Source organism: Ostrea edulis, chromosome 3 (assembly GCF_947568905.1).
Source record: "Ostrea edulis chromosome 3, xbOstEdul1.1, whole genome shotgun sequence".
Taxonomy (NCBI): domain Eukaryota; kingdom Metazoa; phylum Mollusca; class Bivalvia; order Ostreida; family Ostreidae; genus Ostrea; species Ostrea edulis.
In genome coordinates this window covers 47,437,821-47,509,909 of record NC_079166.1, presented here as the reverse complement: position 1 = coordinate 47,509,909, position 72,089 = coordinate 47,437,821, and the positions used below count along the sequence as shown (strand labels likewise).

The window sequence follows — 72,089 nt, the reverse complement described above, 5'->3', positions numbered from 1 at the left end:
CTAACTGACCTTCACCTTGTAACAACATATAGGCAGAACTTGTGATCGCAGTTTCTACCAACTGGTAGTTTTAAAAAAGAAATTTAAAGATAAAAGATAATTGAACTTTCAATTATAAATAATAAAATATAATATTTCCCAACTTTGAATGGAATTATGCTTTCATTTTTTTAAAGGAATGCGTACGTAACAACAACAGCAGCCGCGCTCCCACTTCCCAAGTAACAACGTTTAGATTTAAAAAATGATTAATAAAATTGCTTGAATAGAATAATTTAAAAGTATTGTGATTTTCACTATAAATTTGATAATGTTTATTTATTTTTCCCCCTGAAATACACCCGTGACAGTAGGCCTAGTTGTCAATCTGATAATTATAATTTAGGCCTATCTAACTTATCCCAACATAAATTTAATAATAATTGCACTGTTTATTTTAGAAAAGCAACAACGCTAATTACAGTTGTTTAAAGAAATGGCATTATCAAATAGTGTTTAGACAGCGATCCCATGTAAACATTATTTACTCGCAAATGCAGATTTCATACTCGCTTCCTTGCTACATTTGGGTCGCTATTTGTATGCACTGGTGGCTAAAAGATATACGACTCGGGAAATTTGTCAACATCGAAATAAATGTTATTCATGGTAGAGAAATTAGGCCCCTAAAACCCGAGTTTTTAAAAATATATAACACTACTTTTACAACAAGTTGATAGACGAAGGTCGCATATGACGTCACTGTACCACGTGACTACCTATCTAATTAACTAGTCTTTTTGAAATCGGGACCGTATTGTGTCTAATTATCGCGATACTTCAGCGAACGAACTATTACAATTTCTATGAACATAAGGAAGACAAAATGCAAACAATTCTGTATACTTCGAAAACACGAGATGTGTCCTTTAAGTGTTGTCAATAATTGGTCAAATTGTGTCTACAGAACGACCGTTCTCGAGTCTGTAACACTTTAAAGATAACTTCTATCACCATTTTCTGCTCTGTTATAGCGATTCTCTTGTACTGGGTCATCAGGTTTGTTGATTTCTGTGAATTTTATGACGTTACGTTCTGTCAGGCTTGTAGTTCAAGTCTGATTATGAATATCTGACGTTTTTTGTTTAAACCAAACTTTCTTGAGTTTATCACAATTTTCAGATCTATTTTAATATTCGGCCTTGCTACAGCGACTTTTTAGGGGTACTCTGATGCTGTTTTGTAACAATTGTCACAAATGAGAAATTAATTTTTGGCTTGCTTAGAGCAAATGAACCTTTTGTGTGTACTTTGATCATATTTCTGAAAATAAACAGTTTAAGTGAGAAGTGACGTCGTCCACAGGTGGAACAACCATTTGTAGTTTACGAATGGGGTATGTGGGTACCGTAACAGAAATCACTGCTGTAGGCGTGGGGAATGCGATAGAAAACATCTGTAAAGTGTGATAGACTCAAAATAGATCAGTCTAAACAGAAACTGTCACAGTTGATGATCACACTTAAACTGCGAGCCCCACAAAACGAAAAGTCAGAGCTGTGGGTATTTTTTTAGGTATAAAGAAGTTCTTTGGGGGTAAAATCAAGAACGCCAAATGATTTAATTTATGGCGAAACTGATAGGTTCCCACTGTACGTTAATTCTGCACTAAAGTGTTTTCCTTATTGGTTGAAGTTACCGAAAATGGAAAATTTTAGAAGAAGAAAAAATATATATGTTGTTAGAATTGGACATGAGAGGAAAATCTAATTGGGTATTAAATATTCCACAATGTTTAAATGAATTGGGTATGGGTTTTGTATTGGTACAACAGGGGATAGGGACAGAAAAGTTTTATATGCGAGGTTCGACAAAGGTTGATAAATTGCAGGTGGCCGAGGATGGGATAGTCATATTCAGTTATTGTACCACATATTTAACAAAGAAATATTTATTAAACAACTTAGATAGACATCTAAAGTTTGTTTTAATCCAATTTAGATTTGGTATATTTGGCATTAAAATACACGTCTTGGTATAAAAAAAAAATCACTTCAAGAATGTGCATGTCTTTTTTGTTTTGTGCTGAGGGCGAGGTTCATTTTGTATTGATTTGTCCTGCTTACAATGAATTTTAAGGATATGCGGGACGATGATCACGTGATGGTTGCGAATTTATTATAAATTTAGAACCGGACGCAGCGTAGTTAAGCTTCCCGAGAAAAATCACAATACTGTACACACTATACGACGTCATAATAAAAAAAAGTACGTCACGACGTTGTATCGCGGGGAAAATGTCATCATGTTTTGTTGTAATTTGCTACCGCTGTCAAGTGTTTTGTGTAAATCTGTTGATTGAATTCTTGTCAAATGATAATTTTCATTTTATTTCATAGTGATTACAAGTCTCTTTTTCATATATATACATTGCATATATTATATATATGTATAGTATGCGCCACAATAATTTTGATAGTATAGCCTACAAGTCACCGAAATCGCTCCTACATGCACATGCAATTTGCATCTCTAGGCATTTACAAAAAGAAAGTCAACCGTCTGTAAACAATTACTCGTTGCAAGTGTAAGATGATGATCGTTTGTTGATATTTACTATAGTAGTGTGAAACCAGAACTGGACTCACATTTCTCCGAATCTTGCTTGGGAAACGTACAAACCTTTCAGGTGCTTTTATAATCGATCCTTGTTTGCGAAAAATACCCCCCCCCCCTTATGACGACAATCGTTACTTTTGGTCAAATATTAACGTCCATACTAGGAATGTTTAATTTTTGCAAGCATTTTCATGTAAATATAAGTACGCTTTATCTCTGAAACTATTTCATATTCCAAATTATTTTTACTAACTTTACGAAACACTGCTGCGGAAATGGTAACTAACTTAAAACATATGACACACGTCGGAATGTATGCGAGAAGCAGACGTGTGAAAAAGAAAAAGGTGCACAGTCACAACATGTGCGATACATAAATACCTTGAAAAATAGCATGGAGACGATCGAGTCAAGCGACACTAGCTACCATGGCTGCGGATATGCTGTTGATCTGGTAAAGGAAGTAGTAGCTCATATTGACGTTAACTAGACCTAACCCGTGGTTTGAAAGAAGACGTACTGTTTAGAGCTAGACTAGACGTTTTGTTCGAAGCCATGTTTAATATATACATGTATATTTAAAAATAAATAAATTTTAATTTGTTTCCATGAACTCAATTTTTGTTCCATAATTATGAAAATTCTAAATATTTCAATAGGTTCAAAACAAATATAATTTCTAACAATGTATTCCAAAACAGGCACGAATAATTAGGCTGCCTCCCCCCCCCCCCCCCCCCCCCCTGTCTTTGACAATGAGCTTTATTTTTTAGATTTTGTAGTGCAAATAAATTGAGACTGTCCCATCCCCCATTACTTTTAACAGTAGTTGTACATGAAAAGAATATAATCTTGAAAGTTATTAATAACAAATATTTCGCCAAGCCTAACCCCAAGTGAACATATCAATGTATAACTTCAAGGACGCCTACCTCAAAATCAAGATTAGCTTCACCCCTTCATATTTCTACAGGAAGTTGGGTATATGAATAGTTTTTAATCGCAGTGTTTGCAAAAAAATTCATTGACAAGTTTTTGAGCAGTGCTTCATTTAGTATCTGGACTACCCTGTTTTTGAGTACCAATTTCCACCCCAAATCCTTAAATTTTCCCAATTTCTTATTATATGGTTATGTTTAAGCATTTTATTATTATATATTTTATATTTTACATATATTCTAAAAATTATTGTGAAAGATATAGATAAAAATTTCATCAAATTATTTTTTTGAATTCAAAATCGGAATAATCTTGTAAAATTCACAATTTTCGAAAAGGGGGGTAATTCAAAGCTTATTATCTCCCTTGTATACCTAGAAAGTGGCCATGAAATTCATACACATTGTACAGGAGATCCTGATGGTGTTTCATGAAAAAAAGAAAAAATATTCATTGACAAGTTATTTTTGGCCACATCGTCCCGCATGTCCTTAAGTTTATCCCTAAGAAATTCTATGTTGACTCATGTTTATCTCTGTTGTTAGCTTAAAATAATGAAAGTGTAGTAAGAAATTTGACATTGTTCTTGTATAAAGCCTTAAAATTTATGGATGCACTTTCGTCATGATTTAAATTAGATTAGATTGACTCAAAGTTCATATACTTTTTAAGATTTTAACTATGTTACATTATTCTAACTATGTTACATGATTTAAACTATGTTACTAAGCTAAGTGTGCAAAGCTGTGGTAAATATGTATGTATAAAATAATCCCTTTAAAAAGGTTTGAAATGAACCTTTGTTGTATATTTATTCAAATGAAACAATGACCGACCTCTCTCTCTCTCTCTCTCTCTCTCTCTCTCTCTCTCTCACGCATCTTATTCATTCCTTACATTTTCCGATTGCAATAGACAATACTAAGTATGAAAGGCGAAGATAACGAACAGTGATCAATCTCATAACTCCTATAAACAATACAAAATAGATAGTTGGGCAAACACGGACCCCTGGACACACCAGAGGTGGGATCAGGTGCCTAGGAGGAGTAAGCATCCCCTATAAATCTTATTAATGTTTATCACATTCTGCCTTATATTGATGTTATAGATAGTATGATGGATCAGGCAAATCAAGGTACCAAAGAAAATCGTGGTATCGTGGTATCAGATACCTGAGGACTGTATCCAAGGTGAGGTATGTAACTCTTCGACTGCTGTTGCAAGGTAGATTCAAAGTCCCTAGGCGCATTAGAGATAGGGAACAACGAAACACTGTAAGACTATTCCAGAGACGCCGAAAAGACTTTTCACTCGTTGGAAAAGAAGTACTATTTCAAGGTAAAACGATCCTGATTGAAAGCGAAATGAAGCAGAAAGTCAAGGGCCAGTTTCAAGAAAATTTAGGGTCGGGTGCAAGGCCTGTATGGTTCCAAGTCAAACGCAGCTTTGCTGGGATTTCCCACAGAAAGGTGAAAAACATTCTTGACTCTTCAAAGACCTACCAAGAACAGAATGCACGATTTACAAATGCTGTTCCACCAAAGCCTGTCAAGGCCACAGCTGTGAATGAACGTTGGCAGCTTGATTTAATTGAGATGAAGCATGAAGAGGTCATGCACAATGGCCAACCACAAAAGTACATCCTCTCTGTCCTCGACGTGTTCTCCCGTTTCAACATATTGCGCCCTTTAGAAAATAAGAAAAGTGCGACTGTCGCAAGAAAGCTCAAATGGATTTTTGCGGAACTTGGGAAACCGAAGATCGTTCAAACCGATCAGGGTTCCGAGTTTAAGGGGAAGACGGAAGAACTGTTGCGTTATAAGAACGTAATAATAAACAGAAGCAGGTCCTACCACCCTTGTGTGCAAGGGAAATGTGAGCGTTCCCATAGGGAGGATAGAAAGAAAATGTCTTTTATGACTGGGCGAAAGAGGGGATTCAACTGGGCCAAAAACATGTACTAGATTCAGCAATCGATCAATGACACCCCCAAAGAGGTTCTTGGTCATTACTCCCCATCTGAAGTATATTTCAGTAGAACAGGGTCACTCGTGCAAAAAACAGCTACTTCCCGGCATCACTGTCCATCAATGTACAGTGTCGGTGACGAAGTTCTAGTGAGACATCCCTCAAGTCCTCCTCCGGGAATCGTATCCCCTGTAGAAGAACGGTGTGCAAAGTCACTGAACGATCTTTGGCCACAAGTAGGTACAGGGTTCAGTACCGCAAACCGTGCGGGAGTATGGAAGACAAGTGGATTTCGGTGATGGACGTCACAAGCACAACAGCGCTGAAAGAAGAAGAAATGCCCGGAAAAACATGCAGCGGGCTATGCAGAAAGAGGAACACAAAAAGAAATATGCAATTCCTTTGAGTCACAGTGAAAGAATTCTCAATTTACAGGAAAGAAATGTCAGAGTGGTTCTAGACCCTACCGACAGTCCAGGTAACTGCCAGTTTGAATCTGTTGATCATCAATTGGCTCAATATGGCATCCACAGATCGACGAAAACCCTCCGCGTGGAAGTCGTAGACTACATTCAGCACAATATGCACGAATACATACCATTCATCCAAGGAAATGTAGACGAGTATATGTGTCCGAAAGGAAAAAGGACGGCACATACGGGGACCAGATGACATTATCTGTCATGTCCGATGTGTACTACGTGCAGATTCTGGTCATTTCAGCGCAGGGACCTGAATACTCGACACTCATTACACCCAATAAGATTACTTACAGCTCTCGAGTATTCACAATCACACTTGGGTATTACCCAGAGCACTATACCAGCATCTCGGTGCCCAAAGAAACCTTCCGTCGTATGATTTCGAGAATCGCCCCAGATTACGTTAACGCCTCTGCCGAATCCGTCGATGACAATTCTCAGCCGGGGGACAGTGGTGGCGAGACCAGTGACCTACCTGGGCGTGACAGGGACCTACCTGAGGGTGACAGTGACCTACCTCGGGGTAACACTGACCTACCTGAGAGTGCCAATGGTGGCAAGGCCAGTGGCCAATCTGGAGGTAACAGTGGCAATCATTTTAAGGCCGAAGACTCTTCCAGTCTAAATGGGCATGAGTTTTTGCCGCGGGAAATACAACAAATCATCATTCATCACGCCATCCAAAGTGACCTCAGTAGTCGTTATACATCACAAAATGTGAACAGTTTTTTCCGACAAGTTCTTTCAAACATACCATTGCCAAGAATTTACATAAACTTTGGTGTACTTCCCGATGTGCGGTGTACTTCCCGATGTGCAAAATCCTGTGAGTGTCAGAAGACTGATCAGAGCCGCAGGTAGAGCTAGTGGTCTGGCCCTGGAACTAAGACACTTGCTAAACTATCCTCAATGGATAAACACTTGGCTGTGGCACAGGCAAGACGAATTCCGAAATTTTTTCATTGTTGCCATTTGGAGAAACCGTAGGAATTGAATCAGATCCAATCTCTGATTACCCAGAAGTTGACACCCACAGGATTTGGAATTTGGGGAGCAACAATACCATGCCTGTAAATTAACTAAATTCATAGGGTCCTTGTTTTATTTTTGAGCCCTAACTCCTTTGACCAGAATTGTAGGGGGTCCGTTGGAAAGACACTGTGATTCCTTTGGCTTCCTGGGTCATATCCTGGCGACTGGGAATGGAATTACATCACCGAGTCAACGAGTAATCTCAGATAAAGATTCATAACTGCAACAGATATTTGGAATTAAGTGTTCAGACATATGTGGTCATACAAAGAAAAAATTTGTTTGTGCATTTTGAGGTTTTGGTGAACATTTTGATTTGATTTCGTACATTTTACTTTCATGCTTACCGCCAATACAGTAATTGGCCTAAATTTTTAAAAATCTTTTTATCAATTTTGTTCGTCATAGTTCTGATGTTTTTGTTGTCGTGGTTTTTTTTTTAGTTTTTTTTTTTTGGTTTACATTTTATTGACATGTTGAGTGGTAAATTGCTGTTCATAAATATCGTGTTCATTATAATTAAAATTGTGCACGGAGTGTTGTTTATGCCGAATTTCAAGATTTTCTTTCCTGATCAAGCCATGACAAATGGTAGTACTTGCTTTGAATTTCACTCTGTGTGCTCATGTGTATTTGTATGACACGCCATATTTATATGCAATCCTCTATAAAGGTTTCTTATATAATTTATGAGATATCTTTTATTTTTAATAAAATATTTAATAAATGTTATAAAATGTCTCATATAATTTACCTCATAGAATATATACGATATCTTTTGAACTATATAATATATCTCAAACTTTATAAGATATGTTGTATATTATACAAGATATCTTATAAAGTTATAAAACATATAAGATATATATTTATAAAATATCATATAAGTGTTTATGAGGTCTTAAATCAAAAACGTTAATAGGACATCTTATAAAGTTGATGAGATATATTATATACTATATAAGATATTTCATACATCAAATGAAATATCTTATAAAAAACATTTTTCATATCTTTTATAAGATATCTGATAAAATTTATGAGAAATCTTTGATGAGGAATAAATGTAAAAACAGAATGCCATAAGGATGGTATGTAAGATTATTGTGTTGCTAAAATGTGCGACTCGTGTCTTTGCAAAATAAATTCACATTCCATCCAGAAATGCCCAGGTTTCTTGTTTATTAGCTAAGTATCGCACTTGATTTGTGTCAAAAATGTCTGCATGTATGTGCGTGTGTAATGCAAAAAAAACTTTATTACACATGAATGCACACACATACATCCACACGCACGCACACATACTCACACCGTCACTCAAATACAAACACACGCACGAACGAACACACACTCACAAGAACACACACCTTTTCTGCAAAACAAAAGCAAAGTTTGGGGTTTGGGACAGGGGGCTTGGGTGGCGACCATTCGTGCTCGGGTATGGCCTAAAATTGCGACCATTCGTGTCCACCCTCACGGCACATTCGGTCGCCGGGCGACGATACGTAAGGCATGTTTTGTCGCTGGCGACGAAACGTGCGGCACGAATGGTCGTCGGCGACAAACGTGCCGCACGTATCGTCGCCGGGCGACCAAACGTGCCAAGGCGACCAAACGTGCCGTAACAGTGGATTTGTCACAATTGGGCATTGACGTGCTTTCAAACAATTTGTAGGGTGTGCTGACCTAGTTAGCACATGCAATTAAACTTGACAAGAGGTCTACATGAATGCAAGAATTATATGTATTTGACTCCCAGTGACCAGTCATTTGAATTAGCTATTTGTCCCCATCTTCGCTTACTTTAATCTTCCCCTTGGCAGATTTATTCGAGTTTCTAAGCCTTCAAAATATCGCGCTTTGACTTTCCAGGGCATTAAATTGAATCGTGACATACATACACGTTCCGTTTGAGTAATGGCGACCTCCATGTCTATCCCATGTTGTCGCCTTTGCCGTGGCAATTTGCCCAATAAACAATGAGGATCCATCTTTGGAGAAAGTTTAGGGTGTATGATAAACTGCTAGAAATAATAGATCATGTTCCTCACCCAAATGACGAAAACGGGAATTACATCTGTGGTATGTGTTGGAATAAACTATTCAGACTGGGTAAAATCGAATACGACATCAAAACAAAATCAGACCGAATCGTAAGCTTTAGGATATTGCAGCTTATTACATGTTATCACCATGATGATAGGAAGATGCTCATTGTTTGTCAAGGTCGCAGTATCACTTAGAAGGAAAATATTGTAGGCAGGATACAAACCGAACCGTAAGCTTCAGGATATTGCAACTTTGTACATTTGATCATCATGATGAAAGGAAGATGTCCATTGTTTTTCAAAGTTAAAGGTCAAGGTCGCAGTATCACTAATAGGAAAACATTGTAGGCAGGATACAGGTCGAACCGTAAGCTTCAGGATATTGCAACTTGGTACATTTGATCATCATGATGAGAGGAAGATGACCGTTGTTTTTTCAAGGTTAGATGTTAAAGATCAAGGTCGCAGTATCACTAAGTAAGAAAACCTTGTAGGCAGTATACAGACCACACTGTTGGGCTAGACCCGTCAAACTTGGTATACATACACTTTATGCCAAGTGGAGGATGCCTATTGTTTCTCAAGGTCAAATATCAAGGTTGTAGAAGCAGGATACAGACCGAACCGTTGGGACCAAGACCATCAAACTTTGTACACAAATCTTATGCCAAGTAAAATTATTACAAACAGAGTACATTATTTGCCTGTTTTTAAAATGAAAAGAAAGTATATCACACTCTGATGATTGCTGATACTATTTGAAGCCAAGTTCTACAAATCATGGTGTAAGAAAAACACCCTATATTAGCTTTTCACGGGCGTATTATGTACCGTTGGCGGTACTCTTGTTAAAGAGACACTACAGCTCATTTTGCGCAAAAATCATGAAATGACAATTTTCTCAGGGCTTTTTCAATTTTTGTTGCATTGTTGAATGTATGTACTTTGAGAAAATAACACTTGATATCTAAAGTTAAAAATTCTCGTTTTAACGTAAAAATTAATACTTTTTGATGGCCTATACAAAAAATATCGAGTCTCCTCCTTCGGTCTTCAGACGCATGCGCATAGACAGTAAACAGTGCAGCATGTCGTCAAGTGAGAGAAAGTGTAGTGGATAGATCCAGAATTTTGAAAGATTCTGTGAGAAATGAGATAAAAATAAAATGAGATAAAACTCATACGTGAAATAAAATTGACCTGGGGATCAGTATGACCGTTGGAAAACAAAGAGCTAGGAGAAACGATTGTAACTCACTGGCGGATCTAGGATTTACGAAGGGGGATGTGAAACTCCAATATTAGCCAAAGAAATCGGTCATTCTGGGTGCAACATTTGGAGTTTCACTCACAATTTGTGGCGAAAAAGGGAGGGGGATCCTGTCCCCCCTAAATCTGCCATTCGGGCTAGCCGCGAAGACACTGCTTTAAAGGTAAGTGTTATTTTTATCTGAACACGACACGTGTTAACTAGTTGTAAAAACATCGGTCAATAGGAACATGGGTGGGTTTCTGTTGAAATAATGATATATATAATTACTTATTATAATGAGCAGGAAATAATCTTTTACTTGAAAGGTGAGTGTGGACCCCCTTGAAGGGGAATTGAAATAATTTCCTACACAACACCTTTGCGGTCATTCAAAACCACGTGGTGTAAATAAGCATTCAAAAGTCCGAGTCAGCATGAAGACGTTTGAATTCCGGATGATCTTTAAAGCGCAGTTGAGAGTAAATTGATGCACCCAATTGTTCAAAATTGTTAGTATCGATATGATTTTTATCAATACGTGTTTTTAAAAACACTTTATTAAAATGTGGAAAATGAGCTGTAGTGTCTCTTTAAATGTCTGATGCATAGGCCTAATGCAATTTTCTAACTAGTCAAGGACATATCTCCAATTTGTAGTATCCTAATATCCGTTGTATTGCCTTTCGACAGAGAGAGTTCATCAAATCTAATCAAAGCATGAAATGCAAGTGTATACACTGTAAATTGCCTGAAAGAGAACAGCTTCGTATATATTGTTGCAAACTGTTTGTAGCTTTGGTAAAGTGGTGTGCAGGTTTTCGTAGGGTTCGAATCGTTAATTGCAGAAATGTACATGTAATATTGGACCAGTAGAGTGTTTGAAACACTTTACTGACAGGTGAGCAAGAAACATATAAGTGGGCATCTATCGGCGACCATGATAAGATACCCAATATGTATTTTGTGTGTTGACTAACAAATGCCATAAGAAGTCGATCTACCTCGTTTGCGATTGCAATGTCTGGAGTGGACCTGGGATAGGGTGAGACGTTGGGTGCTAGTCTCCTGAAAAATATGTTGCGATATATTGCATCAGCAATTGCAAACGACATCAGTGGTCTAAGAAGTGACATTACCCTATCGGACCCTTACGATTGTTTGTTCAAAATGTCAACTAATGCAATGTTATCTACAATAATTTTTTTTATTATTATGGAATATTTACCCCATGTGCAAAGCCAAATACAATTGGTACTCTCTCGTAAAATATAAGCCCGTCCGTTGTAAATAAACCCATTGACCATGATAAATAGTATTGTGGTAGTATCAGTGTATGTTACATCTATTTCATTATTTTCTGCTTGTCTACGTAAATTTTTATCTTTGTATTCGAGTTGTTTATTTCATGAAACAGGAAGAGAGTTATCTTTTATTTTCAAACGTATTTTATTACAAAACTTCTCATTGGTTACTTCTAGATTCATTATCAAATCATAATACAGTTAACTTTTACTTTCATTCTTTTGAATTCTTTTGAACGGTATTTAAACTCAAGCACAACGGAAAACATCAAATCAAATCATTTTGGAGGTCAAAGGTCAAGGTCACAGTGACCGAAAATAGAATGAACATTTCAGAAATATTTGGTTTCCGGATAACTCAGACAGTTTAAATCCGAATCAAATGATATTTAAAGATATTGTTATGTACCAGGTCAGGAAGATCCCTATTGATTTTGAAGAAAATAGGTCAAAGGTCAAGGTCACAGTGACCGAAAATAGATTTAAAATTCCCCCAAAATTTGGTTTCCGGATTATAACTTGAAAAATGTTATTTTGAATCAAATGAAACTTGGATATATTATTGGATACCAGCAAAGCAAGGCGCCTATTGATTTTGGAGGAAAAAAGGTCAAGGTCACAGTGACCGAAAATAGATTGAAAACTTCAGAGAAATATGGTTTCTGAACAGTAACTCGAAAAGTTTAAAACTGAAATTAGTTCTTCACAATTATAAATATGCCACATCATTCCTGACTTTACAATGTATCCCATGCAACTCGGCTCATGCACCCCTGGGTGCATATATCGGTTGTTTATTATTTCTTTATTTTTCCTATTTAGTTATATTTTTCTCTCAAGCCACATTCATTCCCTGGGATTATTATTTTGATATTTATCATACAATTGTTGAACTTTATTAAAGGTTTAAAGTTTTAATATGTATTTATTATTCAATTACTAGCCTTACTCTAGGCGGACTCAAACTTACCTGGAAATACCTAAAGGGTTGAATACTTTACATAAAACCTATTATCATTAAAAAAAACCCGCACAACGCGAAGTAAAGAAACATATCAATAGTAGTGGCAGAATGTCCAACTAATACATTATCAACAACCTGAATCTGCTGATCCCGCGCTGTCTGTAATCAGTCGTAGTACACAGTCTATCAGGGAAGTAAACGACCCTATTGAAATTGTCTTAGAAGCGCAGCCGGGTAACCATGTCTTCCCTCATGGCGTGATTTATTCTGATTAAGCGGTAGGGGATTTAAAGAAGAAACATTAAAACATATATAAAACGAAACCAATATGGTTATGAACAGGTTATGAATATATGGAGTGATCAGATTTTCGTCTAAAAGTAAGTGATAGTAATAAATAATGATAATACGATTGACCTTGTGATACGGCCGCGTGTATGCTACGAATGTGTTTAATCATTGATTCAGTGATACACATTCACATGGTCTATGATATGCAAAATATGAACCTTGATAGTGCATTGAAAATTGCATATACATGTAACATTCGCCTCTGTTCAGATGAATGCCTGTGATAGAATTTCTCAAACACAGCACCAGTTTTTGAAACTAAAGAAGATGGGTGAACTTGGCGAACAATACAGTGTATTCATGATTGGCACCGGTCGCGAATCGGGAGTTTAAAATCCGCATTGATGGTACCCGTAGTTAAAATAGATACAGTACCGTACTAAAACGCTGTCCAAAATATTTAGAATTAAAAACAAATATATGTAAAATTTATACGGTACCAATTTTGATGCACCAGATGCGTATTTCGACAAATAATGTCTCTTCAGTGATGTTCAACCGAAATGTTTGAAAACCGAAATAACGATAAACTTGCTAGAGCTATATATATCATACTTCAAAGAAGAATATTTAATCAAAATCATCATCAGAATTTGTTTCACAGGCAGCATCATACAGTAAGCGGTTTTTACATGTAGCACACACAAAATTACACTGATGCCTGGAGTACCTAAGGAACCAAATGACACTGCATATATGCTCGCGACATCCAACAGTACGTGCTCTGCATTTCCATTGACGTATTAACTGGTGGGAATAAAAACTCTCGCGTGTTTTGTGGTGTAAATCAAATATGGAATAGCGTTTTCTGTATGGTGCAGTATTAATGCTTTGATTTGAATTCAGTTTTTCCCCAACAAATGTTTTGAACAGCAATTACAATCTACTGGTACTAATACAGATACAGATAGTTTATTGCCAAATAATGGGCCCCTAAGGGCATATACATTTTAAACATTGCAATTGATCATGAGTACAATAATGTTTGAACGACAACTAAAGGTACCAAGGGACGATGCATAGGGAACATACTGTTATATAGATAAAAATATAGTTATTGTATCTATATCCATTCGCATACACCTTTCAATCATAAAAATATAAATCATACAAAAGGTATACAGATTTCTTCCACCTCGTACCAAATGTTTAGGTTCAAGAATATTCATACACTTGTAAAACCCCAATGTACGTGTAATACATATACCTGTACATAATATGTAGACTCTCATACATGAACTAGTCACAATACAATTTTATGAATTTGGAAACAGACACAAGTATTCTTGGATTTTCATTATTCATTAACCATATAAATTTGTCCAAGTCTTGTAGACAACTGAAATTAGAACATTATTCATTTTTGTCTTTAATACTTCAAGTCTTACCAAATTAAATTTATCACAACGCAATAGAAAATGCATTTCGTCACCCACAGCACCAGAATTTCAAAGTGAGCATATTCTAAGATGTGCAGGTATATTTCTGTGTCTACCAGTTTCAATGATTAATTTATGACATGATTATAATATACATTGTACCAAATATAATAAAGTCATCAGTCCCCCCCCCCTTTTTTTTGGTACAACTCTGAGGCCGGTTTTACAGTAATTACAGAACGCACATTTGCTGTTAGATTTTCCAGCAAATACAAATGGGACAGAAACATACACTTGCTTCGTGTTTGTTTTTGTACTGCACTGTAGTTCACTGTGCCTTTTAGACAGCCTGCACTGTCTGCATAATTGGATTTTGTCATGGTCTCTCCAAGTAACTTGTTAAGCATTATTGAAATTATTCTCTTTAATTTTCCTTTAAGTTGTTGTTTACATAAACAACATTCATGCTTCACAGGAGGCCCCATACTTGTTTACATTTATTCACTAGCTGCATGTTGGAATCAATTACTTGTGATCGTCATTAAGACTGCATGCTATGAGTAAAACTTAGCATCAAATGCCAGAGACGAATAATTATGGTAAGTCTAATAATTCATAGGAAAAAAAATAGGTAGGAAAAATTGGTATTCGAACCACATACAGGTAAACTTCGGTATCTCGAACACCGATATGTCGAATACCACGGATGTCTCAAAGTGAGTCAACGACCCCGGTCAGTTTTACTAAAGTCATGATTTTAAGAAAAAAAAGGTATCCCGAACACGGAAATCTCGAATACCTGGCTTATCTCGAAGTAGATTTACTGTCCTAAAAACACATGTGTTATGTAAGGGTTAATGTACGAGTATCGCTCCATTCCTTAAAAGTAATGGACCGAGGACCCGAAGGGGCCGAGGTCCATTGCTTTTAAGGAATGGAGTGATACGAGTACATTGACCCACTTAAAATCCACCTTAATAAAAACTAAACTTTGTGCATTTTAATCATGTCTTACGTTTTTCATTCTTTTGTTACATGCATTTATATCTACTTGTATAAAGGTTGACCTACTTTCCGAATACTCCATTTCTGAAAAATAATGGAATGTTCGAACAAAAGAATGACGTCATAGGTGGATTTTAACTCGAAGTCCAAGAAGTTTCTCGCTCCATTGACTTTACACCTGAAGTACACAATCATCCCGTTATGCTAAATTTACGGTCTGTTGGACGTTTCTTTGAGTTCTAGCACAGGCTTCATGGAACCATTGCCGATAATCACGCCTTATTATCCCCAAGTGGTTTGGAAGCTTTATCTAATTATGCAGATTAGAGTTGAGAATGAAATGCACACTTATACGTAAAATGACACGATATTGAAACAAGCAGCTTGGGGACGAGTATTGAAATAGGAATTTAATTGTGTCTTATATACATGTATGTATATGCAATATGTCCCGATCTAAAACTTCAATGAGACTGTCGCCACACCACCTCGGCTGAAGAATGAAGAATTGCAAGCTATCTAAAGTCACTCGACGTGAACTTAGAAATTTACTTGATAATACGACAAGTTATACACAAGAAGTAAGTTTTTTTCATAGAGTGGGTCAAGTCTCCATACTTCTATTTGCCAAACATGTTACACCTGAACATGTACTAACATATTTTACTCATTTATTTACAATGGAGACCTGACCCATTTCATATGAAAATTTGCTTGGAAAAGTCAAATTTACTGTTACATGTATTTTGTGCGTTTTTTCCCGAATACGTGATTTTAAATAAGATTTGTTTTTAATGTTCCATTGAAATGGGCACATCGAAAAAGCATTTTTAGAAACTATGGAATAATTGTTTTTAACTAAAATGCATTTTTTTCTTTTTCTGGAGAGTTTCAATTTTAACTTTGATATTTTGTCCTTCTGTGGGTTCTTTGCTCGATAAAGGCACTCATCTTCTTTAGCGACATGTCTGCATATAGGCATACTTAATGTATTTTTTAAAGGCAAGTCCAAGTAATTCCTACAATTTTGTTTTAACATAACATTGCAGCACTGTTAAGTTGTGAGGTCTTCTATGAAATTGAAAATCAACGGAATTAAACGTACATAATGAAATATATGTTGCTAGCCTAGACATGATTTCAAACAAAACGTATGTTTTCTTACAAGACAATAACGATAAACATTCAATACAAACTCTGATTCAACGATATCATATGTGAAATAATGGTATGTTAAGTATTTTCAAATTAAAGTGCGGGAATTCATATCGAGGAAATATTTTTTTAATGCGTGTTTGAATTGTTGTACACATGAATTGAATGAACAATATCTTTAATTCAGATGAATTTAAGAACATTTTTTGAATAATTGCGTTCATCACTTATGTTAGATTTAGTGATATCATATACTGTCAATAAAACACGATTATCAGGAAGTCTCTTGAGGCTCCAAATTAAATGTCCCTTATGTAATATGAATGATCTCTCTCCGTGTTGAAAATTAGATAATGATTTTATGAATGCAATTGTAATCCGTCATGCGGTTAGTTGACCAAAGACAAAATGAACGGTCGTTCAAAATTTAAAACTCAGTACTGCGAATGTGTTCATAACAGCAGTTTCTGTCCAGTGCGACAATTTAAAACCAACATGATTAACACAAGTCGTGTCTTGTCAAACGACAATCAAAAACATAATGCACTATTTTAATGCAGGGGCGGATGCAGGAATTTTTGAAAGGGAAGGGGGTTACCATTAATTTTGGTTTTCAAAGGGGGATCCACCCTCAAAATTTTCTTATGAAGGGAGGGGGGTCCGACTCTTGGAATCCCCTCTGGATCCACCACTGGAATGACAAACAGAAAAACTGCTATATTGTAAACAGTGGCCTGATTTCTTGGACGTCTTCGGGTAGTGTACAACCTAATTTTGGTAAAATGTTTTAAGTTATAAGGCACAAGCCTCCCAGAACAGCCCCGGACCATTCGATATCTGACATATTGGGAAGTGTTCTACTTATTACTGACTTTCAAGGTTTGTGTCATCACAAAACATGTCCAACCAAAATAAAAACTTTTTAATGTTCATCCATGTGTTTGTACATATCAGCAACTGTTAATAAACTCTTACAAAAAGCTAGTCGTGACATCGACCTCTATAATCACGGAAAAAATTAAGACCATAGAAAATATCAGATGAATATCGTATTTAAAAATGTATTGATGGTCTCGGGAGGGGAGGGGAGGGAGTGTACTTCGTTGAATCCCAGTGAATGGGTGAATTCTTAACCTTACAAAGATACATTGCAGGATCCAATAAGTGTCCTACCAAACCCCAATCTTTGCTCCTCACGAAAATATAACAGATTGAAAGAAAAACTTAAAACGTACTGTGCGCGACTATATATGCGGAATATAAATGTGGAATCTAAAAAATTCTAAAGAAAGTTCTTTACTAAACTTGAAATCGCAAAACTTTTCTCAAATCCACAACATCAAAACGTATTACTTTTCAACACTACACATTTATTCCTTATAATAAATTAAAGACTAGACCTTTTGACATCACAGACAGTTGCTTCTTCAACAAAAATAGAAAACGCAAATATTCATATCTAGTGATCAATCATCCAAAAATCACTTTGTTAAATACCACTCTGAAGTTGAAATATAAGATATGCTAGAGTTCCTCATTGACAATATATTCGTGGGCTTTGGTGATCAGGTCTACCAACAGTCTGTTGGAATTCTCATGGGTACGAATTGTACTCCTTTGTGAGCTGACCTGTTGTTTTATTCCTATGAAGCAAAATTTATTCACAAACTTCTACGTGAGAAGAAAACATATCTGGCCGTGGCCTTCAATTCGACATTTACATGCAGATACATCGAGGACGTTTTATCTATTAACAATAATAATTTTCATTCATATGTCGATTCGATATATCCCAATGAACTCGAAATAAAACACACCAGAGAATCGTCCACTTCTGCTTCATACTTAGATATTTTATTGAAAGTAGATGTTAACGGCAAACTAACAACTCAACTGTATGACAAACGGGATGATTTCAGCTTTTCCATCGTCAACTTCCCATATTTGTGTAGCAATATTCCTCCATTATCACCTACATACGGTGTTTATATTTCTCAACTGATTCAATACACAACAGCTTGTTCTGCGTATGGTCAGTTTTTTAAATCGAGATAGGTTACTGACAATGATGGTCATTGTGCAGGGGTTTCAACAATCTCGGTCAAATGCTATCTGACGTGTTTCATACCGATTGTTAAGCGGTTCTTGGCACACTGATTTTGACTACAGATGACTCCGTTTACCTGACCAAGATATAGGGTTCTCGGCGTGTGTGACCGGTCGACAGGGGATGCTTACTCCTCCTAGGTACCTGATCCCACCTCTGATGACCGTGTGTCTAGGGGTCCGTGTTTGCCCAACTATCTAATTTGTATTGCTTATGGGATTGATCACTGTTTGTTATCTTCACCTTTCATGAAGCACTAATGCGCTTCATGAAGTATGTCTCTACGAATTCGGTTTGGAATACGGTGACCACTCAACATATCTGGAAGTGCCTTTCAACTGGCGATCTAGTGGTCTTAACCATACTCGTACATATTTGGAACAATATCCATAACCACTATGAACTCCATCATTGTATCTTGCAATCGTTGTCCCATTGGTCATCAGTTCCTTGTCAAATGACGGGACTTCTGCAGGTCGCTGTAAATTTTGTAGCTATTTTTGAATCTTCTAGATCGAAATATCTCGACCAACTTAAAAAAAAAAATTGCAATTGTTGTCAACGCTCAAACTAGGAGGATGTGCTGGATTATAGTAGGCATTCTCTTAAGATGTTTTCCCAATCCATAGTATTGACCATCTTAACAACGTGAAACGACTGCCTGCTCTGACAGCAAGCTGTGTATTCTATAGTTCAATCTTTCGATTCCAATTCAACGATATCATCCTGGGAATTATTTTTTTTAATTCAACACTGCATCAAAATCGTCTTTATATGATTTCATTGTTTTCCGAATGATCCTTGTACATGTAACAACCAGGTCTTATCATGAAAAGTGTACCAGCTGTAAGCGATGCTGTGTATACCCTCATGTATTTTCAAAATCGAAATTTATTTCTTATATTATTTTTGTAGGAGAATTCACAGCCGTTAGGGTAGACGTACTGTGTTTATCAAGATTCATACGGACATTGTTCACCTCTGCTACGCATTCACGAGGAAATGTCCGTTATTATGAATTGTAAAGATATCAAAGGCAAAAAAAAAAAAAAACAAAAAAAAAAAAAAAAACCCACACATTGGAAATGTAAATATTACACAAGCTATTACATACTATTTATGCCCCCCCCCCCCTTCAGAGAAGAGGGACATATTGCTTTGCACCTGTCGGTCGGTAGATCACATGTTTTCTGCTCAATATCTTGAGAACCATTCACTTGATTGTAAAAAGGTCAAGAGTCAATGTACTATGGACATACATGTAGGAGTATATTGTCAGCTCAATATCTTGAGAGCCCTTTGCTTGACAGACATCAAACTTAATACATTGTACATCCTAAGGAATACATGCCCCTAGTGATTTTGAGGTAAAAAGTGGGAAAAAAACACACCCTGGTACATTCAAAAGAGTACATTTGAGGTCAACTGAACATAGGAAGATACTACCCGCTCAATATCCTGAGAATGATTCGCTTGACAGACATTATACTTGGTACACTGGCACATCATAAGAAGTAGATGACGCCTATTAATTTTGAGGTCACATGATCAAGGGTCAGACTACATTGGAAACTCCTGTCCGCTCAATAGCTTGAGAACCCTTTGCTTGACAGACATCACACGAGGTACATTTGTACATCATCAGGAGTAAATGACCCGAATTAATTTTTGGATTCATATAGTGAAGGGTCAAACAGGGCATATAAATATATTGTCTCCTATATTGTACAAATCGTTTGCTTGATTTACACCACAATTAGTAGACTGGTACATCATAAGGAGTAGATAACCTCTATTGATTTTGAGGTCTCATAGTCAAAGGTCAGTCCACTATGGATATAGGAAGTTATTGGCCGCTCCATGTCTTCAATTCTTTTGGCACTGCTATCAATTAAATGATACACGTGTGTAACCAGTTTAAAATTTGCACCAAAGGGGAGGGGGGTATATGTTTTACAAACATTTCTTGTTATTCTTGTCTAATAAACTGATGTGGTTTTTTTTACAGAACGTAATGAAGATATGCCTGGGCACTTCAGCCAACACTTTATTTTATGTGGTGAGATTTTTGTTGTTTGTTTGTTTTTGTGGTTTTAGTTGGTGTTTGGTTGTTTTAGTTGGCGTTCGATGTTTGACATAACTGCATCACAATATTTCAAGAGGTCTATAAATTGCTTTTCAATGTTCAAATATAACATTAGAAATTGAAGGGTAGATAAACTATGACATTTTTTGTTGAAAATATCTAGGGGCATAACCCCTTAAACATCCACCACTGTGTACCACTTCTACTAGCTGTGTTGCTAAATGTAATAGAGATAGGATTTTGACACCCTCCAATCTCCTACAGGATTTTTTCTTATTGTACTAGCTGTAGTAAGTTCAGCCTTGATAAGGGAGATGCTGCAAGAAACCCCACCATATCACTGGTATTAAACTGATGTACGTAACTGCAGTCCCAAGATGGCGGAAGAAAAAACAGAATTTTTTTCAATTTAGATCATATCTTATCCTATCAACTATTCAGTGATATTAATTAGTCAACTTTGTGTATTTCTTTACGCTTTATCGTTCAGAATGGTAAAATCCGTTTGTTTCTCCTGAATGGACGAGTTAAACTTCTGTGTAAAAACACACGTGATGTACGTAACTCATTAAATATTTTTGGTTGATGTACGTAATTTTCCTTTATGATGTACGTAACTGCAATTCACTCGTAGTTCGACAAACCCTAAAGCTTGCTTTCTAAGCAGCTAAACAAGCAGAGAAGTAATGCACATACTTTGTGGCAGAGAAAGAATGCCATTAGCGATAAAAAAAAAAAAAGCCCTCATTCTATAACCTCTTGAGATATTTGATACGAACAGATGCTGCACACGGGGGTACTCCAAATTTTGTACCATTTAAAGACTATGTCTATTCTTGGGAGGACAAATTTTGAATTTTGGTGTATTTTGGAGGTCCAACAAAACCGTAGTATTTCTGTCGGAGGAGAGGGGGGGGGGGGGGTAGGTAAAATGAATGTTTTGGGTTCGGTTTTCTTGGTATTTTGAAGGGGTTAAGATTTAAAGGAGAAATTTACATCATTATCATTAACTTGTATGAATGTTTCACAAGCTTAGAAGATCTTGATTTTAAGATGTTTTATATTTTTCAGGTTATATAGATTTTCAGTAATTCTTTATTATTATTTTTGGGCGGGGGAGAGGGGGATGTAAAAATGTGCATAGATATTTGGGGGATGTTTTTACCAAGTATTTCTTTAGGATACGTTGACAAACATGATTTGTTTGGTATTCTTTTGCTGCAATACTACGTAGACTCAATTACTCTGCTGGAATTAACTCTCCTGGAAAATTTTCATGTGTTCTTTAGAGCTCCAGAGTCTGTTTTATCCGAGTACAATTAATAACCTTCAATATATTATTTTAATATCATTTCACGCGTTCTCGTCTGCATGTGAATGATATACATAAGTGTTGTAACACGTCGAAATTTTCATATTTCTTCATATAAAATTACATTTTTTCAAACAAAAAAATCTGTTGAAAGCCATTTTCATCCGATTGTTGTAAAAATTCTTATTGTGAAATTCTGTCGCGAACCCCCCCCCCCCCCCCCCCGCCTCCAACCAAGTTAAATTACCGGTCCCTTATCCTTTTGTTACAAAAACATGGTCGATACTGTACTTTCTCATATACTAATGAGTTTGGTTACAGTTGAAGAATATTTGTGGCGTACTTTGAATGAAGTTTATCAGTGAGTGTGCCATTTTTTGATTGATTGCTCTTTAACTAATAGCATTGTAGGTACTACATCATAGATATGAAAGAACGTTCCTAAATCTTCTTAAAAGAGCTTAAATTGAAAGTTTGATTTGATGGCATGTTGGTAGCTTTATTTAACATGCGATTTTTATTGATGAAGGCATTCTATCGGGCTTTTTGAATGATCAAATGAATAAAAGTTTAATGGAGATCTTTTGAGTTATGTACATCTTTTATGTGCAAATCGGAAAGTTACGTACATCATATTGTGAAAGTTACGTACATCAATCTACGTATTTCAAATACCGATTGCAGCAAATTCGGGACAGTATCATGAAGACTTTGGGTACAATTGTGAACTATTGATATAAATAAACATCCTCTTTTGGGAAGTGTATTTCACTTTACTTTCTAAAGGACAAAAACATCGCTATTCTAATTTACCTGTTTCTTCTTCCGCCATCTTGGGATGTACGTACTGCAGTTACGTACATCAGTTTAATACCAGTGCAGATACACTTTACTTGTTTTCTGTTTTTCTGTATCTCTGTTGTAAAGGGTAGAAAAAAAGTCCGAGATTTTGTCGTGTCCGAAGTTAAATGTCGTAATGTTATTTTGATTTATTTCATTATGAAATTGACATTTCAAAAAAAGTCATGGCATTCTGAAACAAAATTACTCTTTGTCACGCATTTTCTCTTTCAATAAACATCAAGCGCAGGTTTGATATGTGCTTCAAAAAGTTGTGCAATAAATTGATTGTTACATTGAATCGAAATCTATTTTCAAATGTTTCCATTTGCAACAGAGTTCTGAATTTTGATACATTTTGTATGAATCTTTTGATTTTTACTGTGACGTTACAATGCTTTAGAAGGGAAACTTTTTATCCAAGTGAAATCTTACTGTTTATCAGTTTTTACGAATTGTTTTGTACCTACTACTATATTTGTATCGTGTGGCAAAATTTTAAGGTGCCACCTTATTTTTCTATTTTATTACGTTTGTATTTATCAAGATTCATAAAAATTAGAGAGATCCCAATGTCATTCTTGTTTAGGTTGTCTGAGTTGTAGTTTTGATACTCGGGGATCTCCCTATTATAGGGTTTGTAAATAAGATGTCAACTTAATAAATGACAATTTTCAACCAAGAATATGTATTCTATTGTTAATTGCCAAGAAAAATAACAAAGCTGCGGGACATGAGAAAACCTTTTTCTTCAAATAGTATTTTATATTTTTATAAAAATGGAGAGCATAAATGATTTTATATGTATTTATTATAGATCTTTATCATATACCGTAGTGTTGGAGATACCTCTAATGATCCCTGTCCTGATGCAACAAATATAACACCAGTGACGTCATGTCCTACGAATGTTGAGGAATGGAATACAGCAAAAGAAAAGAAAAATTGCACACACGTTCAACATAACTGCCTAGATGACAATAAATCTCCCGTCTACCACTGTGTACTATCAAAAGGCACATATGAATTCGTTGATTTATGTGCACCTGTCTGGCAAAGCTCAGGTGGGTGTGATCATCCTAGATTTGATACTTCAATTATGTAAATATGTTTGTTCTATGATAATGTTAACCTTTAGGATTTGTTTCCCTATTTTGCAGGATTTTGTGTCGTCTTCAACCCTTTAATGGGTAGAATCGAAGATGATTATACAAAGAATTGCAAGGAATACATGTTATCACCCTGCCCTGATGTATATAAATCAGTCGACGTATACAAATGTAAGCAAAAGAAAATAAAGAAAGAAGAACGTACATACTAATCAGAGATAGCCAGGCTATGAGTATGACTGCATACATACATTTCAATCATATATAATTATAATTCTAGTGTAAAATAGTTTGACGTTTTTCTCACTTTCGGTCATCTAGATTTAGATACCTACAACTTGACATATAACCGGTTGCAGTGGCTCAGTGATAGAGCGTCCGTTTCATAACCGGGAGGTCGTGAGTTCGACCCCCGCTCGTGCCATGGCCACGTCAAACCTAAGACATTAAAATAGGTAGCTTTATATATAGTCATTGCTCCTTGGCCAAACACTCGGTATTTAAAAAAGAGAATCACGGGTCTTTCAGATATAACCTTAAAACCAGAGACAGGTGTTGACACGATAATGAACACTCACTTCTACGACCCTAAGCGCTAACCATACAATGTAGGTCTAAAGGACAAGGGACGTTATTGGCTATATACCGCCGAGATTTTTTTCATTTTTTCAACTTTCATACTATGCTTAATTATTCTTTTTATTTACACAACTAGGATGTTCTTCTAATCCCACTTACATGAAAATGACGTAATTTATTATGACGTCATGAATATACGCTAAAGATGAGCTGTTCAGTGGAATCTGTTGATTTGAAATAAATTATGAATAAACTTTAGCAAAAACAAATACTTTTGCTTGCAACAACCAGATTTATATTTTGCATGTTTAATTATCCATTAATATTCTTCTTTCATTATCAATATGGTGTCGGTTGTTGGCTGCAAACAATATGAATTTTGAAAACGAATGAATGCGGAAATCGTCCATTTTCGTTACGCAAAGTCACTATTTTGCATGTTATAGAACTGAAGCAAACTGTTCCATCATTTAACCTCATAAACTTTTATTTAATAAATACATGTATGTCCAGTCAAACAATTAATGCTTTCCCTAGTTTGCCATAAAAAATACAGATGATATGTCTGTCTTTCGAGTCACGGAGGCGGATCAAAAATCCACCGCATGATGAATGGAAATTATTCTACTTTCGTTTTTAAAGGTCATGGGAATATGTTTGAACGTCCTGTCTTTTCAATGAAAGATAATTTAAGAATAAATTGAATTAAAAAAATAAAATAAAATCAAAGACACGCATAGACCTTTAATAACTCGAATTTATTTGCCTTTTACAAAAATTGGACCAAAATTCGTTCATTTTCGGCAAAAATGGGTACTGATACGTTATATCTGAAGAGCTAGATAGTTGGGATGTCTATTACTTTTTCCGCTGAAGAAGGTGTTGCACGTCTCATGTTAATTTCCCTAGAGGTGTTGCATGAAAGATCGAAAAATTTAAGTTATTCAAATATATGACAAAACCAATTGGAATGTATGTCTTGATTCAATAATTTTTTAAAATAAGTTTAAAAGACGTATATTGACAAAATTAGACAAAATATTTCGAATTTAAATCAATCAATAAGCGATGTATATGGTTTTTAGCGGTAAAATGGAGGGGTATCCCCGAATTTCAGAAAAACTGCCTCCGTGAAACAAAATAAATTTAGCATGAACATGTTCTTCGAGTTTTCCTCTAAAAAAAACTTTCGCTTTGAAATTTTGTTTAACGAGGGCATTTTTTTTGTAAATTTAAAAAAATCGAAACAACTTCACTAGTATTATTTTCAACTTCACATGTACGTTAATTTTCCTCAGTAATGTATGGTCTACTGCGTGGTCAAGTGGATAAGGTCGTCGACTCTTATATATAAAGATGTTCTCTATTTTTAAAACGACCGGGTTCGACTCCCTCACGAACATATTTTTTTTTCATACTCCTTTTCCATCTAGATTTGTTTTTCTTAATTGAAACACGCTTCTAGTTTTTATAAATGTTTCATGTCAAATTTCTGTTTATTACCATGTTCCGAGTTTGAAATAAGCTTCCAACCTGGACACTGAATAAGACTCTCAACAAACACGCCGCATACAGCATGCAATACAGTCAAGGCTGCTAACGAGATCTTGTATGCTTTTCTGAACGAAAGTTGTTGACAAAGGCATGGTGTCTTTTACGAAAACCCGTTGTGAACTTTGCAAAGCTTTGGAAGAAAAAATGTAAGGCCAAACGAGGTAAATAACCCTTAAACAGTTTGAGTTTATATGTATTCCAGTAGGAAATTCCTATGTTGAATCAAATTTTACAGATGCATGTACTTTGAATAATGTTGAATTTTATTAATGCGTATTAAACTTCCCATATATTGTTTTGTGGCCAGAGTCATGTACAGTTGCCAATTGTTGGTTGTAGAAAATAATACATACGAGTATAAGAGCTTGTAGACTAGTAGTATAGAATATTAAATATTTGATACACTCGTAACATGTAACCGTATACACTGTATCTGTTTCTCATTAAAGATTGCTCATCTTTGAATTTAGTATTTATTGACTGATAAATATTTGGGTTTTTTCCTCAAATTTGAAATTAAGGTAGCTCTACCCTCATGTGACTCATCAATATTAATGTTTGAAAGTGGAAAAACGTTTTAAGAGAAATTATCTTGGAGACCATCACCATACTTTTTCAGCTTCATTTTGTTCCTATTTATTTTACATTTCATAATTATTTCTTAAGTTGATATGTTTCTTTCAACAAAAATATACGATATATTTGCGCTTACGTTTTTACCACTTTGAATTTGTTGGTTAGTTTTAACTGTCTTTTAAACGTAAGCGTAAATATATCGCATATTTTTGTTTCAAGAAACTCCTGAACTCGTTCATCTATTTAGTCGTATTACACTTTTCCTATTTGATGATTGACTTAAAAACTGTAACAGTAATAATTATCCCATTCACTTTAAACAAACTAAGTGTTTGAATTACATATTGCACGTCAGTCTTGTATTTTTGGCATTCCAAATTAAAAGACGAATAACCGTAGAAACAATATGGCGCCGCCCATATGGATCACAAAATTTTAAGTGAACGTATATAGAAATTATCTCTATTCCTTTGCTGATTTTGATTTTTTGAATTACTTTATTTGGAGATCTTGATTTTTTCCAAAAACCCTTGAAATTTTATTAATTTCACCTTATCAAAAAAATGATAGAAAATAGTACAAATGACTAGATAGGAGACATACTTCAAGCTGTATAAAATCTGTAAAATTCACAGACGCCCTGCCTCATCAAGTGCCCCCCCCCCCCCCTCCGTAACCGTAATTCTTGGATCCGCCTCTGTTAACTTTTTTAATCTTATAGAGAAAATCTGTGCAAAATTTTTTAATCACAATTTGTCAGACTAATTTGCTTGGTAAACCGCTGCGACCCGAGTTCGATTACCTGGGAGTATTTTCGATAATGTTCGAGAATTACAAGCACTATTGTTTTCAGACTTAGCTTGTAAATTAAAAAAAAAACTGCTTTAAACGAATCATTCACTAGTATATTTAAACTATCTAAACAAAACATGGCACGATCCTTGTTTACATAACAAAGAATTGTAAGCTCTGTATTCATATTTTTGCTGACCATTAGAAATACCTTAGTATTTGTATATATATTGAAAATGGGAAAAAAATTGAAAATTTTCAGCTGAAATCGTTGGGATGGTCCTTCGGTTGAGACCTCAAAACCGAGGCCCTCTGTCACAGCAGGTGTGGCACAATAAAGATCTGTCTTCCTCAAAGGCCGTAAGCGCTGAGCATAGGCCTAAATTTAGCAGCCCTTCACCGGCAATTGTGACGTCTTAATATGAGTGAAAAATCCTCGAGCGGGACGTTAAACAATATACAACCAACAACCTTTGAACTAACATTGACACAAAAACTAGAACAACGACACCAAGGTTTCTGTGTATATATTCTATATCTAATGAATACAAAATATCACATCTCAACGCATGCAATACATGTACATGTAGATATGAAAAAATCCATCCTGAAACTTGAATGATATTTCTGTGAAAATGTATTCAATCAAACTTGCCTTTAATATTCTGATTGGATTAAAGCAAGATCATCTTTGATGTCTATGGTTATGTTAAGTGCAATGAATCTACAATGGAATAAATTAGTAAACAACCGGACTACATTGTAGATCCTTGTGAAATGCTAAAACCAGAAAGTGGTTCTTAATGACAGCACTTATTCATTTAATCAAGTCTTTAAGTATTCATAAAATTGACATATAGAAGGAAGTGGAAATTATCGACTTTTTTTATCTTTAAGACCCAGGTTGCAGAAACTCACCTTCAGGCGGAAACCAACAGTCAGATGGGGAAATAACACTACCATCTACCACTTACGTAAACACTCATGCTGGAGGGGAAGACGGTAACCAATTAGACTTTTTGGAGAAGATTTTAGTTGTATGGTAAGTAAAAAATGGACTCGGTCAAGTTTTCTTGTTGTCCCTCTAAATAATAATGATATATTCTCATTAACTTTACACAACAGCGTTCCACAATTACAAAGATTCTAATATTGCTTTCAAATGCATTTTAAGCACCTATACACAATCTAAAAATCATATACCAACTATCACTAGTATGTAAAGGTATTTCAAAGATTCCTTGTCACTTCACTTATAAACACAAAACAACAATGACGTTACACTTAAGTGACGCCGCGAGAAACTGTACCTCACGATTTTGCTTTAATTAACTATATTATATGCATTTAGTTTTAGCTGCTTGAAATTCATTTCTCCTGGCATAAATTCCACTTTTGGTAATCGCACTTATACTATAACTGCCCTTTCAAAAGATGAAATTCTTCTTCAAAACCATGCGCCAGTTTTAGACCTCAGTCAACGGGTCGGATGGATATGAGTTACCGTACCTATACTGGATTCATAAACCTACAAACAAAATACATTGCTTGCTTCTCACGAACATATTAACAGCGGTGAAGGAGAAACTTCAAATGTACTGTGGAACTACATATGCCAGACGTGGTGTCAATCAAATGTGGATTCTAAAAAATTCTAAAGAAATTTTGGTAAACTTGAACTTGCAAAACTTTCTCAAATTAACATCAAAACGTATGACTTTTCAAAACTTTATACGACGATAAATGAAAGACTAGACTTTTTGACATCATATACTTTGCCCAACTATCAATTTTGTATTGCTTGTAGGAGTTATGAGATTGATCACTGTTCGTTATCTTCACCTTTCATTTAATCATCGAGTTTGTATCTTTGCTGCTGGACAGTCTGTCCCCGAGGATACTTGTCGCTCGATATATGTTCCTTCATGAATATACACAATAACGAAACAATACTGGCTGACGTCGTCCAGTATAAAAAAAGTGTCACTCTGTGTAGTGTATAAGGGACACAGGCTCCTACAGATCGGTTGGTGTCCCTCGGATTATCCTTCGAGATATCAAAGATTTGTCTTATGTACAATCGTCAGATTATCAGCTTTGGTACAAAAACTAACATTCTTACACCCAAATTAAAGACTGTTGAGTTCCTTTAAGAGATATTTTTGATAATTCCTTTTTAGACCCCATGTGTTCAACCTCAAAATGTTCTGCAAAAAATAGCAAAACTTGTGATATACTGATCACTAAAAATTCATTTAATAGTAATCTCACTGGACGTAGTTTCTGTACCAAAACTTTTGATAATTTGACTTGTAAATCCTCTAACGCTGTCTACGCCATTGAGTGTAACATGTGTGGCTTAATTTATGTGAGAGAAACCAAGGGTTAACTAATAAAAGAATATCGGGGCACATATTTCAAATTAATAATGGAGGTAACCAACTTCTTTACATTCATTTTAATGCACCGGACCACTCCATCTTGTCCATGAGGGTAAGGATTTGGGAAAAAAATTACCATCACACAAACAATCCAACATTAAGCACCCCTTTTCGTAGACAACGAGAAGATCACTGGATCAGGACCCTAGGCACTGCATTTCCATATGGATGCAATGATAATGTATATGATGTGGGAAATTTGACTAGTCCACAAGGAAATAACGTGAATGTGGTGGGACTCTTTCCCAATACCCAAAGACGGAAACGCAGTCAAGGACACCGTTCATATAAAAGACCAAGTATAAATGATGTCACACGACCACGGATGAAGAGTAGCAAGCTACCTTCAAGAAGCCCTTCCGCCGACTATACTGTGGGGATCCGTGAGCGATCTACTCTAGGAAGAGGAGATGGACCCATCCACCACCTTCTGGAGGACTTAACCATCCCCGGATCTTCAAGAAGACCCGTCCCCATTTCCAGGGGATCCGAGGATTGACCACCATCGTCGCCTCGCCGCAACAAACCTAGTGTAGTAGGGCCCCTACTGGGCAGTCTGCACTTTAAATCTTCACCATCGTCGTCACTTTTGCCTGACGTCAACAGACAATTAGGTCCACATCATACTCGTACAAAACTTTATTCTGTTCCATTGAGAGTTTTACACACGTTATTGGAAGAAGCTTTGGCTAGTCTATACTTGGATTTTTCAACACCTGAATATAGACTGAACTCTATGATTATGGATGTTGTCTATCACAGACTCTCTACACCAGCACGGGTCATAGGTGATATTCCTTCCAACTCATGCCGCCATTTCCTTAAGCTCACATTTACAAACAAAGGAATAGATGCCGTCAACATAAGCAACATTCTTCGTCATAAAAGGGTTCAGTCGTGTATTCCAACTTATTCAAGTTCAAGTCTACACCGTGTATTTCCTACAGCTATACTTCTAATATTGCATCCAAACTTTTTAATTATAAACAAACTTTGCAGTGCCTAGATATAGACCATTTTATACGTAATCCACTGATGTGTTCTTGTTCTTCATCTTCTTTCAACTATAGTCCAGCAGGACATGTCATTACTGGTGATGGTGATATAGTTGAAAATAAGGACCTCAAATCACTTATTCTAAAAGGTCCTAAATACAGAGAACCCCGGTCGTTTAATTGGCGACAGAACTTCATCTCTATGATGAACTTTGTCAAAGATTATGCCAGACGATGGGCTAAATATGAAAAAGAAGAACTTGATACATTGTCAGAATGGGTTAAAAGCATAAGAGGAATATTAAAATATATGAAAACAAAAGTACGTACCATCTATCCTTCTGTGTATAGTAAACCAGAAGTGATAAAAGAATTAGATAGGTTACATGAGGAATATGTTTTGGTTCCAGCTGACAAAGCTAATAACAACATTGTCTTTGTTTGTAAGGCTCATTAGTACAACTGTATTTTCAACGAATTCAAGCATTAATTCCACTTTTAGTAATCGTACTTATACTCCAACTGCCCTTTCAAAAGATGAAGTTCTTCAAAACCATGCTTCAGTTTTAGACACATTTAATATCCCAATCAATGAGTCGAATGAATATGAGTTACCGTACCTATACTGGATTTCTAACCTACATTTTAACCCTTACAAACAAAGATACATTGCTGGATCCAGTAAGTGCTCTACTAAGCCCCTATCTTTGCTTCTCACGAATATATTAACAGTTGTGAAGGAGAAACTTCAAACTTACTGTGCGACTACATATGCCAGAAGTGGTGTTAACGAAATGTGGATTCTAAAACATTCTAAAGAATTTTGAAATAGGAGAATTTTTCCTAAATCAATAACATTAAAACCTATGACTTTTCAACACTATAAACGACCATTCCTCACGAAAAATTAAAGACTATACTTTTTGACATCACAGACAGTTGCTTCTTCAACAAAAATTGAAAAGGGAAATATATCTAGTGATCTGTCATTCAAAAACTTACTTTTGTTAAACACCACTCTGATTCCACGCACAAGTACTCTGAAGTTGAAATAAATAATATGCTACAGTTCCTCATTGACAATATCTTGTCTTTGGTGGTCAGGTCTACCAACAGTCTGTTGGAATTCCCATGGGCACGAATTGTGCTCCTTTGTTAGCTGATCTGTTTCTATATTCATATGAAGCAGAATTTATTCAAAAACTTCTACGTAAGAAGAAAAAATATCTCGTTGTGGCCTTCAGTTCGACATTTAGATATATCGAGGACGTTTTATCTATTAACAATAATAACTTTCATTCATATGTAGATTTGATATATCTCTGTGAGCTCGAAATAAAAGACACCACAGAGTCGTCCACTTCTGCTTCATACTTAGATATTTTATTGAAAGTAGACATTAACGGCAAACTAACAACTCAACTGTATGACAAAAGGGATGATTTCAGCTTCTCCATCGTCAACTTCCCATATTTATGTAGCAATATTCCATTATTACCTGTATATGGTGTTTATATATCTCAACTGATTCTATATGCAAGAGCTTCTTCTGCGTATAGTCAGTTTTTAAATCGAGGTTAGCTACTGACAAACAAGTTAATGGTACAGGGGTTTCAACAGTCTCGATTGAAGTCGGCATTTCGCAAATTCTATGGTCGTTATAACGATGTAGTTCGTCAATACAACCTATCATTGGGTCAAATGCTGTCTGACGTGTTTCATACCGATTGTACAAAAACTGGGCACCACCATATAACTGAAAAATTGTTGAGTGTGGCGGAAAACATCAAATCAAATCAAATCATACCGATTGTTAAGCCGTTCTTGACACACTGATTTCGACTGCGGATAACTCCGTTTACCTGAACAGGATATAGGGCTCACCGCAGGTGTGACCGGTCGACAGGGGGTGCTTACTCCTTCTAGGACCCTGATCCCACCCTGGTGTGTCCAGGGCTCCGAGTTTGCCCAACTATATATTTTGTATTGCTTGTAGGAGTTATGAGATTGACCACTGTTCGTTATCTTCACCTTTCATACAGGTGATATGCATATGATGGTGAAATATTAATACATATATATTAGAAGTTGATGATGATGAAATTGAAGTCATACCTTCTGTCATAAAGTTGAGTTGTTAGATTGCCATTTTTATCAGTAAAACATACATATATGAATGAGATGTGGGATACACCGTGGTTCACTGCGATATATGGAACCGACGTATTGATAAAAATGAATGATGTTGATATATATATGTAAAACTTATACGGTACCAATTTTTATGCACCAGATGCGCATTTCGACAAATAATGTCTCTTCAGTGATGCTCAACCGAAATGTTTGAAATCCGAAATAACAATGAAGTTTTAGAGCTATTATAGGGAAAAACAGTGTGCCAAAAAAGTGGAGTCAAATTCGTCTAAGGAGAAGAGCTATGCGTGAGGGAGATAATCCTTAATTTTGAAATGAATTTCTAAATTTTATAACAGCAATTTTTGTTTCTTGATTTCAAAGATGGGTGAGTAACACGAGAAAAGTTCCTACAAGTGGTCGGATATGAAAAAACCCCATAAAATGTTCGAATTCGTCTTTCAGTTTTGAAGTGTTTAAGGAATTATTTTAATTCTGGGGCAAATTATACGAGTATAATCTGGTTTGGGTCAGTTTACACTTTTTTATAATCCGCTTTGCGTAAACTGACCCAAATCAGATTATACTCGTATAATATAGTCGTTCCTTTTAATCTAATGCAAGAGACAAATATACATAAAATGTACATAAACTCGGAAAAATACAAGTCAACTGAGCCGCGCAATGTTTCACTTAGCAACAACAACGAAGCGTTTAGCTGTGAAGGTCGCCATCTTAAATCTTAGTTCTACGGAGCCTAGCCTATTTATCAAAATATTTTATCGAAGGTGGTGTTTGTCATGATAAAAATATGTTTAGACTATGCATGCAATGCGTATTTCGCTGCCCTTTAGAGATATAAATTGACTCATCTCCAACAGATTGAGAAAATACGGGAAATTGCATTGTTTAGGCCTACCCAAAATAAACCTTCAAATAGGCATATCAGAAAATGCAATAATTTGCGGCTTTTAACTCCGTGAAAACTTCTACTACATGAAAGCTTACCCTTGCATGCAACGTTGTCGTTATGTATATTACAATCCACTTGTTAATGTGACTGACGTCATGTGATAAAATGTGACGTATGAATTTTTGTTTGCTTTGTTGAAAGGAAACACCCCCCTTTTTCCCCAGTGAGAAATGTATTTCAAACTGAACAGAGCAATGCTTACTTGGTAAATCATTAATTCGAATATAATATCTTTTTTAAATCTATTATTCGACCATCATACAGGGAAATATGTTTTACGACAGTGATTTGCAAGCGTACAAGTAGAAGCTAATATTGACAACGAGAAAACAATATGTGTATCAAACCAAAGTGTCCTATTGTACACGTTGGCTTTCAATTCCATAGAAGACTGAAAAAGTACTGCGATGTAAATTTAGAGAGAGAGAAAAAAAATAGTTCCGGCATCTAGTTGTCAAGGTGGTGTGTCCCCATAACAAACCAGGTTATACAAAAATAACCTGCGTTCCTCAATTGGAATTTGACCAATCAGAGACAAGGATACATTAAGAATTAAAATATGTATATTTACCATAGGTTGAAACATACCAGGAATTAGATTATTTGAAATATCTGAAAGTGAAAATTATATCACAGTCAAAACCACTTTATAATCGAGTTTGGTAAAATTTCAACGTGTGTGGATCGACTCTCCATCTATTTCTAATCATACATGTATACTTATTAAAACACTGAAAACGTATGTTTTTCAGTTTTCTGATGAAAGATGACCAAATCCTACGTTTTGTAAAAATTGAAAACGGTATTTTATAAGTTGTCCTCAAAACAATTTTAAGCAAGTGGTCTAAACCACTGGACACGAAGGTGATTTGTACGTAGAGCATTTGGAGAATGGTTTCGATATCTCTAATATCTCTTTATTTTCATAAATGCTTGGTGGCTACCATTCTATTTCCCCCCGATTTTTTTATGTAGTCTAATAATAAAAATGTCAAATATCAGTTTATCAAAAGAAACACTTACAAGATAACAAATATCGGGTATGTACATGTATTTCGATGAATAGGCATGGTCCTCGTCATGTTCACTCATTTTCTTTGCTAAAAATGTTTTGAAATTACCAAGAATGCATATTCAATTTACACAATCTCTCGAATATGTAAGCCATTGATAATTCATACGAATTTATTGTTTGTTGTAAATAAGATACTTACTTTCAGTACAGGAATTCTAAGCATGATACTGGTTGCACTGGTAGTCTCTATCTACAGACATGAAACACGAGGTAAGTAGTGCGTGTCCTTATGACAATGAGTCCATTTTATGCGACATCCACTTTTGCTTGTAGTGTTTTATTTTTTCCTCTAAATGTCATGTCTTCTTACCTGTATATTCTTGCATGAAATGTTTTATTTATGTTCTTTTGTTAATCTGTGATATGTCTGTATATGTGAACATGAATGCTATGTCTATTAAATTGTCTTTGATGTATGTGATAGTCAGTTTAAAATCTCTACAGAGCTTGTGTTGACTTGTTAAATGTATGTAGTACCGACTTTATTAAAGTTTACTTACTTACCGGTTTCGGTAGCTCAGTAGTCAGAGCGGTAGTTTTATAACCGCGAGTTTTGAGTTCGAGTCCCGCTCGATGTCATGGCCGCGTGAAACGTAAGACGTAAACATAAGTAGTGATTGCTTCTTTCCCAAACGTTCGACATTTAAAAGTAAGAGTCGCGGGTCTTTCAGACATGACCAAAAAACGGTGGTACTAATCACGACAGACGTTTACGCGTTAAATAACCCTTACTGTTATGGCCCTGAGTGCCAAGAATTGGTCTAAATTTGTTATACTTTACCTACAGCTGGTGTCACCTCCATCCGAGTGAACGGATGTAAAACAAACAAAGGGAACACGTTTTTAACATATCTTATATATCATCAATTAAGAAATAAGTGATGTATGATTAAACGAGCGTTTACAGACTATGTTAATGTTTCCAATATCGAATCAAAACATTTTTCAGAATTCACATCTCAAGTTTTCCATCCAAAATGACTTCCAAAAATTAAACAGTGATTGACACTTATCTAAACTTACTTTAATTAATATTGTAAGTGAGAGTCCAATGCTTGTTTTGCATAATTATCGACAATTTAATAAAATTTATCGATAATTTGATAAAAATTAAACAGTGATTGACACTTATCTAAACTTACTTTAATTTATATTGTAAGTGAGAGTCCAATGCTTGTTTTCTATAAGCTCGCCTTTTTTATCAAATTTTGTCCGTACTTGTTGCTGTTGACCATAATAATCACATTTGCGACCTCTACATCACATAATTATATTCTATCAATTTCAGCCATACTCGCTGCAAAATATGGTTTACATGTAGATTCAAAATTGGTTAATGAACAATTATCACACTTTTCAAGGATAAATATTCAGGAAATGGCATGGGATATTAAAAAGATTTACTATTCAAAGCTTTCATACATTTTAAACAAACCATGTCCCCGGGGCACAACAGAACTACGTCAGCAGATGACTAACGGACGAAAATACTTTCAAAATGCTTATCATGAATTTCAAATATATGTACATGTTGTCGATAATGATTTTTCCTTTTAAAATATAGAAATTTCACACAAAGTTCTTCGGAAAATGTCATTTTATAAAGATTAATGGACATGCTTTGTTTAAATTCTACATGTATAATTATATTGCACAACACTCAACAAACAATATTTACATTCGCTGAATCTTTTCTCTTATATTTCTTTTGAAACTGACATTGCCTTCATCATACAATGAATGCATGGTTGTTGCAAACTAGTTCGATCTGGTTTTTTGTATCACCTGTCTGCTTAATCATTACCAAATATGCAACGTCATCAAGGTCAAAGTGTGCATTGGCTGTTCCGTTTAACGTAACGAATGGGTCAGCCATGATATTTCAGGACTTAAATCTAGTTTATATTTTTTTCCCAAACATACTTAAAAATATAAATATAAACAATAAAAGGTATTTCTTTGTTGTTTCATCCACAAGCAATTGTATCGCTTGAGTTCGAATTTATATTTATAGAATAAAGGTATAGAACTCTAGATATAAGGTACCCAAGTTAGCCGTTGCAAACACAAACCAAATGTTATAAAATTCTACTATGTATTCTGATATATTCATACATAATCAATCTACATTACTACCACAGTTCATCCCGAAATTCCGTATACTTCCCAAGATATGCGAAATTGAATTCGGCAAAATGCATATTCTTTTTTTCGTCGACTTTTAGATGGACTCTGCCACTAAACGACTAAACAGAATATTTGAGCATTGCAACAAGCTATTACATAGAATTTGCAACATTGGATATCACTTTTAAAGCGCGTAGCTGCTTTATTGCCACCAGTTGGATTTTGCTTTCGTCATCGCCATTCCGGTTTATCGCCACCTATAGGCAAATTTATGCATCACTATAGTAAAGAGGTCGTGTTTAAAGTAGTCGTAATTTTGCAACCAATCTAGTATGGGGTTTACATTCTTATCCGCAAGGGCATTTCCCCCCGGAAATACAGTTCGTTGGACAGTTGATAAAATATGTATAAAAAGGTGATATATTTTCGCCCTCATTCTGGGGAAAAGTAGGACACAGAAGCACGTCATTCTTCAGTTAAAATTTCCGTTTGAATCTGCGCCTGTAATAATGAAAGTGATTAAAAAGAAATTCAAAATTTAAAAATCAATGAGAAGCTGTACATGAAACCGTTTTGGATAGAGTGCCTTTGCATTGTAACCTTCGCATAGCGGTTAGAGGTCAAGAAAATCAATACTTTTGCATTATGCAATCTATAATTAGAAGCCACGTCATTTAGCTACACACTAGTCATGAGGGTTTTCCATTTGTGTTTTGATTGCTTTTCCGACTCGGTAAACATTTTACTCGACACCGCTAAAATGTATGCAACACATTAAAAAAAATTAACAACACAGTAAGATCTGCGTCGACCGTGAACGAGAAAGAACTTGATGTGTACAATTATGTTTTGACAGCGAAGGACAGAGATCGGTGTTTCAGAGGGGCGATATTGCGTAACTGATTACACCTCCCCCGATCATATAGGTCATGTGGGAATTTAGAGCATGCAACGGTGTTAGGCTTACCTTACCATTTTTAAACGACCAAGATATTTTTCAGAATCATCGTCAACACAATCAAATTTGATTTCGTTTTTTTTTTTTAGTTTCAAAACTGAGACTGAAAATAATGATCTCGGGGGAGGAAAAGACAAAGGGTAAAAAAGTATAGGTCTGCGTTTACGGAAGACAGTGCTTCAAATTTTACGAGGACTGTTTACTGAAAACCGTTGCCATTGTGTCAAGCATGAATGTAAAATGGTTTGCCGTCCACAGCACGCTACACACAATGAAAAGTAATCGTGTTTTCAATTTGTTTGTACTTCAAAACAATGACAGGTATATGATTAGTCAGCCCTCGGGCTGACTAGTTATCATACGAAGAACTTCAAATGCGCTTGCGCTCTTTGGAACTGTAGGCATTGAGGTGATCTTGAAGTACATGTAGGTCATTCTTGATCACTTCGTAACAATAAAAAGAATTCTGTGATCTGTGTGCATTGATTTGCAAATATAAAATATGTTGTCTATAACAGATATCTGTATTTTCAGTTAAAATAAGAAAGTCTTACAAAACGGACACATTATTTTCCTCGCTCAATAAAAAACAAAACTGGTTTAAATTAAACTGGTTCCCACTTTGAAGGTAATCTTTAAGTACGTCATTCCTAAGAACTTCGTTACGAATCCGTTTTATTGATTTTACGATTAAAATTTATTCTTTACACCATAATCATATCTGTTATATCAGTAGAAATAAGAACATTTTACTAAATGGAAAAATAATTTCATAGAAACCTTCAACGTAAACTGGCAGTGTTGTAGGTTCTTAAGTAAACTGGTCAATTTTAACTGGTTTGCAGTTCTTACCTGTGTTTCACGCAGCGAAGCATAAAAATGTAAATAAGATCCCTGTATATGATGCTTGGCCCCTGAAACTATTTCGTTGAGTAATATTAGGTTTATCTTTCCGTTCATATACATGTACATTTGAAACACAGGTTATTTTAACTTTTAAAATAAAAGCTGAAAAGATTATTTCTTCCAAAAAAAAAAAATAATAATAACGTTTGCCAATGCTGAAATATATTCCAACAGGGATAAAAATCCAGTGGCTGACTCTCTAAGCTTTTTTCAAAAGCTAAACTTGGACATGTATATCCGTACGTATGAATGAGGGGAAGGGGGCATAGTTCTACTGGGTAACGGGTGGTTTCGTCCCGATTACTTATTCGCACCTAGTGGATTCGCACCAAGTGGTTTCAATGCAGGTAACATAAGGTAGAAGATTGGCTTATAGTCGAGTGGTTTCACCCCGATGTACTAATCGAGTGGTTTCACCCCGATTTACCTGCGTAGAATCTAGTTATATGTACAACAGCGTGTAGGTGCCCGTGCGAATTGGTGTACTGTAGTTACCGATGTCTGACATCGATAAAGTGTAGAAAATATTCCTGTTTACTTTATCTTTTGCAAACTATCTAAATTGTGGTCTGTAATTTCATTCAATTTCACTGGCAGTAAATGCCTCTTGAAAGTATGTTTGTTATGAAATATATATCAATGATATTTTTTTTATGATTGTTAATTTTTCAAAAAATTAAATTCTTCATTTTGTGATTTATATAAATATATCTAAGATTAATAAAATCACATAATAGACACACTAATTTGATGTACATAATGCCAATTCTGTTTGATATGATAATATTTACTTACTGATTTTCCACAATGAAAGCAACTTGCCATGGCAAAAATTCTTGGCATCATGATAAAAATGGACATAGTTTGGACGTCAGTAAATTAATATACTGTATGAAAGGTGAAGATAAAAAAACAGTGATCAATCTTATAACTCTTACAAGCTTATAGTATTCATTAATTTCAATTAAATTGCTCATCGTTAAAAGAGAGCATGCTCTGATCAATCGTCCCAATCACTGTTGCCGTATATAAACATCCAAAAATTGTTGGTATAAGCTTGTTCTGGGTATAGTCAGTTTTTAAATCGAGGTAAGCTACTGACAAACAAGTTGATGTACAGGGATTTCAACAGTCTCGATTGAAGTCAGCATTTCGCAAATTCTATGGTCGTTATAACGATCTAGTTCGTCAATACAACCTCGCATTGGGTCAAATGCTGTCTGACGTGTTTCATACCGATTGTTAAGCCGTTCTTGGCACACTGATTTGACTGCGGATAACTCCGTTTACCTGATCAGGATATGGGGCTCATGGCGGGTGTGACCTATCAACAGGGGATGCTTACTCCTCCTAGGCACCTGATCCCACCTCTGGTGTGTCCAGGGGTCCGTGTTTGTCCAACTATCTATTTTGTATTGCTTGTAGGAGTTATGAGATTGATCACTGCTCGTTATCTTCACCTTGCATTGAGCGTCGGAAAATTAATATATGCATGTAGCATTCATTAATTTCAATTCAATTGCTCATCGTTAAAGGAGAGTATGCACTGATCAATTGTTCCGACCACTGTTGCTACATACTCAATGGGGGCGAAACCACTTGGGACGAATCCACTTGGGGCGTACAGGTAAAGGTGCGAATCCACTAGGTGCGAATAGTTAATCGGGACGAAACCACCCGTATTCGTTTTACTGTCTTTTTTTTTTTTTTTTTTGTTCTCCGTCCTCACATTTTGTTTTCGTCGAACGATATTTTCCTATTAAAAAAATGCATATAGTTTTTCGGCGAGATGCCTCTTCATTATTTCTAACAGGAACAATATTAGTAGTGAAGATTTTTTTTATTAAAGATCATGGAGACCGATACCCTCCCCATATGAATATGATGATACCAATAGATATAGTATATAGTCCGTATATGAGTTTACACTGCCTATTCCGCAATCTCTTTGTTAAGGGACCAGTCAAGCTTAGTTGCGTATAGCAGAGCAGTTTGAACACTACCGTTTGAAAATTACTTTTGTAACTTTTAAGTGCCTAGCTTGGGATTCTCAATGAGCTTATACATTTACATGTTGTAAATATTATATATTTATTGCGAGTCACTTCTGTTACATTCTTTTCATATTAGAACTCCTACACAAGCTTTTTGGGTTATAAGTTGTACCGGTCAAAATGGCTGTGCATACGGTTTTAGAAATTGTATGAAATGTCATATGAGTTTTGAAATTAGGGTCAATCTCCAAGGTCAGAATTACCAGGTCAAAGATCACGTATAAAATGTAAGGCGTTACCATATGGAATCGTTACGTAAATGATGAAAGCCCTACTTCAAACAGTTCAAGAGATTTTGAATAGGTTCTTTTCATTAATGTTGGTCAAACTCCAAAGTCAAAAGGGTATAAACTTTGGTACAAAAATGGCATGTCACAAGGAATGTACATTTATGAAACATGAAAGCCCTATCACTTACAACTCAAAAGTAATAAGAAAGGATAAAGTTTCGAACAGACCGTCAGACAAGGAAAAAAACAATATACCCCCAACTATAGTCACAAAGGCATAGCAAAAACTTGAACCCACATAACTTGGGAACATTTTGATTTAATTTAGTGTGGTCCTCCTACTTTTTAAAAGAACTTCTTTTAATTAATGTCCTGTATATTCCTATATATAACTTTGATCCCCCATTATGGACTCGTCTGACACCCAGGGGTTATACTTTGGAAGAAAAAATTTGAATCACTTTAATGTCAGGAAGCTTTCTTGTAAATTTCAACTTTTCTGACTCAGTGGTTCTTGAGAAGATTTTTAAAGATGTTTCTTAAATACCATCATGTAAAACTTTGATCAACTATTGTGTCCTCAACCTATCCCCGGGGCTCATGATTTGAACAAACTTCAATGTAGGTCAATCCTAACACATGAGTTATCTTTCCTTAATCCGGAAAGTAGTGCTCTTGCGTAATGCAGTTTAACACTTCCGGGTATTATATTCGAGAAGCTTCATTATCTACAGTGCAAAAGGTCGCAAAGATATTGCTGTATAATTTTACAGCAATTACGCCAACAAATATGTTAACGTTGATAAAAACATCACAATGCATAGGTTTCCTTAACGTTTAAATAGAGGAGGACAATACCACCCCACCCACCCCATATAATGTTTTATCGTTAAAGTGAGGTAATTTCCTACCGAGGGCCTGTCCCAAGAGACAGTTATATTATTGTAACTACCCTCCGCTTCCAGAATTTCACGTGTTTTATGACTGAAATTAGTATATATCACATATTGCATCCTCGATCAGGATCTTTACTCTGGACCTTAACTTAGAACCCCGTGTTTTAATACAGTCAGATTTATAATAAAATATCAGAGGTTGCTTGTTCTTTATCAATGTAGTATATTCAGCGATAAAAGTTCTGACACAATATACGTCTAGGTATGTCGGACTGACACTTCTGGATTCTGGAAATGTCCACCTCCTTCGATAGGCAAGTAAAATTTAACCCAGTTTGTACTTGTAAATGAGAGGCCAATGACAGACTCCAACTGAATACTCAAAAATATTTTTTTTAATCGTTACAAACGATCATTAAACTGACATTTACACATTTTTATGAAAATAAAATAGCTATGTACATGTATGGAAGAACTCGAAAATCTCCTATTGAACCCCATGAATTTATAGTAATACATTAAATAAGTCGGCAAGAGTATGTACAGTACCTGTAAATACAGCCATTTTGGGCAAAATGTTTGGGAGTTTACTCACATTATTTTGTTTTGTTGTGAAGGGGGTGGGGGGTTCCCCTCTAAATATGTCATTGACATAATACGTGCCTACATTATCAAGCATCTCAAGGGGGCTAAAAACGAATAAAAGAGGAAAAGACACAGAGACACAGAGACGTCAAAAGCATTCTATTGGGGGTTCAAACTTACTTATTCCCCAAAGAGTACATCTGAGAGTGGCACGTCCACCCACCCCCCACCCCCTGGACCACACCTATGAAAAATAATTTTTATCATCCGAACAATATTTAACAAATGATTTTAATTTAATTACCAATGTACCTATATATTCGCATTTAAAACTTTCATCCCATATTGTTATTGCTTATTAATAAACCTACCCCATGTCAGGAAGCTATCATGTAAATTGCAACTTTTCTGGTTCAGTGGTTCTTTTAAATGATTCTACCTTATTTTTTTCGTGATTATCTCCTCTTTGAAGGAGGCATTGACCTTCATTTAAACAAACTTGAATTCCTTTCAACTGGGAAATGTTTGTTCTACGTTTGACTGAATTTGACCCAGTGGTTCTGGAGCAGAAGATGAAAAAGTGGAAAGTTTACAGTTAAACAGGCGGATGGACGGACAGACAGGCGACAAACAAACGGTGATCAGAAAAGCTCACATGAGCTGAAAACTCAAATGAGATTTCCTGATTACCTTTTTGATTTCAGCTCAGTAACCAAACAAAATATTACTTTCTTTTACGAGCGTTACTTAGATTAATATGTTGTCATGTAACTAAGTACACGTGAATTCGTGTAAACCACTAAATACTTTTCAAATCACTGTCACTAGTGTCAGATATTTGGTTTATGCCCGACCGAAGAAAGTTTCGACATGTACCATATATTGCACAGAAATAAATAAAGGAACTGTATCAAAATGCCTTTTATTGTTCTTTAAAACAGTAATGCATCTCCCACTCATATCTAGCCAACAGTCCAACGCGGTCAGTTTTCCAACCATAATGGAACTCGTTGTCCAAGTTCAGCCATTTTTCTTTTCTTACCAGGTTATTTATTTCTTTTACGTCCCGTCAGCAATTTGTTCTTATATTGAGACTTGTACCATAAATTTAGACATATTATGCTTTGTACCCAGAGTGGTAGTATCAACGCTTGTCACGATCTCCATTTTGAAGGTTATATCCGAAAGTCCTAAATGCCGAGCGTTTGGCGAAGAATATATTTACATATTAGGTTTGACGTGGCCATGGCACGAACAGAGCTCAAACTTACTACCTCCTGGTACATGTAACAAAGCGAACGCTTTACTGCTGAGCTACCGCGACCGGTCTTTTCTTACTGGGTAGAGATTTGATTGTATATCTGGTAATCTTTTACACTGGTTTAGAAGACACAAAAAGTAATAATAAGGACTTTTTATCGGCAAAACTCGATATATTTGCTGGTGTACCCCGAGGTTCTGTTTTAGGACCTTTACTGTTTTTATGCCCCCGAGATCGATGATCGGGGGCATATTGTTTTTGTCCTGTCTGTAATTCTGTAATTCTGTCTTAAACTTTAACCTTGCTAATAACTTTTGAACAGTAAATGCTAGAGCTTTGATATTTCACATGAGTATTCCTTGTGACAATACATTTCCGTGGGTGCTAAATCTTTTGACCTTGGCATTTGACCTACTTTTTAAAAAAAATTGACATTGTTCATAACTTTTATCACAAAAACGACTACCATGTTTAAAATTTGCAATGGTAGCGCCCCCCCTATCTAAGTGAAATTATTCCATATGAACATGAAGCTACATCCCGTTATGATACACGAAACAAAGATCAGTTTTATTTTCCAAGATGCAGCTTAGAGTTATTCAAAAAATCATTTGTACCCCATTCCGTAAAACAGTGGAATTTATTAAATGTAGGAGCCAGAGAAGCCATCCCAATCAATTCATTCCGCAAAAATATAATAACAGACATTACAAGACCACCATCATATTACTCTTTTGGGAAACGATACATCAACATTATTCACACAAAGCTTACGTATAGTTCATTGTGATCTTTATAAACGAAATATTACAAATTCTCCGTTTTGTACATGTGGACATGTCAATGAAGATGTATTTCATCTCTTTCGCTTGTAAAACTAACCCTAGAGCTAAAAATAATCTTTTTAATCGCCTTTTCATGCTTAACTTGGTCAATATTGATATAAATTGTGATTTCTGCCTCTGGAAACTAATATAAATATTTTTAGCTGTTCATAGTTATAGATAAAACTTGTAGATTCGTCTAATTATTGTACATTTTACCTGTTAATTAGTATCTTGCATGCCATATTGTAATATTTTGGGAGAGGGACACGTAAGTTGTTAGAACTTGTACCCAATCTTTTGATTTGATCAATAAAATCTGTTCAAAACAAATAAAAACCATTCTAAAAACTGACCTTTCATACACAGGCTGTTTCAAATAAAATTTTTATTGACACCAGAAATATTGTTTGTCATATAAAGTTAAGTAAATTAAACACAAACAGATAAAAAATCAACATTAATTAGAAATTCAAAATGCATCTAAGGAAAACATTGGGATGATTCGACTTGGCTATTGGCCAAATTTACCCTATATATGGCGTTTTTCAAACACAAAAAAATTCTGCTCATAAAATTTCTGATTTTATTTCATTTTTACAATAAGTCGAGTAGTATCTAAGATATTGAATAGAAAAAAATATATACCAAAATGAGGTTTAATCTGAAACTATGTCAGATTTTGTAACCCTACCCCCTCCCTTCCAGAAATGAATTTTAGGAGATACAGTCAGCAGAGATAAACTATTGACCTTAAATGATTAAGCATTCCCAAATTACCACTGTAAGCATTCAACATCACAATACTAGAAGTTTCTATGAGCCATTTAAGAATGATCTATAGTGTGTGCTATTGCAGTTGACATTTTTGCACTCACAATGATTGCCTAAATATTTAGTTATTTTTCATACAATTTCTTGTAATAACTGGACCCAATATATTACCTATACACATTTTTTTTTTTATAGAAATTGATATCACTATACAGTATAATACACTAAAATGTTTAAATAACCATTTCATATTTCAATAAATAATTAATATCAATGGAAAGAGACCCATGGACTGCCCATGGATCACCAAGTCCATCTGAGCCATCTTGCCCTCCCAGATAAGTGTGTCTTTGATAGGTTTAAGATTCCTAATTGTAGTTTCACAATGAACCAAAAACGCACTATTGGATAACTGAGAATGCATGTATATTGCATTAACTATGTAACTGTAATTTTCCAGGTGAAGGTCTATGTTCACTGTACGTATAAGGGGGGGGGGGGGTTTAGTTCCATTACGAAACTTTTCTAAAAATTTGATGTACATTAATGTATCAGTGATGTATGTTTCAACTAAATTTTGAATTACAAGGAAAATTCAAACAAATTGATTGAAGTTATAAAATTGGTATTCTATCATGTGCACATATTTTACTAATACATCTAAGAAATAATAATCAACAGTGAAATTTCCTTTACATCTATGCAATATTATTGTCTTTCAAAAGGCATGTACATGTAATACATGAGTACATGTACTTGTTTTCCCTTAAATTCACAATTTAGTTTAATGTACAACATCCACTGCTCTGAGCTCATAAGTAAATTAATGTTTTTCATCCAAGTCCCAAATTTTGCAGTAGTTCTTTAATCTTCGGAACTTGATCAAACAATTTTAAATTTGTGGAGTTGTGGGGTCCAGGGGATATGTCATCATCACTGTAAATGGAGTACCTGTTCAAAATATAGATAAATATATTTAAATATAGCAAAAAAGATGAATATCTGATATACCCAGAATTGTCTTTACAAATGCTGACTGATGTTTATCTAAAGAAAATATAGTACCTCTCTTGTTGTTAAACTTGTTGACTCGAAACCCACTTCAACCTGCACTTATCCTATCTAACATCCATTGGTCCTCAGGTTGATGCCTAGAAAAAGGATCATCATAATTGATACTTGCACAGTTAGGTCTATATTATACCATTGAGTAATTAGACTGCGTCAGACAATGTGAATTTTAAAATTGTGTCTCAACACATATTCAGTGAAAATTTAAATACTGATGTTTCAAAATTATAAATTGCAATATCAGATGATATGTTTTCATAAACTGCCATAGACTCATCATCTGTTTTATATATTTCTTAGGTCACTGAAATTTCAAAGTAATAGTATATGTATACTATAGTCTAGGGAATTATAATTCAACACATCCCCCCCCTTTCACTTTCTATCCGGTTCTCCCATACCCCTAGATAGTAGATCTATATAGACATTTGTTTTTCATCACTTTTATACATGTAATTCAAGGTATGCTATTTTCGTAAGGGTTATTTTCATAACGATATTTTCTTAATAAAAGAGTTGTGAGAGCACATGTTTACAAATGTGGTATACATGACATCCGTTTACATTTACATGCACAGGTGGGAGTTATATTTTAAGCACACATGGAATACATATATACATACAAAATAATACATCTACTGTATGTCGTGTGTTTAAACTTACAGGTGTTATTATAAATCGCGTTGTGAAATAACAGAGGAAATGTGAGTTGAACTTTGAATACAAATTTATGGCATTTTTTTTCACTCACCAAACGAAACTATGATTTCGTTGTCCAAGTTGAATGCATCCACCAAATTCCCCTTCTTGCAAGAAACTTTGTTTAGCCTCTCAATGACTGTATAAACAGTATTTAATCTCGCAGCACGCAGCACTCGGACATTACCAGATTACAATGCATCAATCAACAACTTTGTTTACGTAGCGCATATATGTATCGTCGACTGACCAGTTTCGGTGACCTTAGTGAAAAACCGCGATTTTCTCATTAATCACTTGGATTAAAAAAATAAATGATACTCCTACCATTAAAATATTTAAATTCCTTTACTTTCATCCAAAAATTCCAACTCCATTGGTACGTTAATTGAATATATTTTCGTAACAAAAAACATGTCACTTTGTGGTCCTAAAACGGTGACGTCACCTATTTCGGTAACCATTGTTGATATAAGTTTGCCAAAAGTTAAAACGTATATACAGGAGAAATGCGCAACTAAACGTCAATGAATAAAATAACATAGTGTAGAATTCTAGACTTTTGGTATACTTTATATCAATTTGAAGGTTTACTTGAAAAACTAATAAGTAAATGGGCTTATTTTTGGGGTGCCCGTGTTGATTGTTTGCATACTCTCCTTCTAGAGGTTCATTTTCGGGAAAAAATTGAAGATGTACTCTATATATGTTTGCAAACACTACGGCGAAATTGATGACACAGTCTACAACCGGAAACGACAACGCGAACACGTAAACAAAAGGTCACCGATTCTGGTCAGTCACCGAAATAGGGCAGTCAATGATACATGGATTGTTGGTTGGTTTAACATTTCGTTTGGCAAAAAGTTTCACACAGATGAAACATTTGATCAACCATTATTACAGACATTGACGTATACTTATCATGTGATATGTGCTGATTTTCTCTAGGCCTGTCAGTCACAGCAACAAAACACTTTCGGAACCCCTTTTTGTTTTTCGACTATTCTATGATGGAGTAAGGAATTCCGGAAAATAAATTCACGTGAAAGTACACAATTTTTTTTTACTGATCACGTGGTTGCTATCCGAAGCTACCTTAAACGAGACTGTTGAACTATCACCTTGTTTGTCAGTAGCTTGCCTAAAGAACATTGTACAAAAGGGATAATAAATGAGGAATAACAAAATAAATAAAATGAAATCTAGTACACTTGCTGTCTGGAATCAATTACACTAGGTGTAATACTAATGTAACTTTCAATTACTAGGAATGTATTTGTCAGGGTTTCAATTGTCAAGATTCTGCAATTGTAAAGGTATTGTAATTTGTCCAAATATTTAATAGTAAAAACGTTTTAGATAGTTTCTTTATAATGATTATGATCTTTTGTCAAAAAATTCATTTTGTACCCAAGTTTCTTCTTTTTGCCCTGACACTTTCAAATGGATGTTCTTGTAAAAGCTATCTAACTCAATTAATGTCTGTACGTTTTACATTTCGTCATTTTTCGTTGTTTTCCGTAAATACATTTCCCGGGTTTTTGAGCTCATGTACGAGCGCTTTTACGCTTAGTACATATACTACTAATGGTCAGTGTTCGGGCAGTGCGAGGTTCGTTACAAGCAACAAAGGTCGCTTTTGTATTTCTGTGCCTTAGCCTTCCCTCCAACCCAGCCCATTTTCAGTTTTGAATTCATGTGCTTTCATTAGTGATTTTTCAGCTTTGTCAATTTGATGTTTGCTTATTAAAAGCGATCTTGTAACGAACACAACCAACCTATTCACTTTTTCTGTTGTGTTTTATTATCAAATAGTCAAGAAAATATTTACTTTCGGACGTGGTCACTGACGGAGAAAATAAATCGAGCTTCTCTCTGTTATATAGTCTTGGGAACTAGGAATTGGCCAATCAAATTTCTCTATTTTGCTGACTGTTCCTGACATGAAAAACTTATCTCAACTCACGCCATAAAATCTTTCATCTTACACGAATAAGATTTACAAAATAATGAAAATTGACTCCATAAAAATTATTGAATGACTTGCCTGGTTAATTTATTCGAATAGACGCTGAATTCGCTGCACTATCTTCTGTGACTTTACTACTAATTAGGAAGAGATTATATCCTTGGGCGTGAACAAAATAGTTCCAACTTACATGTAACAGTGACAATATAATGGGACTTTGATGATAATAACAGTAACGATTGAAACATAAACAAATCTCAACTCGTCATCTATGTTGGTTGGTGGGTTTTATATTATTTAACGTTCCGCTCGAGAATATTTCACTCATATGGAGACGTCACCATTGCCGGTGAAGGGCTGCAATATAGCCCTTTGCTAGTTGCTTACGGCCTTTGAGCAGTGAGGGGTCTTTAACGTGCCTCACTTGCTGTGACCCGAGGCCTCGGTTTATGTGGTTTCATCCGAAGGATCACCCGTTTAGTCGCCTCTTACGACAATCAAGGGTACCGAGGACCTACAAATGTATTCTAACCCGGATTCCCACGGGACTTATCATCTATATGTATCCTAAATAAAACAGTTAGTGTGTTGTATAAAATCAAAATAGTGCGCCAATTAAAATTATAGTGTTGATGATTTTATGAAATGACAGTCTTCACTCATTTACATGTAACTGCGTGTATCTCAGATAAACATGTATAGGATATTTTGATTAGTTTATGGTTTATGGAACATTTCCCACAATAAGATACTACATGTAACTAATATATATATATATATAATCCAAATAGAAAGAGTTGATATCACACAGTCAAAATAATTCAATAAAAAAAGCAGGAAAATCTACAGTTCCAAAATATATATATTTATATATTTTGGAACTGTAGATTTTCCTGCCTTTTTTATATATTTTGGAACTGTAGATTTTCCTGCTTTTTTTTTTTTATATATATATATATTTTGGAACTGTAGATTTTCCTGCTTTTTTATTGAATTATTTATATTTTGGAACTGTAGATTTTCCTGCTTTTTTTATTGAATTATATATATATATATATATATATATATATATATATATATATATATATATATAGTTTGTAAATAAAGAATTCGGTATTTGATACAGTAAATACATCCAATAATAAAAGTCAAGAAACACAAAACTTGAATAACATTTCACTGTTAGCGCTTTCGGCTTTAATGCCTCTTCAGACAGTTATAAAATGAAATAATATTACTAAGTAACGTCAACATATCACGACGTAAGTAATTGTCCTTTGTGACGTCAAAATAAATTACACTGGTAGCGGTATAATACACACAATATTAGACAAAACTTGGAAATCAATTACAGAGTTCAGTTCAATGTAGTTTCAATTTTACACAGTTATTTTCTATTAAGTTTGGGATTAAACAATTTAATAAAGTATTCCTCCTTTGTAACTCTGGAAATTTCGCAGTCATTATACATTTTATAAAATGGGAATATGTTGAAATCTCCATGACCACAATTGGCAAAATGTTCGGAACTTGGCGAATTTCTAATACTTGGATCGCGAATTTACTGCTTGTGGACGCGTACACGGGCGTTCAGTTTGTTGGTTTGTCCAATATAGTTTTCCTTACAGGTAGGGCAGGTCATACAATATATTACATTTTCGGATTTGCATGTCATGTTAGAATTTGGTGTTAATTTTTTGCCGCATTTAAGAATTTTTTCTCTGCCTTCCTCTAGATGTACCGCAACGTGAATCACCACATTTTTGCACGGATTTGGAATTTTCCGTAGTAAATCGGGCACGCGTTAGAATTCTCTTCAGATTAGGAGCCTGTCTTCTGCGGTTTTTTATTTGAGATTCTTTTATCAGGTTTTTGAGATTTTGGGATTGTTCTAATATAGGAAAAAATCTTCTAGCTGTTCCAAAAATATTGTGGTTGCGTGGGTTATGCGTAATTACAAAAGGAATATCGTTGTTTACATCGTTTTCTTCGTGTCGAGAGTTTCTTAAGATAGATATCATGCGGTACATGTAATCATCTAGAGGAAGGCAGAGAAAAAATTCTTAAATGCGGCAAAAAATTAACACCAAATTCTAACATGACATGCAAATCCGAAAATGTAATATATTGTATGACCTGCCCTACCTGTAATGAAAACTATATCGGACAAACCAACAAACTGAACGCCCGTGTGAGCGTCCACAAGCAGCAAATTCGCGATCCAAGTATTAGAAATTCGCCATGTTCCGAACATTTTGCCAATTGTGGTCATGGAGATTTCAACATATTCCCATTTTATAAAATGTATAATGACTGCGAAATTTCCAGAGTTACAAAGGAGGAATACTTTATTAAATTGTTTAATCCCAAACTTAATAGAAAATAACTGTGTAAAATTGAAACTACATTGAACTGAACTCTGTAATTGATTTCCAGGTTTTGTCTAATATTGTGTGTATTATACCGCTACCAGTGTAATTTATTATGACGTCACAAAGGACAATTACTTACGTCGTGATATGTTGACGTTACTTAGCAATATTTTCATTTTATAACTGTCTGAAGAGGCATTAAAGCCGAAAGCGCTAACAGTGAAATGTTATTCGAGTTTTGTGTTTCTTAACTTTTATTATTGGATATATATATATATGTATATGTATATGTATATATATATATATATATATATATATTAAAAGAAATAGAATAAACAGTACACAAAGTTAAAAATTTAACGCAAGCGCTTTCATTTTATAATCCTCAGGCGTTACATTTTAAAATAGTTTTGAAAATTATATATATATATAGTTGGTTGTTAGCTTTACGATGCATTTTATTCATAGAAAATATTAGGAATAGAATACTGCTGAGCCTTGTGTTTATATATACACACGTACATGTGTCCAGTATAAAGTATATATCTGAACCGATGCAGTCCAAGAACAATATTAACCCATGACAATTCAATAATAGCATTATAACTTTCTACAATATACAGTATATGTACAGTTTCTCTTTGAATTGGGATTTCACCTTCTTTTGTACATGTATTATATATATATTTCTAGACCACACCCCTTTCTCAAATACAAAAGACCAGTCTATTACAACATTGTTTACATTGTAGCTCATGGAAATGGACGGGATGCCTACGAACTACGTGAAGTACCGGACCATATCGAGTAAGAGCATTTTCACAAGTATTGAAGATTTATTTATTTACGTTTAGTAGTCATTTTTGGTCGGGTTGCACAATGCGTCCCTGTAATAGGGTACCTACTTTGTGTAATCAACTCCTCTCACACCTCTAACTTGACGTTTCTCAAACTTTGTACATTTGTGATGGACACATAGAAGATGTGTATGTGTCTTTTTGAAAGTGATCAGACATTTTTCAAAACATTTACATGTAGTTGAACTTTGTCATTGTACGAATGTCTTAAATAGACGATACATATTTTGTGAAATAAACCCCTCTTACACCTCTAACTTGACATTCCTCAAACTTTGTACAATTTTTATGGACACATTGAAAATGTGCATTTGTCTATTTAAAAGTGACCAGACATTACAAAACACCTGTAGTTCAACTTTGCCATTTTTCAAGCATGCCTTGAATAGACGGTACCTATTTTTTTTAACAACTCCTCTTACAGCATTTATTTGACATCCTTCAGACCTTGTACAGCTGTTGATTGATTTTATATTGTTTGACGTCCCTCTCGAGAATTTTTCACTCATATGGAGACGTCATCATTGCCGGCGAAGAGCTGCAAAATTTAGGCCTATGCATGGCGCTTACGGCCATTATCGTACCACACCTGCTGTGACACGGGGCCTGGGATTTTGCGGTCACATTCGAAGGACCGCCCAATTTAGTCGCCTCTTACGACAAGCAAGGGGCACTGAGGACCTATTCTAACCCGGATCCCAACGGGCAAATTAGTTTTTAAGTTGTAACAAAACTACACTTGTGACAATATGAAAAAGGTGAAGACAACGAACAGTGATCAATCTCATAAAAAAATCGTGTACGGGCAACATACAGAATTTTTTATTTGTTTTAACTGTCACGATATGCAACCCCGACACGGACTGTCATTTATTATATAACTTACATTAAATTAAAACAAGAAACATTGGTGCAAGCACGTCCAGATTTAAGGGCCGGTAAGGGTTTGAGAGGTGTAAAAATTAAAAAATGTTAGAAAAGGTGTTCCAAGGGATTTATTTGTTTAAAATTGCGTGAAAATTAGTACAAATCTCAGTTTGCCTTGGACTTTTAATAGGGCGTGACTTTCTCGACGCTATATATTTACCTCGTGCTAAATGGTGACCTAGATTCTCATTTGTTAAGAGATCGTCCACATCAGCGCTGACAAAAGTCGAAATGACTTAAGCTCCACCTCTTTACAGTAAGAAACGCCGTCATTGGTTTCTCGCTACCTATTAATTAATCTCATGACATTTGCTCTGTTTTCTATCACATGTACATATATATTCTGAATGAAAAGCAAATTTCAGTTCCGAACATTGTCCGTCTTATGTCGTCCTATGTAATTTAACCGACTTTCAAATCAAAATTCTAAACATTAAATAGCAATCGCACGATTACATTGCATCTATAGAGTATATACAATGTTTTGTTGTTGGATATAGAATTTATTTCACGAGTGAGACAGGATTTTTAAAAAAATATTTTCACGAGTGCGAAGCTAGAGAAATATCTCAGAAAGAGATATCTCTCAATCGTAGATATAGCTCTCAATTAATGTAAAAAGAGAGATGTCTCTTTAAATTTTCAACAACAAAAATAGAAGATATCTGTTTAAATTAAACAGATTTCCCCCCGGTGATCATAGTGACTTCTCCCTGTTGTATCGTCATTAATATTGTGTAACTCTATCTTTTAATCAATCAAAATACTTCTAGTGTAAAAATGGCGGAAAAGGTTGAAAAGATGGTTGGGGTATCATTATCAAGTTGCCAAAAGGCTGATCAAGTCTCGGTCACATATTTTATCAATTAATGGTCTCTGTTTTTTGTTACCTGTATACACTTCACATGCGGTAAACGCAAAATATTCGCCCGGGATTGCAGCCATCATGGTAAGATTTGCTTTGACGGGCTTCTAGTTTAGTAGAATTTCTTGAGCATTCAAACTGATAAAATGATATTGGAAAGAGGTATATCTTTCTCTTTGGGATATATCTCCTTTTCAACGATTAAAGAGATATCTCTTATACTTTGAGAGATATATCACAAAGAGAAATTTGACTAAGTCATGACCACTGCCATTTAAATTACATGTACCTATCAAACATGGATGTAAAGAGTCATTGCTAACTGATGATTGTGCTAAACAATCCATGATGTACAAATGCTAAGAATTGGAGGATATTCATATCACAACAGAAAACTCTTAAATAAGCACCACAGTGGTTGTAAGAAGATACCATCCAACAAAAAAGTTTAGCAAATGAATTCCTTGAGCTTAAACTTTAGTCAAGGTTACAATGACTATGCAGTTGACATCTGTAAGAAACATCGCTGTTTTTACAGTACTGACTCTCAGTGCATATTTTGAGAGTTTATTTAGCAACTAGTCATAAAATGCTACCATCAAAACAACGAAGCAAACAAGAAATGTTTGACAAACATACAACAATACCCCCCCCCCCCCCCAACACCGAACGTGGTGCAGAATTGAAAAATTGAAAAGGGTTATACACATGCATCATTTAATTGATAATAGTACCAAACCAATTCAAGTCAAGATGTTGAGTGGACAATATCTTCCTATGTCCAGAATGGACTGACCCTTGACCATGTGACCTAAATTAAATATGAGTCATCTACTCCATAGGATGTACCAGTGAACCAAGTTCGGTGTCAATCAAGCTACTGATTCTTGAAATATAGGAGACAATATATTACTATGTCCAGTTTGACCCTTGATCTTTAACCATGTGACCTCAAAATCAATAGGGGTCATCTACTTCTTAAGATGCACCAGTGTACCAAGTTTGATGTCCTCAAGAAATTGAACGGACTGTATATTTCTATGTCCAGAGTGGACCATCTCTTCGCCTTTTGACCTAAAAATCAATAGGGGTCCTCTTCTACTCATAACCAACCAACATTTGAAACATCATTGATAACGATCAAGTGATATTGAGCGAACATGTGGTCTGCAAACCGACAAGTGCAAAGCAATCCAACCCCCCTTTCTTCTTTGAAAAGGGCATAAGTAATTGTTTACAGAATCTCATATACATTCACATGAATTTAGAAATAAGGCTGAAATGGGTTTCCGTACTTCGGAAAAACGTAAAAACTGACTAATGCAATGAAATTAATGGGCTTCAATAATTCTAGAAAAAATTACAATCGGAATTATGCATTTAACCAAATATAATACGCACTTTTTAATTTTTTTTATGAGAAGGGACACATACTACATACCACTAAAGGTTTTTGACTCATTTTGTTTTAGTCAATGCAATGTGCACTTAATTTTTCGCCGCGTTGTTTACCTCTCTAAAAGCGTAAAATTGTTTGTTTTTTTTTTTTTAAATTATCTTACACCCTGTAACTAATTATTATGAAACAGCCAATTAAAATGTATCATCGTGCAATTTTTAAAACTACCGTGATATTATGATACCGTGACTAGCACATGTTTTGTGTACACGTCCTTTGGCACTTGATTTTGTCAGATTTCTGCATGTTGCACGTTTTTCATGGGTCTGGGAATATGCGATTATTTTTGCATTAACGACTGATGTACTTACCCATCTAAATGCGGCAGAATTTTAGAGGGTTAAGTTTGAATTCTTCATTTAGTACCAATTAAATTACTAGCTTTGATTATGGATATGTTTATAATTACCGAGGGGGTCATTATATCGCACCTTGGTACGTCATTTTTCGAAGCTTGGGTGATGTTTTGATTACAAAACATTGAATGTTCGCATTGGCTATTTAATTGATATGAACTTTAAACAAAGAAAATATCGAGTCTGTTAAAACTTAATTGCTACAAACTCTCGTGCTTATCTGAAATTATCATTATTTCCCCGAAAATACTGCTATGTAGAGTGTATAAGGACAAGATTGCCGTTTTCTTAAAAAACAAATTTGCTGCACTGTATACAAATTCTAGTGCATGCTTTTTTGAGAACCTGATTATTTCCACAAAGATTTCTCGTGAAGTTAAATGCGATCGTTTACACGAACAATGGTATTTCCATAATTTATAGACCCCAAAAGGGGATGTTTATTAAATATATTCAGCAAAATACGGTAAATTTGATTATCTATATCTGACCGTAGAATAGTCTGAAAGCGGAAAAATAACAAACTGAACGTGGTTCCTCGTCTCACTCCGGTAGATTCCCGCAGAATAACACACTTTCGAAGAGGCCTCGACGGGGAGTATGATCGGTCGTAATAGCACAATACCATTTTCAAATATTTACTATGCTTTCCCAACTTAAGAAAGCGAGATATTACTTTCTTTACTATGAAATATTTACTCACAGGTTATTTGTTTCATGTTTACGAATCTATTTTTTTCAGTTGATATATTTATACACGCGTACGTCGCATGTTTAATGTACTATCGCCTGTGACACTTATTGACTTAATTTGCTTCATCATGTATTCATGCGCACTATGTTTAGTTTCTTTAAACGTATTGAGGGGACTCATTTAAATTACATTATTATAAGAATGTCAACAACCCAATGAAGTTGTTAAACAAAAGCAAATTTTTGAAGATCAGTTTGTGCTCTGGATTTATTTGCTGTCGGTGTAAGAATAAACAGAAAGTTTGTGAGCCGCGATAAATCCGCACGCCGTTGACAGCAAGGAGCATCTCGCTTCGCGAGCCGACTCAAAAACAATTTGATTTTAATGATTTCAAAACTTATGTTTATATACTACATGTATAATGTATTGACACATAAAATGTATTATGCTTGCCCTTAGCACTGGAGAATCCTACAGGTATGTAAATACGCAATAAGAGTATACATATAGATGAAGGTCAGTTCTATGTCACGAGTGCTGGCACTGAGATCCGATGGTGGAACACCCTCTTTCTAGGCAACACACGTCATATCCTCTAGTATTACTGCAGTCTCACTTCTCTTCCATTCTGTATCCATTCGAGAAGGTCGATGGTTAAAATTTTAGAGCGGAGAAATCTGAAATACCCATCCAACCCACTTTTGTTAAGTTTTTCTGCTTTCAAGTTAATATTTTTCTCTTTTCAGAGAGCATCAGGTGTAAACATATCTGGATGTTCTATTACATGCACAACTAGTCGAAGTGGTATTCAGTATGGAGTCATGGTGAAATGGTGTGAAGCGAAATTCTCACTTTTATGTTGGATGTAAAATTGTGTTACTGACTGTTTTTTGTTGTTGTTTTATATATATATATATTCATTTATTTCCCAGAGCCTACTCTATAACAATTTTAAAATAACTAACTAATATAATAGGGCAGCTGCCAGGGATGGGGCCCTAACTAAGCTCCCTCAATATATAACAAAGTTTTTACTAAAGTACAGGGTACATATTAACTAATTTAGATGTACATTCATTGAATACATAAATTTCATTGCATGTCAGAATAATATTGTCATAGTTCACATTTAAATATATAGGTTATACAGTATTCATATTGTATGATGATCAATGTAACAATGAGTTAGTAGATTAAAACAGTGCCATAATGTTAGATATAATAAAGCTAGGGAATTTCTTAAAACATAATACCACTCATGCTGCCTCAGGGTCCACACACACACAAACTAGAGTCCAGAGATGACCCTAGGGCAGCCTAGCCGGGAGACCATTTTCTCCCAGTAGAGGTGGATTTATATCATACGTAAAACTACATTTACATAATTAATACATGTTGTACGTGAACATATCGATTACAAATAAATACAGACACATGAATAGTAAGAAATATATGTATATTAATTAAAAGTATGTTACAATACTGATAATGTCTCGCACATTGATTTAATTTTATTAAAGTTTATCCGAAATTCCTAATATAATGTCTATATAATTCGAGTTATGAGTGTATACATGCACAACTAGTCGAAGTGGTATTCAGTATGGAGTCATGGTGTGAAGCAAAATTCTCACTTTTATGTTGGATGCAAAATTGTGTTACTGACTGTTGATATACGGATGTTGATTTACTAATACTAATTTACACTTCATAGAGACAATTTAAAGTCACCTTTGTAAGATTTAGCGTTAAAAGTGATTTCTGTGTAATGTTATAAGCAACCAGAGATACAAATACCATCAGTCTGAGGGATATGTTTTATTAAAACTATTAAATGAAAACCTGAAATAAAATGAATGATTAGAAATACTTTTAAATATGCCAATGAATATCACAATTACATATAATTAAAGTTATAATGAATAATTACCAAACACCGGTACATATATTTCCAGTATATGAAATATGAACACTCGAATGCTAAGTAACTAACGTCTGTTCCCTTCAAGGATAGCGCCGAGAGTGCGGGCTCTGGGTTAGTAAAAGCGGGAAAGTGATGAGTGAGTATTAGAAACCGGTTAAACGTGTAAGCACACACGTGGTCTGTCACACTTGAGCACAGAAACAAAAACACATTTACACATATGAAACAATGAGAAATAAATGATTAATGATAATTTATTTACAGAGGTTACATATATATTCAACAGAACCGAAATCTTTATTTTGATGAAATCTTAAACTTACTCTTAATGTTATCAATGACCATGGTTAAAGTTACATATAAAACTATCATGATAGCACATTGTTAGAACAGGATGAAAATTTTCAGATTTAGAGCTATCTTAAATGTAATCAATTTTTTCAATTAATATTTCAAAAAAAAAAAAAAAAAAAAAAAAAAAAAACTACTACCGAGCGAAGCTCGCGAAGCGACGCGACGAGCTCGCTCCAATGATTACACATATGAGTCACGTGATTTGCTCTTCATCACCTGACTACCCATAATGCTTCCGGAAAAAATTCGCCGTCACTGCGGTAAACATAACTATGAACCCCCATAGATAAAACAAATAATTTTAAAAGTACCACACGTGATCTTAACTTTATACGTTTTGTTGTTGATAATTGCTTGGTTTGAAAGAAAAACAATCACAGCTAATGATGACGTCACAATGCACTGTTTACATCAACCGCGTTATATTTCCCGCGTTAAATGAATTGCCTTAAGTCGTTTTGTAAGATGTTATGGGTCTTCACTCGTCTCAACGGTCACACCGTACAAATATTACTTTTCAAGAGAGGTTCTTCTTAAACTTGGACCCATACTTTGATGAAAGATATTGAAAGTCCACAACTGTAGATCCACATCCTTAGATACAATCGGACCACGCGCTCGTCCTTTTCCGTAACCGGTAAGAAGACTCGGACGTGGATCGGCGCAAGAATTGCATCAAATCGATGTATTTCCTCGCCGGAAGCTCGCCTGTGGATGAGGTTAAAAGGCCTGAACCGAATCACTGTATAATGTGTTATTTGCATTTTCACCACAGATTCAGTTTGGCATCATTAACGTCTTTTTTCCCATCCTAATACATAAACATATAAGTGGAAAATGGTGGTGGTAGAATGTCATAGATATGTATGCTATCTTAAAGGGAAAGGCAACCCCAAATTTGTTTACATGATAAATAATAGGATTAATTATATGATAAAGATTTGTCATACTATTCTTTTGATATACGGCCTAGATAAGCTTCAGTACTAATTTTAAAACGTTAAAAATTGAAATTCCCGCCATCTATAGAGGCTGCCATGATGCGGAACTCTTTTGTATTCAAGACCACAAAAATCAAACATTATGACGTCACACCGTCTATTCCGGTTTTGATGAGATCAAAGATGTGCATGTGGTAGATTTTACAAATACATTGTAAATAGGTGGATGCCTTCCTGTCAAGCAGTTAATTACACTAATGCGAAGGGGAGATATGAAAAAAGTTTACCCCCCGAAATTCCTGACCCAACATAGTTATTTAAAAAGAAAATACTATGTAAAATGTGGATCCATCATTTGCGTAATGATAAGTTGAGGTTTGAGACATTTACATGTACATGTATGAAGAAACGAGTACCATCTGCCTGGTCTGCGACTTGACTGAACGTCTCCTTTTCTTAAACTCTTCTTGCGAAAGAACGGGCTCAAATCTATACGGCTCCAAACTTAACTGTTCGTGACTTGTAATGTTTACAGTGCAGCTGATGAAATAAACCGGAACCGACGGTGTGACGTAATAAATTAATCTTCAATGGCCGCTCTTTTAGCGGCGGGTAATTTGAAATATAAGATAGATTAATATTAATTTAATTGTTAAGCAAGGATTTTTATTGTTAAAGACTGTCATTTACGATATCAGTAAGTAATACTTTATTCATAAAGGCAACAATGTGGTTAGGGTTGCCTTTCCCTTTAAATGCATTTGAAAGTAAAGTGTAACGTACGATTGTGACGTCATAGTTACATTTGCTTACACATTGCAACATACTCTGATGGCATTGATCCACATATGAGGTTCATTTGCGGTTACGGAAATAGCCGAGTAGTTACGAGTGCCATTGATATCAATCGGAACTCCTCGAATGTCTCGCGCACTCGACATAGATCTCGGATGTAATACGATGGCATCCATGAGCGAATTTGATGCATTGCTAGCTATGACGTACGTAACGAAGTACGGTAGGCTGTGACATCATAATTGACAATGCATCAAATTCACTCATGGATGCCATCGTATTACATCCGAGATCTATGTCGAGTGCGCGAGACATTCGAGGAGTTCTGATTGCCCTAGATATACCAATAATCGGTATTATTAAGATCGGGCTCGACATTCCCGATAGTCTGATCAGCTGATCAAGAAGCCGCCAGGGAAAGTCAGTTGTCTTTTAATCACACCCCTGACCAATTTACAACATTAGTGTCAGAAGTTGGTTTTGTAAAATCACACCGATCGTTTACTTTGACTCCAAATTTGAATTTCTTTATCGAGAACTTTATAACGTTGGTGTAAACCGTTACTCTAGGATTTCTTGAATGTATTGTTGGTGTAAAACATACACTGCAAGTTATTTAATACAATGAAGTGGTATTTTGCATATTTTTGTCTTTTCCTTGTGCATTTTTCCCCAATGTTTATATCGTACATAAACATATTTTCCAACAAGCATACACCGATTTCGCCGTTGGAGTCTCTGATGACTTGATCAATGCATACCTTTTTTAGGAAATAGTTCCCACATTTTTGTGTAGGCTAGGAAAATATGAAATCAAAATTAGGACTACCCCCATAATTCAATTTTCCTAGAGTATGCTTTTTTATAAGTAGTAAATAGCACACTAGTTCTTCCACTGATATAAACAAAACATCCTTTAACGATCTGTTACTAATTACTGGAATTAGGGAAAGAAGAACTAAAACAATCATTGCTCAGCGTAGAATTAAGAGAAAGCTGAAAATTACTCAGAACATTCCAAGTACATTTTGGGACCCTGTATTAGATCAGAACAGAATGCTACAGCAAGAGGTAGGTACATAACAAACAAACATTGACACACAAGATCAAGTAAATGAAACATTCTTACACAGAGAAGTAGTGAGAGAGCAGATGCATGACGAACAAAAAGAAGGGATTGGAAAAAGTGAGGAAATTATAAGTGCATTGGATATATATATGACTGGCGTCATGAGAAAAGGGCCCTTATCTTTCGACGTCACAATTCACAGAAAACGACGTCAAAGTTCGTGAACTTGAAACGTCAAAATCGCGGCAACGTAAACAAAAAAAATATGTTTGTTGGTTGTATTTGCTTACATTCTGGATGCATTAATTATATAAATAATCACATGTCAGTTCCAACATAGACTCTGTATATGTCCGAGAAGAATTCTAGTTAGATATTACGTGCCATTAATTGTACTGAACGTGTACAAATACCTGTGTTTGTTAATACATATGTAGCGCAGTCTTGTAAATACGTACGGGTTTCCAAATAAAAATGTTATACACCACGCTTTGTTAATATGCTGAGTCGTACCGATATTTGTTAATTATCGTAGTACATATTGTTCCTAGTTTTGATGCACCTTTAATTTTAGATTAAATATATACATGTATTTATATCCATACAGTATTTGATTTATCTCACATTTACAGATCTATGTACAGTCCTGTATACTTGTACCGTACATACACGTAAAAACTAATCGAAGGAATCGATCTATTTTCCAAACATACTGATATGTTATATGGAGCTGTAAAATTAGATTTCTGATAATCCACCATTTTAATTCAAATTGAGACAAACATTTCAGGTCAAATAATGATAATACAGTTACTAATTATTTAGTGGAAGTTTTACGTCTAGAACCCAAGAGGTGTACTATTGTATGTACTTTAGATGATTAAACACAACTTAATATCGCCATTTAAAGTAGTAAATTAAGTCGTTGTGGCCGAGTGGACTTACGCACTGGTTTGACAATCTTGCTAGGCGGTGGGTGCCGTACGTCGCTGGTTCGACCCCGGGCTGGGGCGAAAATTTTCAGTACCTAGTTGTGATTATTTAGTGCTTTATATATATATATATATATATATATATATATATTACATTTAACCATAAGGAATATCAAATAATTTGATTTCAGCTTATAATAAGAAAAATTAAGAAAAAGTGCTTACGAGTCACGTAGTACAAAGTAAGGGGGGGGGGGTACGGAGAAGTTGGCTAATATTATCGACAAGCCCCCCCCCCCCCCCCCCCAAACCTCAGATAGATGTGTTATTTTGTCCAAAGGTCACAATCCCGGGGGGAAAGGGGAAGTCACTAAATAGATCTTGTTTAATGTAAAAAAAATAACTATGCATGTAAAAATAGCGGAAAATGAACGTTCTGAAAACAAGGGGGACAACCTATCAATGCATAAGGACCATAGGGCTCTTGCATATTGTACTTGTAAGAGTACTAGCATTATGTATAAGATTATTTCGTTGTGCATGATACTTGTATGAAGCATGTGAAGAATGAACTTCCAAGTCACATGGCAACAATGGACTCGCCCTTTCGTTCCCGCACGTGATTTTTCAATACAGTGAATACGGATTGCCACTCCCTGCAGTACCCTATGTCAAATATACAGCCCAAATCTCATGCACTTCTTTTGCCAGCATCCTCGAAAAAATATGATTTTTCACATGATACAATTCTGTCTGTGAGGGGAGCAATGGTAGATCTGTCATAATTCATGTTAGAGGAGGAACTGTAGCTAAATTCATGTTTATTGGTAAAGTTCTACAAATTTTAAAAAGAATAATTATTTAAATGATCTAATGATCTCTTTAAACAGTTGCTATGGTGTCCTGAAGATATTAACAAAATAGGAAAAGAATTATATCAAGATTCAGGTGGGATTCTGAATTTAAGCCAAAACATGCTAGTTTTCGATCCAGTTCGCCTCCCCAATGGCAAATACTTGCGGATGCCCCGGTACATGCATGTCTATGTAAACTTTTACTATTTCACGCACACAAACTGAATAAATACGACGCGTGAACAGCGAATATTCATACACAACCGCTACATGTATTTCATTTTACTACTACATGTCCGGTGGTTACGCTGCCATATTGTGAAACATTGCATCTATATCTTTAGTGCAAATTATGATGCAAACAAAACAACAACAAGTAGTAAGATGGGGCTGTCAACAATTTATGTTTTCCTTACATTAAAATCGCCCGTCTCAGATCTAATGTTTGTCTAAAATGTAAATACTCGATGCCGCGTGTTGGTCACTGTCTCAAAGGAGGAGAAACGAAATTTCTCAAGGTACAGTAATATACAAAAGTAAAAACTTCTTCACGCGCTTCAAAAAACATTCAAATTACCACATCATATGTGACTGCTGTATTTCAGTTTGATTTTTTTTTATTCACATGATTTTATTTTTAACTTTGGGAAAACGGTTTCTAAGTATTACAAACGATCTATTGCAAAATAACGGAATGCATTTTTGTTTTCAATTTAAGATATAATTCCATGGGTATGAAGTTCTAAATATTGAAATACTTCTGCATCTCGACACGCAGTTTACTATCAATGTGTAAACCTCACTAGAGAGAATAGCACGTATACGTACACGCCGTCCGATGCCTCTTGCTCAAACCAACTGTCTTGGGTTCATTAAACCTTGAATTTCTCCCCAAAATTCTAGATAAGAGGGACCCTCTAGTTCACAACACCAAGAAAAATTCACCTTTTCGGGGCATTTATGGAAGGGGCGGTAAAAATACAGAAAGCTGAATAAGATTGAAAGAACAAATGTATATTAAAATAAAAGTGAGAAAGAATGAAATACTTTAGAAATTTATAGGCAAGAAAGAAACAATTATATTGTTAAATGAGAAAGAGATACATGAGCAGGAGAAGAAATTTAGAAAGATTAAAAGAAATGGAAGGTAGATAAAAAGATCTAGACAAAAAGTGAGAAAGAATCAAGTACCAGAAAAAGAGATCTAGACAAAATAGAGAATTGATTTAGTCAATTAGAACAAAGGCAAATTTCTTCAAACATAGATAAACTTGCTCCACGTAACATCTATACAAATACCAACAGAAATCAATCACAGACAGATAAGCATAGCCCAGCTCCTCCAAAACTCTCAACCTATGATGGCAAGTTTGAGTGGATACCATATTTCATGATATCATATGGCTAAAAATATAGTTGGTCAGAATCTGAAAAATTGGAAAAGTTAATAGAATGTCTAAGGAACAAAGATTTGAGTCTTTAGTTCCCGCTCTAAAGCAGTTCAAAGTAATTTCAACTGACTATGCCTTTAAACGAAAGAAAGTTGCGACAAGAAAGAAAGATCAGATTATAACACAGCTGCAGGATAATAAGCAGCATGTAGATGAGACCGTCGAGGAATTTGCTGAAAGAAATGAAGATCTGGCAACAGAGGGCTATGAGGAAATACCTGAATTTTTGAAAAGCATGGTCATCATAAATGCGTTCCTTAGTCGTTGCAATGAAAAACGTGCTTCATTGGTAACATTCCTTGTTCGTCTTTCTGGATCTTGTAAACTTTTAATAATTTCCTTGAGATGTTTTGTGTGTTCTTCCTGTTCTTATATTTTTGTAATCCTGACCTCTAAGGTAAAAATGGCACTCCATCTCTACAATGGAATTTCTTGGAAATAATCAGAAGTATTTTAACATCGTTGATAAGGTGATTCTTTGAACCAAGTGTGTGTTTCTAGTCTTGATGTGTTAGAATAAGCTGTAGAATGGCATACTTCTACAGCTGTTGGAAATTTAAAGGTTGTATGCTTGTATAAGCATACTCTCACGCTTATTGGTGACATACACAAATAGAGACACAAAAGGAGAATTATCCACTTCACAATTTGAAACATTTCGCTAGCATTCATTGATGCAATTGTGTGAACATTGAACTTGTTCGTAACTGTCATTTTGCACGTATTTATATCGGCGCAGGCAATGCTTCAGTTTCTAATCATAAGAAGAAAATGAATGAACTATCAACATAAAACAACTGTTTGGTTATCCTATAAAGTAAAGAAGTTGTCTCCTCCTAGTTGCGAAGGGGATATAGCATCGCTGCTGTATGTATTTGTGGGTGTGTCCGTTACAGCCTGTGGGCAAAATTTAAAGAGAACCCTTGTTCTAAGGATGATCAAACTTCGCATACTGTGGCAATGTAAGAGGACGATTCCTATTTATTTCCAAGTGAATAGGTGAATATTGTTTTAAAATACCGCTTCATTACAACATTTAAACTGAAATTTTATGTACGATTTAACGATACAGACTTCCGGATAAGTGAAAGTAAAATTAGAATATTAAGAGAGGGTGAAGTATTAAACTACATGTATTATGAATTCCGGTGTTATCTACATCATGCTTGGTCATTTAGTATTATTTAAAGGGAAAGGCAACCCAAAAACATTTTACAGGATAAATGGTAGGATTGATTAGGCCGTGAGAGCGGAGCTCTCCCTATAGGTAACACATATATACATGTTTAAAAGGAAAATATAGGAAAACAATGAAAAATTAAACCATACCTATGGAACTTGAAAATTTTGGTACTAATGGCGTCGATTCGAATACTATCGCGTGGACATGTATTTCTCCATTTTGAATCTCGTCTACCCTAGTTCACGTCGTTCTGAGATGTTACATAAAATTCGTAAAAGCATGTAACTCTTATTTTCTTAATCATATATAATCACTCCACCATTAACGCCATGTTTGTTGTGGTTCAAACGCTATGTTTGTAAATTTGCTAAATAACGACGCTGAATATGACGTCACAATGTACTGTTTACATCAATTGCGTTATATTTCCCGCGTTCAATATATAGGCGGATCAAATATCCAAAATTAGGATGCTTTGATACAGCTCCGTCCTCGTGCTAACTTCGGGTTGTTTTCGTTCTGTTTTGGATATAGATACTAATGCCAAAATTTGTTTGCTTCGCCCTCAAATACGGTCACGTCGTAAAACATATTATGATAAAGATTCGTCATACTATTATGTTGATATACGGCCTAGATACGCTGCGGTACTAATTTGAAAACGTTAAAATTGAAATTCCTGCTATCTATAGAGGCTGCCATGATGTGGAACTCTTTTGTATTCAAGACTACAAAAATCAAGTTTGACGTCACACCGTCTATTCCGGTTTTGATGAGATTCTAAGGTCATCAAAGATGTGCATATGGTAGATTTTATGAATACACTGTAAATAGGTTAATTACACTCCTGCGTAGGGGAGATGTGAAAAAAAGTTTTTTTTTCAAACCCTGACCCAACCAAGTCATCTAAAAAGAAAATGTAAAATGTGATCCATCATTTGCGTAATGACAAGTTGAGGTTCCAGATATTTGTTGAGGTTGAGGTATGAAGACACATGAACCGTCTGCTGGTCTGCGACTCCAATGAACGTCTTCTTGCGAAAGAACGGGCTCAAATCTATGCGGCTCCAAACTCAACTGTTCGTGACTTGTCATGTTTACAGTGCTGCTAATGAAATAAACCGGAACTGACGGTGTGATGTCATAAATTAAACTTCAATGGCCGCTCTCTTAGCGGCGGGTAATTTAAAATGTATGCTAGATTAATATTGATTTAATTGTTAAACAAGGGCACCGCTAAGCGGAGCATCCCCTCACGGCAGGGAATATCATGAACATATGCATGCATTATATTCATATATAGGTTTTTGTTAAATATATATAGCTATTTATTATTGATTAAAATTCAGATACCTCTAACATCATTAGGTGGTGGTGGTGGTGCGGGATAATTAATATGGCATTTTTAATAAACCTATCAAGGTGCATATTATCTTGGGGGGGGGGGGGTATACATACGTGATTGGGCAGTTTCCCTTATTCCTAGCAGAAACATATCACGTATGCACTAAATTTCAGTAATTTACTTATCTGAATATACCTCACAGTTGCATGAACTCAGAAAATTCCCACGGAAGCAATATTTTTTCGTTATGTAAAAAGACAATATACCGGTGTTGACAGGTCGACGAAGCTTGTGAAATATCTTTATAGCTTTCAAGAATTACGTACGCCTCAAGAATTAATTCAGAATTAATTCTGTAAATAGACATGTGTGGTAATCTGAATTAATTCTTGGGGTAATCTGGTAATGAAACCGCGACGTTCATCAAATTATTTTAATTACTCAGTGTCAGAGATGGCGCTTTTAATTCCTACAGACTGTCTTTGCGCACGCCAACGTGCACTAATATGACAATGCACAAATACAAACTTACCTGCAGCAGACGTAAGCTGTCTCGTTTTCTTTAAACTGGTTCCCTGTTAATTGGTGCAACTGAAGCGACCAGGACCCATATTTACTAAAGTTCGTAGACGTAAACGTAAACGTAGGATTTACGCCTGACTTAAGATTAGAGTTACGTACTCATAAAATGGTATTCACAAAACCGTTCGTAGCCGCAAAAGTAACTTACAATGTACGATTGCACTTACGCGTGCGCAGTGGCTATTTTCACTTCGAAGCGTAAAAAGTGTGAATTTGCTCATTTGCTTTGAATTCCCTGCGCATTATGTCGAAAAAGAACACAGAACTTTGTGAGAAAGCAACGAAATTCAACGTATACGTATGCCTGCCAACGGCATGTCGATCAACTGTACCGTTATTCAGTGTTGTTTACAAATCCAAATGGAAGGTTCATCAAATTTAACACATTTGACTTGTGGATGGATCTGCGATGCTGTAGGTGTTCAAAAAGAAGTCGGCATGGACTGACAAGTAAGTTAAGTTGTTTGTGTAGTAATAACCTTAAATGTTTTACCACTGACTACTCGTCACTAGGCCCCTAAATAATGTTAAAGTGACTTCAAGGGGATTCAGTACATGACACACATCGCAAAATCACAGTCTCTTATTCATTTTGTTCTCAATCTATGTAGCTGCTATAATACCTGGATCTTGATTTCTAAATAGTGAGCACATATACATATGTGTTAGTTATTTACAATTTTATATGTGCCCACTATTAACACATTAAGACACAAGCTCATTTGTGTACAAGGTAACTTCAAACGTTTGACAATACCACAATTGAAATTCAAAATTATTTATCCCATTTTTTTAATTTCATGACTGGGACAACATCAAAGCAGTATCATAGCTACCTGTACACAAGTACGCACATGCTTTCACATCATTTCGCAAAAAGAAAAACAAGAATATTGGTGAAAAATGAATTTAAAATATACATTATATATACAGGCACTAATTCTAAAATGTGTGATTTGTACGTGCCCCTCTATTGCATGGTTATAAATTATGAAAATTATTATTGCCTTAACAATATATACTCTGGGCGAACAGGTAGATAGGGTGAATGGACTCGGTACCAGATGAGAACAGTTACAGTCTCTTTTAGCATGATTTCAATTATTGCTTGTGCACATCCATGTGTAAAACTTTCAGAAAATATTGTGAAACAAAATCACATTCAAATACAGTTGTACAACTGTGTGAAGTCAGTGTTAATTTATTTAATGTAGAATAACATTGACTATATATTAATTGGAGATATTAGGTGTGATATACATGTAACATGCAGTAGATATCCAAGTTAGCTGACCTCTGTTATTTTTCAAAGGGTCATAAAGGTGGTCAAGAAATAAATTGCCAACAGACAGCAGCATTCCTTGATTTAGATGCATTTCTCTTCATGTCCTCTCCTGAAAGATTTTCCATGATGCCTCAGGGTTAGGATTGGGATGCAAGATGTACAGTACATATATATGATGTAAGTATATCCACTGTTTGTACACATTTAATCATTTCTGTACTTACAAAGTTTTAAAAAATCCAAAACAAATTATGGTACATGATGTAATGATTGTTGTAATGCATTGATGATTAAATCCTTAGGCAAAGATTTAAGAACATAAATTTATGAGTTTTTATGATCAAAGTTTGTCCATTTTGCAAGTTTTGTACCTGTCTGTCTAAGCATATCCTCACCTTTTTGGCAAATAGAAATTTAACAAATCTAAGGACATACACTATGTTTCTTTGAAATTATTTTTTATCTCCTCGATATTAAAAATTCTTGGATGATTTCCAAAATAATAGCTGTAATTTTGTCACCAAAATTTGAAATCAACACTCAATAAAAATTGCTCTATATTATATATTTCTGATCAGTAATAACACATGTATTCAGTTATTTGAAACACCTTTTAATCTCAAAGCAAGCAAATGAATATATGTAATTTTGGTGATTAAATAATTATTATTTTGCAAGCCAATAATTCTTCTTTATATATTTCTTTACACTAAAAGTGGTTATCAAATGTACTTTTATTAGCTAGGTCACCTGAGTTTACTCAGTAACCTATTGCAATTAGTTTTCATTCGTCGTGCGTTAACAATTGAACATTTTTAACTTCTTAATAACTACCAGTCCAATTCTTTTCAAATTTGGTATGAAGCATCATTGGGACAAGGGGGACCAATTTTCAAAAATCTTCTTATCAAGAAACACACACATATATATATATAAAAAAAAAACTAAATGCATATAGTGATGTAGAGCAGGCAGGCCTCTACCAAAATTGTAAATTTCATGATCCCCGAGGTGGGGTTTTGACCCCAGGGCGGGGCAAATATTGTTATATAGTGTTTATGTGTATAAAACACTTAAATTACATCTTCTTTAATGCTATTGATACTAAATTGAAACTAAATGGATAGAGCAGGTAGTCTTTTACCAAAATTGTAAATTTGATTTCCCCCAGAGTAAAGGTTTTGACCCCAGGGTTGGGGCCAAACTTAGTATATAGTATTTATGTGTAAGTTTGCTGATACTGTATAAAATATAAATGCAGAAAAGGATGTACAAAAAATGGTGAATTTCACAACCCAGGGTTATGACTTTAAGATGAGTCCAAATTAGTCATATCTTTTGATGTTTTCATGTGAATACACCTATTTAAAGCCTTTCATCAGTGTATGCACTTTGAGGGATGTGAAGTTTTAAGAACACATCTTGTTTTATACTGTATAATTAGCTTAGATATTTAGAACAGGAATTTTTTTCTAGATTTCATAGTCCATGGAAGTAATGATACTTTTCCACTAGTATTCAGGTGACCGATAAGGCCTGTGGGCCTCTTGTTAGGTTTCTGTTGTTGTTTTTTTTATTTTTTATTTTACTAAAGAAATATTTTTATTAGTCAGTAATACATATTCCTTTGCCATTGGGAGATTTTGAGAGATAAAAATGGTAGTAATCACTTTCACGGCAAATATTCCCCTTTAAATTTATAATGTTGTACTACCATGTATTATATGTCAGCCTGAGTAACTCAGTGCAAAGGTACCAGGTTCAATACTCAATTGTGCTAAAGATTTTTCTCACCTTCTTTGCTACAGTAAAATCCCATTCATATACCTTACTGCAGTACATATCAGCTGATTTTACATTTTTACTTGCCACAACCAGGAACTATCAAAATATGTTAACTCTAGACTAATTAAACCTGAGAATTTTGTAGAAAGAAAATAGAATGTAAGTGAATTGTACCTGAAATATCACAAAAAATTATCTTTTATTTATAAACGTGAATGACCTTAACTGAAACTTACCATTCTTGGTTAAAAAGTATTTTTTTTCTGGTTTGGAAAGAAGCCAATTTCATTACAAGGGTAATGGTTAATGAAAAAATAATAAAGTTGACCTTGGGTTCATTTGAAATCTTTTTCTTAATGTGGGCTCTTGGGTTATAAATCATGAAAATTAGAAATTGTAGGTGATACTTAATGATATCTTCCCAGATATGGTGTACGGTAGATAAATATAATGTAAATAAAATCAGTATTATCACAATTTTACAGTTTATTTAACTAACAATTATGTTGCATGTATTTTTCAAGCCTTATGAAATTTGATTGCAGTGTAATGACAGTTGTTTATTTAAATCAATGTAATACTATTATTTTTCTAGGTCTATGGGTACATTGCTGTAATGGCCTGAAAAATCTTTTGCGAAACCGAGAAATGTT

At 35.0% G+C, this 72,089-nt stretch overlaps 1 protein-coding gene and 1 long non-coding RNA gene across 3 annotated transcripts in view; both read left to right on the top strand.

The window, feature by feature from the left end:
• Positions 1 to 12,890: 12,890 nt before the first annotated feature.
• LOC125677158 (uncharacterized) lies at positions 12,891 to 57,820 on the top strand. Of its 2 annotated transcripts, XM_048915133.2 has the most exons (8): positions 12,891 to 12,967; positions 20,593 to 20,643; positions 23,640 to 23,886; positions 23,983 to 24,102; positions 28,330 to 28,474; positions 35,195 to 35,259; positions 52,531 to 52,585; positions 57,683 to 57,820. In XM_048915133.2, the coding sequence occupies exons 2-8, from the start codon at positions 20,599 to 20,601 to the stop codon at positions 57,696 to 57,698; spliced, it is 693 nt and encodes a 230-aa protein (XP_048771090.2). In that variant the 5' UTR covers positions 12,891 to 12,967; positions 20,593 to 20,598; the 3' UTR covers positions 57,699 to 57,820. The 2 variants fall into 2 exon arrangements, with proteins under 2 accessions (XP_048771090.2, XP_048771089.2); XM_048915132.2 differs by lacking the exon at positions 12,891 to 12,967 and having other exon boundaries at positions 20,587 to 20,643.
• Positions 57,821 to 68,385: 10,565 nt separating this feature from the next.
• Positions 68,386 to 72,089, top strand: part of LOC125675271 (uncharacterized) — a 4,056-nt gene continuing 352 nt past the window's right edge. Inside the window, exons 1-3 of the long non-coding RNA XR_007370412.2 lie at positions 68,386 to 68,816; positions 69,679 to 69,828; positions 72,032 to 72,089. The exon at positions 72,032 to 72,089 is cut by the window's right edge and continues 352 nt beyond it. This is a non-coding gene — a long non-coding RNA (uncharacterized LOC125675271). The remainder of the gene's footprint in view (positions 68,817 to 69,678; positions 69,829 to 72,031) is intronic.

Bases quoted from the DNA above. Each gene is read 5' to 3' on its own strand.
- LOC125677158 (XM_048915133.2), top strand. From the start codon at position 20,599: ATGAAGATATGCCTGGGCACTTCAGCCAACACTTTATTTTATGTG. The intron at 23,887-23,982 runs GTGGGTGTGATC...CCTATTTTGCAG, and splicing joins ACCTGTCTGGCAAAGCTCAG to GATTTTGTGTCGTCTTCAAC. The intron at 24,103-28,329 runs GTAAGCAAAAGA...TTTATCTTTAAG, and splicing joins ATCAGTCGACGTATACAAAT to ACCCAGGTTGCAGAAACTCA.